Raw genomic sequence first — 72,089 nt, 5'->3', positions numbered from 1 at the left:
TTAGCCGCAGCAATCAGAGAACAAAAAGAAATAAAAGGAATCTAAATCAGAAAAGAAGAAGTAAAGCTGTCCCTGTTTTCAGATGACACGATACTATACATAGAGAATCCTAAAGATGCTACCAGAAAACTACTAGAGCTAATCAATGAATTTGGTAAAGTAGCAGGATACAAAATTAATGCACAGAAATCTTTTGCATTCCTATACACTAATGATGAAAAATCTGAAAGGGAAATTAAGGAAACACTCCCATTTACCACTGCAACAAAGAGAATGAAATACCTAGGAATAAACCTACCTAAGGAGACAAAAGACCTGTATGCAGAAACCTATAAGACACTGATGAAAGAAATTACAGACGTTACAAACAGATGGAGAGATATACTATGTTCTTGGATTGGAAGAATCAACATTGTGAAAACGACTATACTACCCAAAGCAATCTACAGATTCAGTGCAATCCGTATCAAACTACCACTGGCATTTTTCACAGAACTAGAACAAAACTTTTCACAATTTGTATGGAAACATAAAAAACTCCGAATAGCCAAAGCAATCTTGAGAAAGAAAAATGGAGCTGGAAGAATCAGGCTCCCTGAGTTCAGACTATACTACAAAGCTATAGTAATCAAGACAGTATGGTACTGGCACTAAAACAGAAATGTAGATCAATGGAACAGGATAGAAAGCCCAGAGGTAAACCCATGCACATATGGTCACCTTATCTTTGATAAAGGTGGCAAGAATATACAATGGAGAAAAGACACCCGCTTCAATAAGTGGTGCTGGGAAAACTGGACAGCTACATATAAAAGTATGAAATTAGAACACTCCCTAACACCATACACAAAAATAAATTCAAAATGGGTTAAAGACCTAAATGTAAGGCCAGACACTATAAAACTCTTAGAGGAAAACATAGGCAGAACACTCCATGACATAAATCACAGCACTATCCTTTTTGACCCACCTCGTAGAGAAATGGAAATAAAAACAAAAATAAACAAATGGGACCTAATGAAACTTAAAAGATGTTGCACAGCAAAGGAAACCATAAACAAGATGAAAAGACAACCCTCAGAATGGGAGAAAATATTTGCAAGCGAAACAACTGACCAAAGATTAATCTCCAAAATATATACAAGCAGCTCATGCAGCTCATTATCAAAAAAACAAACAACCCAATCCAAAAATGGGCAGAAGATCTAAATAGACATTTCTCCAAAGACGATACACAGATTGCCAACAAACACGTGAAAGGATGCCCAACATCACTGATCATTAGAGAAATGCAAATCAAAACTACAATGAGGTATCACTCACACCAGTCAGAATGGCCATCATCAAAAAATCTACAAATAATAAGTGCTGGAGAGGGTGTGGAGAAAAGGGAACCCTCTTGCACTATTGGTGGGAATGTAAATTGATGCAGCCACTATGGAGAACACTACGGAGGTTCCTTAAAAAATTAAAAATATAATTACCGTATAACCTAGCAATCCCACTACTGGGCATATACCCTGAGAAAACCATAATTCAAAAAGAGTCATGTACCACAATGTTCATTGCAGCACTATTTACAATAGCCAGGACATGGAAGCAACCTAAGTGTCCATCGACCGATGAATGGATAAAGAAGATGTGGCACATACAATGGAATATTACTCGACCATAAAAAGAAATGAAATTGAGTTATTTGTAGTGAGGTGGATGAACCTAGAGTCTGTCATACAGAGTGAAGTAAGTCAGAAAGAGAAAAACAAATACCGTATGCTAACACATATATACGGAATATAAAAAAATTGGTTCTGAAGAACCTAGGGGCAGGACAGGAATAAAGACGCAGACGTGGAGAATGGACTTGAGGACATAGGGAGGGTGAAGGGTAAGCTGAGATGAAGTGAGAGAGTAGCATGGACATATATACACTACCAGATGTAAAATAGATAGCTAGTGGGAAGCAGCTGCATTGCACAGGGAGATCAGGTTGGTGCTTTGTGACCACCTAGAGGGGTGGGATGCTGAGTGTGGGAGGGAGACGCAAGAGGGATGGGATATGGGGATATATGTATATGTATAGCTGATTCACTTTGTTATACAGCAGAAACTAACACACCATTGTAAAGCAATTATACTCCAATAAAGATGTTTTAAAAAAAATCTGTGTGCAGGTTTTTGTGTGGACATGTTTTCCACTCCTTTGGGTAAATACCAAGGGCTGTAACTGCTGGATCATATGGTAAGTGTATGTTTAGTTTTGTAAGAAACTGCCAAACTGTCCTCCAGCATGACTTAACATTTAGATTTTCAGCTACTAGATTGTAATTCACAAGACCAGGTGCTGTGACTGTTTTTGCTCACCACCAAACTCCTACCTTCTAAAGCAGGGCCAGACACAAAGTCAGCAAGTATATTTGCTGAATAGATGGATGAATTAATTACCTGAATTGTGGAATCAAGAACATGTTCACAAAATTTGCAAATAAAACCAAATTAGATGAGTCTAGCATCTTAAAATACATAGTAAGAATTTTCTGTGACCCTGACAAATGGGTGAAATGTCCAGAAATGAAGCATAATAAACATTGATAGGGCAAAAGAAGTAACCATTTTCAGAAATGATTGTTAATATTATAGATGTGGTCAATGCATATTTGTACTGACTTCATGTCTAGCCACCATATTTCTAGAGGAATAGTGACAAAGTTGTGGGTGTTTAGTGAAGAAGAGAAGAATGAAGGATGTAAAAGTCAGGTCCACATGAAGACTGATTAAATGACTTGCACATAATTAATCTGGGAAAGAGGAGACTTAAAGGGTGTATGAAAGTAATCCAGATATTTAGAGGTTTGTTACATTGAATAGGGATTGCACTGGTTAGCACGTGGTATGCAGATTGCCACCATCCCAGTCCTGTCCCCACAGCAGATATCACAACACATTTTCACATTGTGACATAAACAGTAAGTTTCAATTGATTTAAATTGGCAAATGAGGTGAAACTGTCAGATATTAACTAAGCAAACAGATTTTATGCTATATATAAAATTTAAGAAAACTATTTTTATTTCTACAGCAATAGGAAGATGAAACTTTACCTTAACTTTAACATTACAGTCAATATAAACTGATCTTTCATAGGCTTAAAACACAATGCTTTCTTTCTTTTTCAATTTTTTTAAATTAATTTTTTATTGGAGTATAGTTGCTTTACAATGTTGTGTTAGTTTCTACTGTACAGCAAGATGAATCAGCTATACATACACATATATCCCCTCTTTTTGGGATTTCCTTCCCATTTAAGTCACCACAATGCATTAAGTAGAGTTCCCTGTGCTATACAGTATGTTCTCATTAGTTATCTATTTTATACATAGCAGTGCATATATGTCAATCCCTATCTCCCAGTTCCTCCCACCCCCCCCTTTCCCCCTAGGTATCCGTACATTTGTTCTCTACGTCTGTCTCTATTTCTGTTTTGCAAATAAGATCATCTATACCATTATTCTAGATTCCGTATACATGTGTTAGCATACGGTATTTGTTTTTCTCTTTCTGACTTACTTCACTCTGTATGACACTCTCTAGGTCTATCCACGTCTCTACAAATGACCCAATTTCGTTTCTTTTTATGGCTGAGTAATATTCCATTGTATATATGTACCACGTCTTCTCTATCCATTCCTCTGTTGATGGACATTTAGGAACAATTCTCATAGAGCACCTGTTGAACATTAGTGGAAGACTTCAGATACCTAAAAGGACAAGAAAAATCCCCTCACAACTGGGTAGGATGAAAGAAAGAAGGAAAAAAGGGAAGAGGAATCAAAAAAGGGACCAGCAACCCTGGCGGGAAGCTGAAAGTGAGGGGAGGTCTCCGCACTCAGAAAAACTCCCTCATGGTTGGGAAATCAGCTGAGACAGAAAAGGACCTTTGGGGGAATCAAAGGAGAATGCAGCAGAAGGTCTGTGGAAGGCAGGACAAAGTAAGAACTGCACACATGGTCTACACTGCAACTCTGTGCATTCCAGCCTGAGTCGTGAGTCGCCCGCTGGGGAGGGGGGTTGGGTGCTGGAAAGTGGGGTTTGGATCGTGGACAGAGGGAGGGGACAGCTGTTGGCTGTGAAAAGACAGCGTGAAGGGACAGGAGTAAGGAGCTCCACAACCAGGAAAGTTTGCGGAAAAAGTGCGGGACCCCATAGAAGAAAGGCGTCATTGTTCAGTGGCATGCAAGGGGTGGGGCCACTATCACACTGCTTTCTTTAAGAAAAGTGAGTGACTTCCCTGGTGGTCCATTGGTTAAGGATCCGCCTTCTAATGCAGGGGACGTGGGTTCAGTCCCTAGTCGGGGAACTAAGATCCCACATGCCGGAGAGCAACTAAGCCCAGGCATCGCAACTACTGAGCATGCGGGCCACAACTAGAGAGCCTGCGTGCAGCAACTACAAAGCCCACGCGCTCTGGAGCCCACGCACCACAGCGGAGGATCCCGCGTGCTGCAACGAAGATCCTGCGTGCCACAACTAAGACCCAACACAACCAAAAGTAAAATAAATAAATAAGTATTTTAAAAAAAGAAAAGTGAGTAACCTTACTTTGGATGTTTTACATTAGCCAACACAATTTTCAAAACATTAACTTTTACACAAACCATCATGTTATGACTTACACATTCATCTGAACAATGTTTTGCAGCATTTGCAACAACTATAAGACAACAGATCTGTAATGATCTCAAAAGAAATAAAAGTAAAATGTTGAATGTTTCAGCCTTAAGAAAATTCTTATCTTTTAAAAGAGAAAGTTTGGGTATTTTAGGGAACAATAACTTTTTGCACAGAGATGCTGAACATTGTATTCGCTTTGAATTTTTTTCTTTTGCTGACAAGTACTCTATTTTTAGAAGCTACTCACCATCATCAAAAGAGGAACTTGTATTTCTGATTTTATTTTTCTTTCAATTAAGAGAGACTTCTACAAAACCTATCGGCCATCTCTGAGGTCAGAACTAGTACCAAAATAAGGAGAGTTAGAGGTTGCAGATTTCATCATTTCATAAGAAAGAACTTTCTAGCAAAGTAAACTGTCTAAATAATGGAATGGGCTGCTTGTGAAGTCATTATTCAGAGGCTGAATGACCACAAGTCGGAGAGTTGTCAAAGGAATTCCTGTAGTAGATGAGAGGCTAGAAAAAGTTCAGGGTTCCTAAATACTTGTACATGGGCCAGCTTATCACAATCCCCTAGGGATTTCAAAGTCAGGGACTTGAAATCTATAGTTTTGATAAATCCTCTATGTGATTTTAATGTGCAGCTAAGTTCGGAAATCAGTGGATTCAATCACTCTAAAAGCCCTGCCAAAACCAAGAGTCTATATATTGAATTCTGAAGGTACCAGGGGGAAGTGGGTTTTCTATTAAAGGGGAACTTCAAAGGGTAGAAAGGCTTCAGTGAATGGGCAAGATGTAGGATACTATCCTTAGTTTTTCAGGTTCCAGAAACTTGAAAGGAGACTGATACATGCTATTCAAACTCATGATGGCCATGTGCCAATTTATCCGCTTACAATGGATAAATTGTAAACTTACAAAATTTCCATATGGATTTTAGGAACAGCTTATAAATATCTACAAAGGCACTAGCTGGAATTCTGGTAGGGACTGCACTGAATCTGTAGATCAATTTGGAGAGTATTGCCATCTTAATAATATTAAGTCTTCTGATCCACAAACATGGAATGTCTTTCCATTTATTTAGATCTTTTTAATTTCTTTCAACATTTTGTTGTTTTTAAGAGTATATGGCTTGCACTTCTTTTTATAATTACTCCTAAATATTTTGGTTTTGATGTCATTATAAATACAAATTTCAGATTCTCCTTGCAATTTATTTATTGAAGAAACCATGCTGTTTTCTGTGGAGTTCCCCTTCCCAACCTCCCAACTCTAAACTCAAGTCTTACATGTTCTTGCTTACATTCTTGTGATGTTATTTAACATCTTTGTCCTTTTTCCTAAAAATTCATAGTTATATCTAGAGGTTTGATCGGATTCAAATTTTACTTTTTTAGCAAAATACTTCATAGGCACTGCTTTGTTTTTCCATTAAGAGTCAGATGATATTTGGTTATTACTCTTGTAATGTTAGCAGACTTTGATGATCATTGCCTATATCCATTAATTCATTAGCCATTGTAAAATTCTATCATTCCTTCTGAATTTATTAGGTGGAAATCTTCTACTGAAACATTCTCCTCATGAACTATTTGGTTACACAGAGAAAGAATGTATATAAGAAAGGCAGGTTAAATGTTCAGTTCATTATTTTATTTACCAGTTTTAAAATAATGAGCTAGTTTCATAACTTTCTCCAAGTTGACAAATTACATTTTTAAGTGTCATCATGAATTCATGTATTTAAACATATTTGATATATTTCAATCCATTGTAGTTATTGTGTTTACTGATGTTCAAATTGCTTCATGTTTGGCTAGTGAGACTCTCTTCAATTTGGCTCCTAAGTCCTTTTGACACAGCCCTAGTAGTGTACCTGTATAGGGAAAAAGCCAATCATAAGTCCAGGCTGTTATCTGTGCTTCTGACCAATCAGCTATAAAACAGAGGTTCCCATGACCTCCTCCCCATTGAATTTTATTATTTGCTAGAGCGGCTCACAGATCTCAGGGAGACACTTAAGTTTACCAGTTTACTTGAGGATATGATAAAGGATACAGTAAACAGTCAGATGAAGAGCTACATAGGGCGAGGTCTGGGAGGCTCCCGGTGGAGGAGCTTCTGTCCCTGTGGAGCTGGGGTGCATCACTCTCCCAGTATGTGGATGTGTTCGCCAACCTGGAAGATCTCCAAACCCCATAATTTGGGGTATTTTTATGGAGGCTTCCTCACATAGGCATGATCAGTTATTAACTCCATTTCCAACCCCTCTCCCCTCTCTAGAGAAGTGGAAGATGGGGATGAAATTCCAAGCTTCTAGTTATGGCTTGGTCTTTCTGGAGATCAGCCCCCATCCAGAAGCCATGCAAGAACCCACCCAGAGTTGCCTCATTAGAACAAAAGATACTCCAATCACTCAGGAAATTCTAGGGGATTTAGGAGCCTTGTCAGGAACTGGGGTCAAAGACCAAATATTAGAACAAAAGATAGCATTCTTATCACTCGGGAATTTACAAGCATTTCAGGGGCTCTGTGCCAGAAACTGGGGGTAGAGACCAATACATATATTTTCTATTATCTTGGGGCTCCATAGCTTCTTTGCTATCTGGTGTGACAAGATATTCCAGATTCATCTTGGACATATCTTGCCACAGACCTAGAATCAGCCATTTCTCTAAGAAACCTTGATTCCTTTTACTGGGAAATGATATTTAGAATCTCAGTCTGGGCACTAGAGGTGCTCTTTGGTACTGGGATTTTCACTGTTTTGAACTGTTTTCAGTGAACAGAGCTTGAAAATACATGCATTTTTAAAATAATAAAACTGAGTTCATACTGATGTTTTCAATAATTGGATTATCTTCAGAGATCTTTCCTTCAGGCTATGGAAAATCTTGCAAAGCATCCCTATTCCACAAGATTATTCACATACCAAGTGATAAAAAAATTATTGTGCCACCAGAACAAATGACTTGCTTTTGGACAATGATAGGTAAATATTGACAAATTCTTACTGCCCAATTTCCTTTTTACAAATCTGTGCTACTATATTTTCTGAATAAAACATCAGATGGTCCCTTAAGTATTATTGTAAATGTGGGGACAACAGAAGAAAATACTCAAAATCAGAATTATCTGGATATATGACATGTATAGTTGCCATGTAAATACTCTAGGCCAAGGATGCCAAACACATTGCCTCATCCATGGTAGCCACCACTAACTAATCACTCTTTTCTACTGAGCTAGATGTGCCTTAGAATCTTTCACAGCACAAGTCTCCCGGAAGCCACTATAAATTAATCTGAGTGGCCAAGCAAGATGACATATACTACCATCCACGTTTAAGGCAAGCCAATGTTCTGTTATCACATTACAACTTTGTACAATTAAGACAGCAGTTGCCAAATTGGGTTCTGAGGTATACTAGTCCTGTTGACAGATGTTCAATAAACAAAAGGAATTTGTGGTCACAGAAGTTTGGTTTTTAAAAAATGCTTTCTTGACTGCAAGATTCCAAGAGGCTTTAATGTTCTAATATGCATTGTGATTCTCCAGGAAAGGAAATAGTATGCGGTGTTTATGAATTTATTTGAACCCTTCATGGAACTCTTTTTTTCATAAGCATCTTATGAACATGAAATCAGGCTTTTCTTTTATATTAATCACATTCAAATTATGTCTTCTTTAAGCCCAGATCAATGTATTTAAAACTGAATTAGGATGGGGGGCTTTTAGACATAATAGATTTCATACACTGAATGCTGATTTTTGCATGTGTGTGTCACTCTCCAAAGGTAACCTTTTCTCCAGTACCTAGAGACAATTTTGGTTTAGTCTCCAACCTACTGACTACAGTATGATTCTTGCTTTGGTAGAAAAGTGGTGTTTGGGTGTGTGTGGAGGCGTGTGTGTGTGTGTGTGTAACTGTGTTACAAGGATAGGATTATATTATTTCATTATGCATGGAAGCATCATTGATGGAGGGCATGGTTTGACAGATCTCAATGATGGATCATTTAGAATAGTCCAGTCCAAGAGCCACAAAACCTACAGCTGGTATTTTGAAACTTTGAGCTATCCACCTTGTGCTGTTCCCTCCTAACTAGTGGTAGTCATGTTGCTTCTATTCTACGTGGATGGTAGTTGCTTTTCAAGTAGCCTCTAGAGACTCTTTTAATATAGGATTTGTTTAGGAGTCTTTGGGCTAACATAGGATTTTGCTTAATCCTAAGGATTAATTAATTAATCCCTAAGGATTCCAACATTCTGCAAATATGTAATGCCTTCAGCAGTTATGAGCTTCTGACTACAGAGCTGGGTATCCAAGCCTAGCAATTAAAAGGCCCTTAAAACTTGCAAATAGGTTTGGGGAGATTCTCAGAGATGACTAAACTGTTGGAAAATAGCATCTATGAGAAAAGGACAAAAAAATCTAGATTCACATAAAGATGAGACTCTAATTTGAAGGACTGTTATTTTGAGCAGTTCACAAAACAGTTCAATACAGTGCAGAAAGAAAACATTGGAACATCAACATGTTTGGTTTTTTTGTCATTCTTTTAAAATTTCTGTGTTGGAGTATTTTCAATGTATATGTATTATAATGTATATATAAAATAGATATGCACAGTAAGACATGTATAAAATCTATAAATACATATATGGGGGCCCATGCTCAGAAGTTTTCTTTTATCACAGATAAGAATGTGTGAGTAAAAAATTTCTTTAAAGGATTATGTGCATTTCTTCTCCAACGGAAGAGTGTTTTAGTGTGTTTGTGTAGCGGGTAGGACTGGTTTAAATAGGAGCACATTCATATTCAACAAATATTTTCTGAGCATGTCCTATGTAACAAGCATTGCCCTAGGCTCTGCAGGTATGGTGGTGAATCTAAACGGTCACAGTCCTTGACTTTATAGTGCAATATAGTATAGTGGAGGAAGGCAGTTATCAAGCAAATAATCATACATTTAAATATCTCATCATAAAGACAAGCTACAGAATGGGAGAAAATATTTGCAAATGATATGACCAATAAAGGGTTAATATCCAAAATATATAAACAGCTCATACAATTCAACATCAAAAAATCAAACAACCCAATCCAAAAATGGGCAGAAGACCTGAATAGACATTTTTCCAAAGAAGATATTCAGGTAGCCAACAGGCACATGAAAAGATGCTCAACATCACTAATCATCAGAGAAATGCAAATTAAAGTCACAACGAGATATCACCTCACACCTGTCAGAATGGCTATCATCAAAATGAACACAAATGACGAATATTGGAGAGGATGTGGAGAAAAGGGAACTCTCGTCCATTGTTGGTGAGAATGTAAATTGGTGCAACCACTGTGAAAAACAGTATGGAGGTTTCTCAAAAAACTAAAAATAGAACTACCATATGACCCAGCAATTCCACTCCTGGGCACATATCCAAAAAGAAGGGAAAACACTAATTCAAAAAGATGCACACACCCCAATGTTCATAGCAACATTATTTACAATTGCCAAGATATGGAAGCAACCTAAGTGTAAGTGTCCATCAACAGATGAATGGACAAACAAGATGCGGTGTATATATATACATATATATATATATATAATATATATATAGGAATACTACTCAGCTGTAAAAAAGAATGAAATTTTGCCATTCGCAACAACATAGGTGGACTTGGAGGGTATTATGCTAAGTGAAATAAGTCAGACAGAAAAAGACAAATACCGTATGATATCACTTATATGTGGAATCTAAAAAATGAAACCAACCAGTGAATATAATAAAAAAAAAGAAAAGCAGACTCACAGAGAGAACAAACTAGTGGTTACCAGTGGGGAGAGGGAAGAAGGAAGCGGCAAGATGGGGGTAAGGGATTAAGAGGTACAAACTATTATGTATAAAATAAGCTACAAGGATATATTTTACAACACGGGGAATTTAACCAATATTTTATAATAACTATAAATGGAGTATAACCTTTAAAATTGTGAATCACTATGTTGTACACCTGTAACTTATACAATATTGTATATCAACTATACTTCAATTTAAAAAATTTTTTTAATAAATTTATTTATTTTTATTTATTTATTTTTGGCTGTGTTGGGTCTTCGTTTCTGTGCGAGGGCTTTCTCTAGTTGCGGCAAGTGGGGGCCACTCTTCATCGCGGTGCGCGGGCCTCTCACTGTCGCGGCCTCTCTTGTTGGCGGAGCACAGGCTCCAGATGCGCAGGCTCAGTAGTTGTGGCTCACGGGCCCAGTTGCCCCGCGGCATGTGGGATCTTCCCGGACCAGGGCTCGAACCCGTGTCCCCTGCATTGGCAGGCAGATTCTTAACCACTGCGCCACCAGGGAAGCCCCCCAAAATTTTTTTAATTAAAAAATTTTTAAATAAATATCTCATCATAAACTGCTAAGTATTACAAAGAAAAGTACAGCAGGCTATATAGGAGGCTACAAGAGAATAAATTGGGGCACTTACTCTATTCTGGGGCTGAGGTTACCCTGAGAAAGTGACATTTAAGCTGGGGTTTATGGAATTGACTGAGTGGTTGACTTGGGAAGAGGCAGAAAGAGCGTGGCCTAGGTAGAGGGAGGGTGCGTGAGGGCCATGACGGGGCACGTGGAGAGTGAGGCATAGTGCCACTTTAGGGACGGGTTATCAGACAACAGGGAAGCTTCAAAGATGAATCTGCCTGACAGAGATGGAGTGCAGGCTAAATGACCCCAGGAGCTCCACCCTCCTTTGATTTCAGGGGAAAAAATCATGAATTAGTTGGAGGAACCAGAGGGGCACAGGGGACAAAAAGAAATGACTGGTTGGGTGGCTAGGCACAATTGGAACATTGCATTCTACCCCAGCAACATTTCTGGGAACCTCAGATAATGCTCTTAGGATGGCCCTCTAGAACAGTAACCTGTAAGGGTAAATGGCAGTGTGTCTTCTATGCCTGAGCTACAGATGTGAACCTTTCCTTTTGGATTGCCATGAGAATTTCATGAGCAGTAGCCAGCTAGAGGGCCTAGTAATGTTTCGTGATCATGTGTTTCCCTGAGTTATTTTAAACAAGAGTGTGTATGTGCTATCCTCTTGGCAAAAGCAGAGGGTTTGGAGGTAGGATAAATGAGGTAGGTCGAAGAGTAATTGCCAGAAATGGGGTTGTGGCTACAGAGGAGCTAAGTGGGAGAGCAATATTTGACGGTCCATTGTCGCTGTGCCTACTGATCTTCGAGGGGAGAGGAGGAGGACAAAGGAGACCAGGGTTGGACACTGATCATGAAAGAAGTGTGAGCGAGCCAGGGAGTGCTCTCGACGCGCGAGGGCGGGAGGCGTCTACCCCGGGTCCCTGGCGCCGAAAAAGGGGCGCGAGGAGGCGGTGCGGGCCCCGCCCCCTCCCCTGGCGGGCGCGGGCGCGAGACGCTGCGCGGCGGCAGCAGCGGGCGCGAGCGGCAGCTGTCAGGCCACCTAGGTCCAAGCTGCACTTGCCGCCTCGTTGAGGACGAGGAGGCGGTAGGAGCAGTGACGGTGTCGCCGAAGAGCCGGACTGCCGGCACGCAGAGCTGACCGGCCTGGCCCCCGCGGCCCTCTCCCGCCTCTCTCCCATTGTGTTGGGTAAGGTGCCGGTGCGGGGGCAGCGAGAGTGGCTTAGCGGCCAGAGGACGCGGGAGGCCAGAAGGCGGGAGGCCCGGGGGCAGAGGGAGAGAGAGAGGTCTGGGTGATCCCCCGGGGGCAGTTGCACCTTGGGAAAGGGGCCTAGGCGCCGCAGGGTCGGAGTTGGGGGGTGGGTGGGTGACGGTGGAGGGGGGCGTTGCTGAGTAATCAAGAGCAGCTGCCAAAGCCCGGCAGAGAGGCGCAGGGCTCTGTGGGGAGCGGGCGTGGCTCAGTGCGCATGCGCCACAGCCGCTGGTTCTCAGCTGGGGGCGAGGTGAGACAACCTGGGTCCGAGGTAGTTGGAACTATGCGTGACATATCACTTTCTGGGTCCCCGATGCTAACAGTACCCCTGTCATGGAGATGCCAGCGTTCCCAGCCTCCTAAGGAAGCTTCTTTTCCCTGTACCCTGCTCACTTAATGTCACCCAAACCTTACCTATTCGTCTCCAGGCGGTCTACTCAGGAAGAAGTGACCTGTGGACAGTGCCAAATTGCTATCTAGTGTGCCTTCGGGCTCACAGCCCCAGAGCTGTCGTTGTGAGGAGTGAAAGGTTGGAGGTGAAATTCCACATTGGACGCTTCTAGTTGCATGTAGGATATAAATATGGGCATAAATGTAGGAATATGCATGACAGCTGCGGCATGACAGCTGTGGCATTTGCACTCAGAGTATAGATGTAGCTGATAACTTGTTAGCTCTACAAAATGAATCCAGTGCGTCAGAGGGCTTCCCTGCTACGGAACCCTCCCCCAGCCCCAGCCCCACGCATCAGGTTGTATTGGAAACAATCTACACCATTTAAGGTAGAGGGTCTCAAAATCCAATCATTTCTTATTTGTATTGATTTTTACGTAGATTAAAGAAAGCCCCACCCAGTTCTCCAGTGCAGTATTTCCAAATATTGTTCCAGGAATCAACAGCGAGTTGAAGAGCCTCAACCGGTGTGTCACCATAAGATGGGCTTTCCCCACAGCTCTAACTACGGCTCCTCGCCTGTGCAGATTGCCACCAGGGCCACTCTCACCCACTGCCTAGCCCTCCCCTGTTTCTCTTCCCCCACCCTTAGCCCTGTAGTACACAGCCCTCTCAAAACTTGCTCCCAAACAATCTGCACTATGGATTTGAGCATCATTCTACCCATGGCAACCGAACTGGTGTTGCCAGTTTGCTTTTCTTTTTCATCATTATCACACTAAAATGTACTATTTTCAAAGGTTCAACCTCCTTCTTATCATTGTACTGCCTCCTCCGTCACCTCCGTCCCCACCCCCAAGCATCCCCAACTAAACACAGTAATTTTAATAAGCCTGTGTGGGTGCAGACACAGCAAATTCAGAAAGTTTCAAGTGTGTTGAAGAACAAAGAAAGCTAGGGAGTATCAGTTATATCAATTTCTAATTCACCTTACTGTCCAAGACGTAGACCCTAATTGGGAAAAAAAAGTGAATAAACTATCCTTAGAGAATGATTGTTACTCTGTTTTGGGGAGTGGGGTAGGAAAGGGGAATGGCATCTCTGGGATATTTGAATCATTTAAAGCCAGATCTTTCTCTGAATAGGATCAAAATTAGAATAAACATTTTAGTCCAAATCCTAACCTGATATGGGATCCTTAAGGGAGTTGACTTTCCTATTAAATGTACTTAGGGTTATCAAAGAATTCCTTTGCCTACTTAATGCTATCTTCTTTTAAGTTTTGATTTAAATTTGGCATATTTTGGGGGAGAAAAAAAATTGTCTGGTTTGCTTTTGTACTGTGCTAGTTCTTTTTAATTTAAGTATGTACTAAAGGATATCACACTCAAATGAGGATGATGATGATGGTGATGATGGGGATGTCAGCAGCCACTGTAAACATAATGTGGAGATAATTATTCTGCTCTTGTTTTTGGTGGGAGTGGAGAAATTTATATATTTATTTTTTAAATGTGAAGGGAGATGAAGGGAAACTGGAGCATTTCCACTGGCTTTCAACAGGTGGAATTCCTGTTAAGTCCCATCTAGAAAGTGATCCAGATAAGTCCATAACTTCTGCTCTTTAGTCACCTTGTAAATAATAATATTTGGATACCTTACAGAACTGTGGATCTGTTGTACCTGTGCATCAATTCAGAGGCATTAGTTCTGGGTACTTATCTAATTAATAAACAAATATTTATTGATTATCCATATGGAGGACTCTGGTGCTGCATGAAGGGGCTTCAAAGACACATACAAACAAGGGCCTTATGATCCAGGAATTTAGAATTTGGTTGTGCAGGAAAAAAAGATTTTGTTAACAAAATAATACAGTATAATGATACTATTTCAACTGTAAACTATGAGATCTGAAGCTTATATGTGAATTTATAAACTCCTTGAGGGTAAGACCTTGCCTTAAACATGTATGATTTCCAACAGGGTCTACATTCAGTGGGTGCTCAAGCGATGGCGCTTTGCAAAGTAGATTAGGTAGGGAGAAACTAGAGGCAGGGACAGAAGAGCCAGGAAGCTTTCACAGTAGATTAGATACAAGGAGATGTGGACCAAAATGAGGATGGTAGCAGAAGACTGGAAAAGTATATTGCAAAGAAAAATCGTCAGGATTTAGTGACTGAAAGCAAGGAGACAAGCCTAACTGTATTCATTTTTACCTCCAGCAAATAAATGGGAGTTGGAGACAGCAGAGGAAAGTGTAGGGTCACCTTAGTAAGGACACAGCACACAATAGGCACTCAAATGTTTTCTCAAGCATCAATTGCAGGATTGGACAAGAAGACCCTTAAGGTCCCTCCAACGCTGAGATTCTGTGGTATATGCAAATGCTCAAAACTTTTGGGGAACAAGGCATTCTCAGATATGGAAGAAAGAGAAAAGGAAGAATTGTTATCCTCCCACTGGCAGGCGCTTTCTGAGAAAGGTTAATATTGAGTCACAAGGCCCCCACCAGTGAATGAAAGGAGGTGGAGAGCAAGAGGAACAAAAATCCCAAACTAAAAATTTCAGTAAGTGCTTACAAATCTTTGCAAACTTCATAAGTTGTTTCCTCCCAAATCCTGTGAGTTAAGTAGGGCAGGTATTACGAGCTCTATTTTTATATAGGAATAAACACAGCAAGATTAAGTGACCTGTCCAAGTTCATAAAATCAATGAATGGGAAAGCAGTGATGAAGACTGTCCTGATTGCTGCCAGCCCAGTGCACTTGACACTGAACTGCATTGTTCTTCCCTGGTATAGACCCTATGCACCCAGAAGTTATGTGTGCACATGACCAAATAGGGGATGCACGAGCAAAGGCAGCAATATCTCAGATAGTTATTAATACTTCATTATTCCTGGAGCCGAGTATTTGGTTTCCATATTCACTCAGTCCTTGACCCGTCATTTGCGTTTATCCGCAGCAGCCGGGAAAGTAGAGTTAGTGAGCCGTTTAATGATATGGACACCTGTTTGCTAGGAACTTAAGGAAGCTCACTTGGCATGGGCGTGTAATACTGTCAATATTGTGCCCAAGTTTGTACTTCCTTCAAGTGAGAGTTCAAGAGTTCTGCTCTGTAAAATTATCCTACAGACCAATATAAAAAAGAAGTGTGCTAACACTTGGTTCATCTCCATTTAAAGAAATGTTTGTTACTTGAGCTAGTTCCAAAGACAGCAATTTGAGAGCAGAAGAAAAAACAGGACAAAAATCAGGAATTGTAGGAAACTTGAAAATTTTTTTAGAATAGATATAGACCAAGAAGGAGGATAAAACCTATCAGTTTAAAAGACATTATTTAAATTCATAATTACTGATTTAGATCTCTAATGAATCCCTTATTATATGCTTTTTCTACATTTGAAAAAAATAACATGAGATTGTTAAGCAGCAGAGATTTCTTAAAAGCTTCTTTATTCCTCAGTAAGAAAGAACACTCAGCAAATGTAGGAACTGTTTTTTCTTTTTAGAACAGTACTCTTGATGCTGCTGAAATAAGACACTTGCCATAATTAACTATAATTTTAAATGAAGTTGTGTTTGAATTTAATAAAGCCAGTTAAATGCTAAAACCTGTGTTCAAGACAGATGACTGAAATTAATGAGTAAAATAATTAGCCAAGATTATATATTGTAAACAAGGAGTCCCCAAACATATTTTTTCTTCTCTGATCTTGTGGAATCAGTTGCAGAGACACCCTCAAGGCTGAGTGCATTAATAACTTTCTTGGAGATGGGAACATTGGTAGGTAGAAAGGTAAGGAGTTTCATCTCTGACTTAGAATTTCAACATATCTTAGACTCCTCTGTGCTTTCTCTTTCCTGAATATCATCTATTGTGAATATCATCTACTTTCTTTGATTTACTTTTACTTTGAATGGAAAGCTCAATAGAGAGACAATATAAAACTTTAAAAAATCATATAAAGTACACTCAAGTTAGGACAAGTTAAAGTCCATGCAATAAAATTATTTTGTCCATGTTAGGTATTTGTAGTATTTGAACTCTCAAGTATATTTGTGAAAAGCATCCTCTGTAGGTAAGTTGAGGTTGGTCTGTTTTTTTTTTTCCTGACTTGAGTATATTTATATATAGATAGCCTTAACTTTATTTTACATAAATTTTTATAAATAATGTTTCCCAATCTGTTTTTTAGAATCCTAAAAAGAAAGAATATAGCAACAACAAGAAAAAGACTAAGATTGTGACAAAGACCCAACTGGGTAGGTTTACATTTTATTCTCAACTAGGTAGGTATATATGTTATATGTTTTTATTTGATCATCATTGTTGAGTTCCCACAATGGACCTCGTTTGAAAGAACCTAACAAAATCTAGTACAAGGTAGTTGTTCAGTAAACATTTGATCTTTTTATTTTAAGATGCATTCTAGGTATTTCATGTATAGAATGTGGAGGTAACAAGAAGGATACTGTATAATTATTAGCTCTTTAGAGTTTACAGTATGTTTTCATTGGTGTTATTATGGAATTAGAACCTAAATCCAGAAATTAATAAGCTATTCAAGATTTTCTTCTTCAATGATAGCTGTTATAATGATACCAATCAACAATCATCAACTTGAGTGCCATTGTTCCATGAAGAAAAGATTATGGAAGATCTTTTACTTGTGAGGGTATCCATATCAATGCAAGTATAATGGGGCAAATGCCTGAAGAAACCTGATCTTTTTCTCTTTTCCAAGTTCTGGGGTCCAATGTAATTCTAACCTAAACCTCTACTAACAGAATCAAGATTCCAGCTTACACAGCTTTCTCTCCTCAACAGTTCTTGGGTCCATCAGGAACAGACTTCAAACCCCTCTAATCAATTTCATACTCTTTGCCTCTTGTTTGGAACTGTCCAAACCAGAAGCTAATACGTTACACATTTGAGTAGCATTCCTGTTCTAGGCTTTCTCCCCTAGAATAGGGTCAGAACTGAACCAGATTACAGCACCATCTGCCAGTCCATTTATGCATGGCATTCAGCCATTTTCCTGGCACAGGCAAGAGACTTCAGAAAAACAAGACATATTTTCTCCCTTATGGAAAAAGAGTTTTATTCCTTCTGCTGTACTATATCATTTAATGAGCATGAATTAAGAGAATTTAAATAATAAGGCCTTGTAATTCAGAGAAATTTACTATGAAGTTGATTTCAGTTTCAGGTTTAACTGTTTTCCCTTCTACTTTTTCTTTTATTTTCAGGTTCTCTTGGTTATAAACTCTTCTCCATCTGGTGCTACAACAATGAGTGGGAAATCCCTGCTCTTAAAGGTCATTCTCTTGGGTGATGGTGGAGTTGGGAAAAGCTCGCTCATGAACCGTTATGTAACCAATAAATTTGACTCCCAGGCTTTTCACACCATAGGGGTAGAGTTCTTAAATCGAGACCTGGAGGTAGATGGACGTTTTGTAACTCTCCAGATCTGGGACACTGCAGGGCAGGAACGCTTCAAGAGCCTTAGGACACCCTTCTACAGGGGAGCAGACTGCTGCCTCTTGACTTTCAGCGTGGATGACCGGCAGAGCTTTGAGAACCTTGGTAATTGGCAGAAAGAATTCATCTACTACGCAGATGTGAAAGACCCTGAGCACTTCCCCTTTGTAGTTCTGGGTAACAAAGTAGACAAAGAGGATAGGCAAGTGACTACTGAGGAGGCACAGGCCTGGTGCATGGAGAATGGAGATTACCCTTATCTAGAAACAAGTGCCAAAGATGATACTAATGTGACAGTGGCCTTTGAAGAAGCTGTCAGGCAGGTGTTAGCTGTAGAGGAACAGCTGGAGCATTGCATGTTAGGTCACACTATTGACTTGAACAGTGGTTCCAAAGCAGGATCTTCATGCTGTTAGAAGTGGGAAGCCTTTTAAAAGTGTGCCCCAACTGGTCAGTCAGTAGTGTAAGAATAACTGTGCCCCTCTAAGACTGCACACACATACAAAAGGGTAAGAGATAAGGTTATGATTGTAAATCAGAGCCTTTCAAATTGAAGTTGTAGAGCGATTTAAAAAAAAAAAAGCTTTATCAAGCCAAGTGTATTTTGCGTGATTTCTGCTATTTCCTTCTTGTGTGTTTCAGGACATTTCAGAAAGCTTTAGTTCTGAAAGATTTAGATATTTTTCAAATCACAGTTTAAACTTAGAACCCAGCCGCATGAAGGAGTTAAAGAGCTACAGCTATCCCTTAAAGCATTCCATTAATCAACTAACAAATGTCACCATCAACTCTTGCCAAGCAGTTTCTGACATGTCTGCCAAAGGGGAAAAAAATAAGACTCTCTGAGTCGTATTACAATAAAGATTATAATGCAAACTAGGATGTCCTAAGCTTGAATTATAAAGAGGTTGTAATGATTAGGAATGCAAAAGTATAATGATGTACACTGCCTTGTTTAAATCCTTATATATGGTTTGCTCCCATCTGAGCTTTTCAAAAAAATACCATCTCAATAAGAGATACACTAATGACACTGGAGATTTATTATACTCCTTGTGTTTGAAGTAACAGGGTCCTAGTGAATGGATTATATTTAAATATGCCAACTACCCTTGCAAATAAAAGGTTGGTCTGCTTTCACTTCATTAGTCTACTTTTGCTGCACAGGGATGTTGCTTCTCTGACAACCTCTTATCAATTTAGCAATGCTGCTTAGTATATGGCTTTGGATGCAGTGCACTCTGCTCATAATTTTGATGGTCCTTTGGTCCACCATACTGCGCTCTCAGAGAAGCCTTCAGAACAGGTTGGAGGATACTGGGCTTTTCTCCTAGGGTTCCGTAACTCGAATATTTATTGTAGAAGAAGGAACTGATTTCTTGTATGCACTGTATGTTGAGCTGGCCAAACTAGGACGTTGAAAGTAACAAGAGAACATACTTTAACCCAGCATTAGAATGAACTTATGAGAGTTGTCCAACAATAGAATGGACTGCCTTAATAGTGAACCCCCTTCCAGTGAAAATATTCAAGATGCTGGATGACCATCTGTTAAAATATCATAAAAATAATTTCTGTACTGGCTAGATGTTTGGTTTAAGGTCCCTTCCAGCTCTGAGTTCTAGGAATCTACGAGCTACAAACTACGTTTCAGTGCCATGTTATAGTTAGATATATCTTAAGACAACAGCTAAGACTATGGAAAGGGACTTTAAAATTTCTCAAACTACTCTGGGATCAGCATTTAACAGCAACTACATAGCTCTTTCTTTTGCTTTTGCACTAGGGCAGGAAAAATTCTTGAGCTCTGAGTAATCATTATGTGCCCAATATAAACATCCTGAAGATACCATATTAAAATATAGAAACAGTTTGTCAAATTTTGATTACCATGACTGCCAGCTATATACTATATTATGAATATGCAGCTAGTTCTTGTCAGTTGATATATTTGTCCTGCATAGCTTTTAATCTATACTTTTACAACATCTATGATAAAAATAGTGACCCAAGGTAGTGAGAGACAGTTAGAAATGACCCCAAAAAGAGACCTAGGTTGGGAAGGGGGCAGGAGCTTTCACAGGAATATAGCCTAGAACTCTCCATTGTAGCCACATATGGAATCAGCCTTACATGTGGGACCTTATGTGCTTTAAGAGCTCTGGGACTTTTTGGCCACATTGATAAGTGGAAGATGATATTTTAACCCAGTAATGCTCAATATTTCCAATTTAAATATAGTCCAGACCCCATTGTCCAACTAATTTTGATGCCAGAAATCAAAGCCAGAACTGGGACCCCACAGCTCTTAAGTATTGGTCTCTATCCTGCCTATGCCTATAGCCAGCCACACTGGTTTCCAAGTTCTATGATCATTTTGCTACAATCATTTTAGGGTGAAAATATGTATGTCAGAACTATTAAATGCTAATTGTTTTTAAGTGCATGAGACCTGGGGCCTTCTCTTTTTACTTGCACTCTGCTTATAATAGTTTCTATTTGTAGATCTCAGGCCTTCATAAAGACCTCCATCCACTCACAAAAGTACTTGTCACTATTAGAATGGCATGTGATCATTTAAGTAAAAAAATTACTTAGGTATCCCATTCATAGGCCTCCTGTCCATACAAGACAAGTGTTAAGTCATTTGAAGCCCCTTTCCTCTTAGCCATACCAATTTTTTTTCTGCCATATCACTACACAATATCTTAATGAAAGCACTTAATATTAAGTGACAAAAAATAGTGGCATTTTGGTGAGTAATACTCAGTGGGTTGTGGACATATAGTTTGGGTAAGATTTAAAAAAACACCAAAGGCTGAAATCTGTGAGTACAAGAAACTGTGCATATAGGCTTAGAAATTGTTTACTCTAGAATGTGCAGTGCAATATTTTCAGTAGGTGTTTTTTTTTTTTAATGAACACTAGATTTTTTGGAACAAGATATTTCTAATTGGAACTATATTGTTTTTCAATGGTCCATTAAAACATCATACAGAATATCTATTTAATTTATTTTCATGTGTTGGGCTAACATTCAGGGGGCCTCAGATTCCATATGTCTTCAGTGGATTGATGAATTTCAGGTTAATTTGTGCCTGCCTCAGCCATCTCTACTTTACCCTGAGGTATTCCACAATCCTCTTGTTGCAGGTGCTGCTAAAAACTCAAAATTGTGTATCAGATATTTTGTTTCAACTGTAAAAATATCATCTGTGTTAAAGTGAATAAAAAGTGCATTTTGAATAACCAGTATACAATGTTTGTGCTTCTTTTCTCCCTTTCCCTTTTTGAGCAACTGGTGGGTGTGACAGAGAGTATTTATCAATCAAGTCACTCTTTCAGGCTGCCCTACATGTGGCTCTGGATCATTTTTTCACATGGTACTCCAAGCAGCCACTACCTACTGATCAGACAGATACCATTCTACTGATTGGGAAACAAACTCAAAAGATTAAGGTGGGGAAGTTCCTTTTATTTTATGCCATTTTTTAAATACATGAAGAGTATTGGGACTAGAACTTGGATCTTGACTCTCCACTTTATATCTTCATTATAATTTAAAACAAAATTAGACCATCACAAAATATAAACAGAATATACATATTCCCTTCATTTTCTTGACTGGAATACTGTCCAGATCTTAGGAAAACATGAAAATATAGGCAAAACAAATCAGAAAGCAAGGGATAATTTTGTTAAATATTCTGTTCTGTTGCTTCTCACATATTGAACTTTAAAGAGATTTGGATTAGCATCGAACGGCTTGAATATACAGTACGTAGTGGTGACTTTTAAATTACAGACAAGTCTCTCCACAGCACATAATTACATTACAGTGATTCCATCTGTCACAGATTTAGCCCTCTTCTCCCCTCCCTCTATTTTTGCCTATTGGAACTTTGGGCAGTCGAAATCACAGCGGGTAAAAAACAGATTTTTTTGCCACATGTACTGTTTCCATCGCTAAGGATAATCATTTAACAACTTATCAGACCAACCTCAACTACAGCACCCGAAATCCTTTTGATTAGGCTATAATGATGTAACTTTTAGGCTAAAAGGTCATAGGTTTATAAGCTCTTAAAAAGGATTTGCTCAGCCAAAACTGATACTTTAAAAGCAGAAAACTAACTTTCTGTCTTTGCAGGTTTTCTACCTGATTCATAGCCCAGTAGGAAATCTCTTTCTCTTTATGTCTCAAGAAATGGTATAGTGGGAGGCGGGGGCGGGATTGAATGAAGGCAGTCAAAAAGTTCAAACTTCCAGTTATAAGATAAATAAGTCCTAGGGATGTAATGTATAGCATGAGAAATATAATTAACTCTGATGTATGTTATATATGAAAGCTGTAAAGAGAGCAAATCCTAAGAATGAGAGAGAGAGAAAGAAAGGAAAGAAGAAAGAAAGGAAAGAAGAAAGAAAGAAAAAGAAAGAAAGAAAAAGAAAGAAGGAAAGGAAGAGAGAAAGAAAGGAAGGAAGGAAAAGAAATAGTATAGATTCTCATATTTTGGAAATAGTTTGGCTATGGTTCTTCCAGGAAGTGGAAGGTGTGGAATAGATGGTTTCTCCTCAATTCTATAATTAAATTTTTAAAACACACTGGAAAAACTGAAGCACCAATCTGAGTAATTTCAGGCTGGGAGTGGCATCTCTACTTTCATTTGAATTACCTGTAGTAGTTCTAAGTGCAATATATATATATTTTTACCTCGGTGATCCAGATAATCATTTCACTTTTTTACCTCCTTGCTATGGAGATGTAGGATTCATTACCGCAGAGTGCTTTTCTTACACTTGATTTTTGGGGCAGATAAATTTATACATTTTTTGATAAAATATTCATATATGTGTATGTTTTTTTCCAAACTGGTCTCTTTTTCCCCCCAGCTTTATTGAGGTATAATTGACAAATAAGAGTTGTATATATTTAAGGTGTTCAACTTGATGATTTGATACATGTATACACTGTGAAATAATCACCACAATCAAGCTAATTAATATATCCATCACCATTCAGAGTTACCTTTTTTTTTTTGCTGTCTTTTTAATTTCCTCAAGTTAAAATCACCAATAAAGCCCCCATTCTTTTTTTTTTTTAATTTATTTATTTTATTATTTTATTTATTTATTGTTTCTGGCTGCGTTGGGTCTCCGTTGCTGCGTGCGGGGCTTTCTCTAGTTGTGGCAAGCGGGGGCTTCTCATTGCGGTGGCTTCTCTTGTTGTGGAGCACGGGCTCTAGGCGTGCAGGCTTCAGTAGTTGTGGCATACGGGCTCAGCAGTTGTGGCTCGCAGGCTCTAGAGCGCAGGCTCAGTAGTTGCGGCGCACGGGCTTAGTTGCCCCACGGCATGTGGGATCTTCCTGGACCAGGGCTTGAACCCACGTCCCTTGCATTAGCAGGTGGATTCTTAACCACTGAGCCACCAGGGAAGCCCCAAAGCCCCCATTCTTTACTCTTTTCTCTTTAGGAGAAGGAAAGGATAATGATAGAAACTAGGCATAAAGAATGAAAGTAAAGTTATTAAATTATTAAATGTCCCCTTATTGGTATGTTTGCAAAAACTGGTAAGCAAAGATCTGGCTTTTATTTTGCTGATGGAGGTGGTGATGTTTGTGTGAGGATTGGTGAGGGCTTTTTTTTTTTTTTGGAGGGGGTTGAAGGTTTATTTAGTGCTTTCCCAGCTAGAATAAGCATCTTCGAGGCTCAAGATGTAAAGAAATTATCACCTTTAGTCATATAGGAACTGCTGCAGTGATCTGTGTGTCTTCATAAATCACTTTGTCTTCTCCAAGGCAACACAGAGAATTTTGGTTCAGCCATATTTAAGTGCATTTTTAAATGGTGGGTTCTGTGAGTACAAGTAAGTGTATTTTTGAGCAATCTGTGAATTCCTTTCATGCTTTATGAATTATGGGTAAATGTGTAATGTGTAATGAGTCTTACCATAGCACTCCTGAATTTTAGCCAGACATGCCAAGCTGTGCTTCTTCTACTTAATTGATTGATGGAAAGGACTTCAGAAACGTTGCCTTGATGAAAGAAACGCTAGCTGTATTGATTAGAGTTAAAATACAAATCATGCCTTTCTGTGGTGCATTCGTGAGGAAGCAAGAGACAGTCTCATCTCTTCTCTTTTCTCTTTCATTGTTCTTGGCTGCCGTAGAAACAGCCAAGGGTGTGTCCTGTAATATATTGTTCAATATGGAGTCTAATGAACAAGTATTGGTATAACCTTTGAATTGTCTCTTTTTCCATTTCTTCCCAACAGGAAAACAGTGTCACCAGTAAACACTTTAAAACTTTGTCTTTATTTTTTTCTGATTACAAAGTTATACACACCTGTGGTAAAAAACAGAAAGGACAAAAGAAACAGAAAAACAAGACAAAGAAAATAAAAGTTTTCTGTAATCCTATTATCCTGAGGTAACCAGATTTTTTTAATATTACTTTTTAGTGTGGTTATGTGTGTGTTTTAATATAGTTATGTAATAAAGAAAATTGATGTCATATTGCACATACTGACTGTAATCTTTTTCACTTAACATACATGACACTTTTCTCAAGTCATTATATATTCTTCTAGGGATTATATTTAACGCTTGCAAAATAGTCTATTGAAGGATTTACCATAATATATGTAATCAGGGACTTCCCTGGTGGTACAGTGGTTAAGAATCTGCCTGCCAATGCAGGGGACACAGGTTCGATCCCTAGTCCGGGAAGATCCCACATGCCGCAGCTAAGCTAGTGCGCCACAACTACTGGGCCTGTGCTCTAGAGCCTGAAAGCCACAACTACTGAGCCCACACGCCTAGAGCCTGTGCTCTGCAACAAGAGAAGCCACAGCAATGAGAAGCCCACACACCACAATGAAGAGTAGCCCCCACTCACTGCAACTAGAGAAAGCCCGCGCACAGCAACGAAGACCCAACGCAGCCAAAAATAAATAAATAAAAAATAAATAAATTTTAAAAATATATATATGTAATCAAACACTTATTGCTAGACATTTAGGTAGTTTTCCAACAGTCTCCTTTTTATAAAATAAAGCAGCAGTGCACGTCCCTAATATTTATCTTAATTCACATCTCTGTTTATTTCCTATAAGTAAAATTTCTGGGCCAAAGAGTATGAATATTTTTATGGCTTTTAATATATATTAGCAGATTGCCCTCTAGAAGAAAGTTGTCCCAAGTTACATCAATGAGAGCCAAATAAGAGAAGGCCTATTTCTCTAAACACTCAATCTCTCATGGAATATTATCGTCACAAACCACATTTGCCTAATTTGATGAATGAAAAATAATCTCATGTTTTGATTTGCATTTCTTTCATTCTTTGATAGTAAATAGTTGTTCATGTTTTTATTTATTGACTATTTTTATTTTTTCTTGAGTAAATAGCCCATTCTAGTCCTGAGTCCATTTGGGGTGAGGAACATTCATTTTTGTTTCTTATTGATTTCTAGAAACTCCTTTTTTATATAAATATTAGGGGCATTAACCTTTCATCTTATCTGTATTGCTGGTTTTCTGCAGTCCTCTCCCATATCTCTTCCCTTTTAATTTTGTTTATGATATTTTTAAAACCACTGACAGACTATTGAAAGGGTTGTGTTCTAATAAAATAGAAAACCAGGATGGTGGGGGAGAGAGAAATGCCTACTTGATCTGTCCTTTTTTTTCCTGACCACATTTGAGACTGTAGTTATTTTTGTTTAGAAAGGTTATGAGTCTAAGCTTGTGCCACCATGATAAAAAAATGATAGAAAGCAAAATATTCATTCACTCTTCTTTATCTGCATGACGTCAAATGGCTGGTTTGATTTGGGTTTATTGCTGTTATTTTAATGAAGATTATTCTGAAATCTTACACGAATACAGAGATAGTAACAGTTCAGCTTTCACCCACAAGGGGGCAGAGAAGACCAGTTAGTGTTCGGTGGTAGCCTAAACACATGACTGCAGACTTTTAAGAGCTGAAGAAGAGCCTAGAAATCATCCAGCTAGTCTACCTCTCCCTTATTTTATAGACGGGAAAACTGGAATCTGGAGGGGTGAAATGACTTGCTCATGGTCGCAGAGCTGGCCAGTCAAAGAGCTGAGTCCTAAGCATTTTCCAGTTGACCATACTGTGATTTAGTTAAATTGACACACACTATAAACACATACATTTTTTTCTGATTTTTAATATTTATTTTGCCTTTTGAAGTAAGAATTACATAACATTAACCATTTTAAAGTGTACAATGCAGTAGCATTTAGTATATTCACACTGTTGTAATCACATACATTTTAATCTTCTGGGTTCAAATCCCAGTCCTGCCACTAAATAGATGTGTTACCTTAGGTTAATTGGGTAACCTTGCTGATCTTCAATTTCTTCAGCTTGTGTAGTGAGAAAATGTCTTCCGTAACAGGTTGTTGTGAGGATTACCAGAAATAATATTCACAAGGGCATAGCAATGTTCTTGGCACAGAGTAGATGACAAATAAATTCTTTCTTTCCTTCAAGATATTAATCAGCTACTCCCCATCTAGTATTAATATATTTATTTCACATTAAGAATAAAAACAGATTCCAGGGTAGATTTTTTTCTCTTCTCATCACTATTACTGCATTATTTATACTGAATTTTAAATGTGCTCAGAGGTTAAAAATGATTTTTAAAAAACTTTACAACATAGGTTCTTGTGACATAATTGGCAAAGGATTGCAGTATTTAATAGATGCAAAGACCCTCTTTAAGAAAAACAAGTTTCTTAGAGGAATTTTGAAAAATGGAAAAAGATTCTGGTGAGGTGTGGAAAGCATGGTAATGTGTGTGCTACTTTAGGTCAAATTTTAGAACTGACTCTAAGGTAATACGATCCAGTCCCCTTTTTATAGATAATAAAACTGAGGAATAGAGAAATTAAGCAAATTCCTGAAGGCCACACCACTAGCCAGTGACAGATCAGGCCTTAGAACTCTTATCTCCTACTTCTCACTCCAGTGCTATTTTCTGTACAACTCACTGTCTGGGGCCAGGATTTTTTTCATTTTTCCCCCAGCATTATTGAGATATAACTGGCATATAACATTGTGTAAGTTTAAGGTATACATGATGACTTGATACACATATATATTGTGAAAGTTTTGCTGACAATAAAGTTAGTGAACACATTCTTCACATCATATAATTACCATTTTGTTGTTGTTGTTGTTGTTGTTATGGCGAGAACATGAAACTCTACCCTCTTAGCAACTTTCAAGTATACGACGTAGTATTGTTAAGTCTAGTCGCCATGTTGTACAATAGATCCCTAGAATTTAGTCATCTGATGTAGTTTGAAAGATGCAGAAGAGATAGGGATAGGGAGGGAATGAAACTAGAGGGGCAAAGAAAGGAAAGGTGGGCAAGTTTCTAAGCAGAGCAGGATTTAGTCTTCACATAGTGGAAGAGGAAGAAGCCAACAGTAGCAAGCAGCTCTGGTCTGGGAGAAATTTCCTTAAGAGTCAGTCATGTCCTTACTATGCCTCCCAAGGAAATAACCCTAGGAACTACCAAGAAGGTGTGCCTCCCCACAGCATTTGCCTTATTGAACAAACAAAAGCTACTGAAAATTGTTGTTGTTGAAATCAGAGCTGTCGGGTTTTGTTAGCATCCCAAGTCTTTAAAACTCTGACTAAAAATTACCCAAATGACTAAAATCTAAGTGTCCCTAATAAACAGAGCAAGGAAAGAGATACCTGACAGAGAGGTTCAAAAAAAATCCTGTTCTTCAGTCCCACATTTTCCCTCCTTTATTTTATGTAGGTACAATAAGAAAAAAAGGTACTGGCAATCAATTGTGAAAATTGCTGTTAATTATGTACCTACCAGGTGTTAGCTTTTGTTATTAGCTATATCTCAGCCAAGTGAGTTTTCTGATCTGTAGTGTTATTCTTTTTTTATATATAAATTTATTTATTTTATTTTTGGTTGAGTTGGGTCTTCGTTGCTGCGTGCAGGCTTTCTTTAGTTGTGGCGAGCAAGGGTTACTCTTCGTTGTGGTGCTCGGGCTTCTCTTGTTGCGGAGCACAGACTCTAGGCACGCGGGCTTCAGTAGTTGTGGCTCGCGGGCTTAGTTGCTCTGCAGCATGTGGGATCTTCCCGGACCAGGGCTCGAACCCATGACCCCTGCATTGGCAGGTGGATCCTTAACCACTGCGCCACCAGGGAAGCCCCTGTAGTGTTATTCTTTAGTTTGTCATGGCTCTTTGTTTTAATAAAAAAAACTTGTGACATAATAAATTGAGCTGAAGAATAATTATCTCTGCATGATGCACTTGTTTTTTTTTTTTCTAGAATACTTCTTTAGTTACAGTAATAAAAGCTGATTTATCTGACATTCTGGCAGAGATTTTTGTTATCTGGTATTTCCATACTTCAATATTATAATGAGAATTAATGTTTGTAATGATGACCCATAGACATTGTAAGAGGCTAAATTACTTATTGGATCATCAAAGTAAAAATAAGGAATATTACGGTTTGGTCTATTCTGTAGTATGGAAAACAGGTATTCCATACATGATGTATATGGGTATGGTGTGTATGGTAACATAAACCATAATACTCTACTTACCTGAAATGGAGAGTTCATTTTCTTTCCTTCTCCCTTTCACCTTTATTCCACAGAATCCTAGCTCAAGAATGGTAGGTTATTTCTTCCCAATTTCACCAAATGCCTGCCAAGTGGTCATAGAATCAATGCTGAATTACTACAGGAGACAAGAAACGTAACCATTTTACAAATGCAGGTGATTACATCTTTGCAAAAATGGCACACACTTCCTTATATGGAGACCTCTTATGACTTCCACTGACTTGTCCTAGGGCTATTCGAAACAAGTGTTTTACATGACACAGACCTCCCAATATTTGAAAACAGCTCTATTTTTATGACTTGAAATATCCCCAGGTCCCTAAGTAAAATATGATATGTTTTAAACTCCTCATTTTCATAGTAATAAATAAATTTTTGTCCAGTGTCTACCCTGCACCAGGCACTATTGGAGATGAAGAGGGTAAATGGGAAGAAGCAGGAGCAGAAGTTGAGGCAGACACAAAAGCACAAAGAACCATTTAATCCCTACTAAAGAATGTGGATGTATTTTGAAAGTAATAGGCAATAAAAGAAGAGGTTTTAAGAAAAGAGGTAGGAAGCTCAGGTTTGTGTTATAGAATGATTCCTCCAGTGATGTGGTGGGAGTGGGGGTGAGCAGCACAGACACAGGTGACCAGTGACCATAACAATAGACATGCCAGTTACTCCAAGAATATCCCACAGAGCAGCAGACCACCTATAACAGAACCACCTGAAGGCCTTGTTAAAAATACAAATTCTTGAGCCCGCCCTGACCTGCTAAATCCAAGTCTCTGGGGGGCTGTGCAGCCCAGGCATCTACCTGTTATCAAGTTTTCTCTCGGACTCTCATGCCCATGGTCTGAGGGCTAGGGGTTGAAAAACCTCGGCGGCAGCAGTCAGAGTTTGTTTCTCAAGTGAAAGCCAACAGGCATCCAGACCCCAGAGTCTGACCCACAAAGGCAGAATGCTAGGAAACACCCTGACCCGGGGCAGGGACACACCTGGCCCTCCTGCACCCTCTCCCCTCACTCATTGCCTGGCTGGTGCCTTCTCTCCCTCGGGGTCAGGCCTAAGCATCACCTCCTTGGACTTCTTTCCTGGCTTCCTACTCCATCTTACACGTGTTCACAACACCTCTCTATTTATTTCTTTGTGTTTCTCACAATTTGTAATCTCACATCCATGTGTGTGGCTCCTCATAAGTCCCCCCCACCACTAGACTGTAAGCTCCCTGAGGTCCAGGCCTGTGTTGTTCTCATTGCTGAGCTCCCACAGCACCTAGTGCAGGGCCAGGCACAGGATACGTGGCAGCTAAATATTTGGGGATGAATGCATGCATCAATGGATGGATGGATGGGTGGGTGGGTGGGCGGGTGAATGGGGAGGCACTGCTGGCAACCCCAGCTTGGACGGCAGTGCTGAGTGGCAATCTTCTGTGGAGTCAGTCCTGGCTGCTCTGTTGGCGAGGTTGCCTACAACACCATTAATGGGCTTGAAGGTGACAGGGCCCAGGGCCCTTCTCTGAAGGTTCCTGGCTCTTGGCAGAATCCTCGGTCACTCCCCAAATGGAAAGCAAACAGAAGCCAAGGCAGCCAGGTCTGGGGTAAGGGACCAAGGGAAGCAGCCCATTTCTGGCTGGTTGGTTGGGTACCCAGAGGCCAGCGGAGGAGAGGCCTGGGACTTGCTGCCCTCTTGCCCTGGCCCTGGCCTCCCTGGCTGTGGCTCCCCCAGGGTGGGCACAGAGCGGGGCAGAATTTACCACCCCAAAATACGTCTCTTTGGCCTAAGGATCATCTTAGGCTGATTATATCTGAGAAACAGCAGACCAGAAAAAGCTCTGAAAACCTAGTAGAAGTTACTCTTTTGTAAGAGACATTTACATTTATAAGGGAAATCTCCATTTGGAAGGGAGTCTCTCTTTCTGTACCAGGAACAGAGAGAAGGATGACCAAATGTCTAGAAACTCTTATCAATGGAGAAGGCAACAACTTAAATATGCATAACACTCTTACCCTTGTTCAATGAGCTTTTCCTGAAAATCTCCCATAACTGGCTCTTCGCCACCCCCTCATCATCTTCTTTTGTTTTTAGCTGGAGATGGTATTTAAGTTGGTGACTTGGACCATTTTGGGGTGTCGCTCAATTTTCCTGGGTCTCTCTCATAAATACAGGAGGTATATAGGTTTCTAAGCGTCTGTTTGTTTTTCTCCTGTTAATCTGTCTTTTATTACAGGGTGGGGGTGGTCTCAGCCAAGAACCCAGAAGGATAGAGGGAAATTATGTTTCCTCCCCCACAGCCCTTGCTCTGTCCTATTCAGAGTTGTGGGCAAATGTCCTGTAAGCCCGGGAGCACTGGTCTCCATACCAGTGTTCCCCAGGATGCCTCGAAAATGAGGAGGCCCACACGAGCGTTTGCAGGACATCACACGGGGTGTGCACCCATAGGGACATATGCTGCATGTTCTGAAGGGCTGGCCCAGGCAACTTGCAAACCACATGTTCTCATCACTAGAATGTCGTGCTCCTTCTGGAATGAAAAGCCAGGTCCCAGGGACTTGAACAGATCAAACTCTGGAGAACGAGGACCTCTGATGAGATGCACATAGTTACCGTCTACTGAGTGTCTCTCAAGGCTGTGTGCTGACTGCTGTACAGTTTGCAGCGATCTTTTGAGGTGGGCACTATTGTTGTTCCTGTTTTACAGATGAAAAGACTGAGGCTTTGTCGGGCTAAGCAGGTTTGTTACTGTCACGTACCTCGGAAGAGACAGAGCTGAGACGTGAACCCGGGCAGCCTGGTTCCAGAGCCCACGCCCTGAATCGCCGCACCGTCTGTATTGCCTCCTTTGTCCAAGTGAAAACTCAGGCACAGAGAAGCCAAGTGGTGTGCCCAGGGTCACACAGCTGGCTAATGGCGGAGCTGGAACCAGAAATTAGGTCTCGTCTCCCCACTCTGGCTCTCTACCCCACATGGCTCTGTCCCTCTAGGTACAATAGGGATGGACAACTTGTCCTACTTTACCCAGCCAAGCAGAGTCCTAACGGCAGAGACCGAGTTCTCTTCAATTCCGTGACAGTATTTTTTGACTGCTCAGCACTCGGGCGTTCTAGGACTGAGAAGCACGGTGGGTCAGGCCTTCTGTGTTTGTCCAAAGCTTTTGAGAAGGCTGACGCCCCAGACCACCACGCTGGTCACCCCACAGTGAAGAGCCTGCCTGTGCCCCATCACCCTCCCGAGTCCCCGGGTCTCAAGGACTCCGTCTCACAGGCCCTTTGGGGGAAACTCCCACGCCGGCCACTGCGTCTCTTCCTCCCCTTGGCTTTCTCTCTGGCTAGCTGTGTGGCCTGGGGCCCGGTGGGTCACCCCCACCCAGGGTTTTTAATGAGAAGTTTTGTCATGCTCAGGCAGCAAAGGTGAATAATTCAGTGAAGGGAGCTCAGGAAATGTTATTCTTTCAGTCCCTCGACAGTGGGAGAGACAGAAAGGACTGCATCTTATTCTGGGAGGGATGGGGGAGGGGTGACAGCTGTACAGGAGAGGAGGGGGAGGAGAAAGAAGGTTGTACAGAAGTCACTAACAGTGTAGGCTTTCAGTAGAGTTTTAAACAGAGAAGTTACTGGAGATCAGAATTGCCTTTTTAAAGAGTCCTCTGACTCCAGTGAGGAGGGCGGATGGGATTGGGGGCTAGAATAGAGGCAGGAAGAGCAGAGAGGAGGCTACTGCAGTCATTCAGGTTTCAGTTGTAACAAAAGGAAAAAGGTAGAACGGACAGTACTAGGTGTGGTTCACGAAGGCAGAGTCTAGGATGATTCTTCGGTTTCTGAGCACTGACCTCAGAGAAAACTCTAATTTGTTAATTTCTCTCTTCAAATGTGTCATTTTAGGTGTGTTTGGCGCACCACAGAGTAAATTTTGACCATCAGCTACTTTCCCACCAGCATGGGATCTAGTGACAGCCTATGTCCTGGCACATAGGGGGAAGGTGGGGCAAGCTTTCAGTGGTAAGGGGTCCTCCACCTTCAAACTATTCCTCTCCCAGGAACTTCATTGCTGTGGGATTTTCTTGAGATAATCAACTCCTGCTACTTCAACCTAAACTTACATTACCTTTCTTTGCAGTTACACCAAGCTTTCTTCTTGCCTTCCTCCTTTCTTTTCTTTCCTTTTCCCTTCCTCAAATAGTTATTGCCAGGCACTTGGCTAGGCACAAGGAGCTCATTATTCATTATACCTCCTAGGTGGCTTTCTCATGTGGTACTGATCAACCTTGTACCCTCATCTTGTATTAATTCAATTCACTAGAGGAGATAGGGATAGGAGGCTATTACTATATTCAACGTATGGCACTTAATGCTGTGGGAATACATTTACCCCTGCTAAATTGCGTCCTGTTAGACTCAACCCATGGTCACAATTTGTTAAGACGATTTCTTTTCCTAATTCTAGCAGCCAGTATATTTGCTATCACTCTCAATTCTTGTCATCCTCAGATTTAATATGCAAGCCTTTTATTTTTTTACCTTAGTCATTGATCAAAATTTTGAACAGGACATGCTGAAGGACAGAGCCTTTCAGGTTGACATAAACCTGCTAACCTGCTAATTAGCACTTTTATGATACAATCACTCAACTTATTACAAACCCACCTAAGTATATCATCCAAAAATCAGTATTTTTTCCATCTTATCTGCAAGACTATCACGAGGAGTCCCAGTTAAATTTCTTCTTGAAATCTGGATATATTCTCCTATTACTTTGGCATAGATGGTAGCTGAGCAACCTTCAAGAATCTATCCAATATATGCATCTAACAACAGAGCCCCAAAATACATGATGCAAAAAACTGACAGAATTGAAGGAAGAAATAAACAATTTAACAATAATCGCAGAGGACTTCAATACTTGACTTTCAACAATAGATAGAACAACTAGACAAGTGATCAGTAAAGAGATAGAAAACTGGAACGACACTATAGACCAAGTAGACCTAACAAGCATCTATAGAAAACTTGATCCAAAACAGCAGAATACATATTCTTCTCCAGTGCACAAGGAACATTTTTCAGGATAGATCATATGTTACACAATTACAGAAAAGTCTCAATAAATTTAAAAGGATTGGAATTATGCAAAGAATGTTTCTCTGACCACAGCAGAATGAAATTAGAAATCAACAACAGAAGGAAATTTGGGAAATTCACAAAGATGTGGAAATTAAATACTACTCACCTAAATAACCAATAGATAAAAGGAGAAATCACAGGAAAATTAGAAAATACTTCAAGATGAGTGAAAATGAAAGTATGACATGCCTGAACTTAGGGAATGCAGTAAAAGCAGTGCTTAGAGGGAAATTTATAGCTGTAAACACCTATATTAAAAGAAGCAAGCTCTCAAATCAGTAGCTTAACTTTCACCTTAAGAAACCAGAAAGAGTAAATGAAAAACAAAACAACTAAAAGAAAGGAAATAACAAAGATTAGAGTGTAAATAAATGAAATTGAGAATAGGAAAACAACAAAATCAATGAAATCAAAAAGTTGGTTCTTTGAAAAGATCGAAAAAGCTGACCAAACTTTAGGTACACTGACCAGGAATAAAAGAGCAAAGGCTCAATTTATTAAAATCCGGAACCAAACATAGTCTTATAGAAATGTTTAAAAGATTATAGAGGAAACTATGACCAACTCTAAGTCAATAATTTATATGTGATGGACACATTTCTAGAAAGGCACACACTGCTGAAACCGACTCAGGAATAGAAAATCTGAATAAATCTATAACAGACAAAGAGATTGAATTAGTAATCAAAAAATTTCCCACAAAGAAAAGCCCAGGACCAGATGGCTGCACTAATGAATTCCACTAAACTTTGAAAAAGGATTAACACCAATCATTCACAAATTATCCTCAAAATAGAGGAGGAAGGGACACTTCCCAACTCATTCTATGAGACCTGTATTATTACCCTGATACCAAAGTCAGATAAAGACATCATGAGAAGAGAAAATACAGACCAATAACCGTTATAAATATAGAAGAAAACAACCTCAACAAAATACCAGCAAACTGAGTCAAGCAACATATAAAAATGATTATATGCCAACTGGGATTTATCTCAGGAATGCCAGGCTGGTTCAACATACAAAAACCAATCATTGTGATACACTACATTAACAGAATAAAGTAAAAAAGACACATGATCACTTTAATAGATGACAAAATTGAACACTTTTATGATAAAACACACACACACACACGTGCACACACACAACAAACTTGGAATATCAGGGAACTTCCTCAACCTGATAAAAGGCATCTGTGAAAAATCTACAGCTAACATCATGCCTAAAGAGGAAAGACTGAATGCTTTCCCCCTGTGATCAGGAATAAGACAAGATGTTCTCTCTCTCCACTTTTATGCATTACGGTAATGGAAGTTCTAACCAAGGCAATTAGGCAAGAACTAGAAACAAAAGTCTTCCACATTGGAAAAGAAGAATTAATATTATCTCTATTCACAGATGACATAATATTATATATTTAAAATTTTACAGAAAGCCCAAAAAACTATTAGAGTTAACGAAGTCCAACAAAGTTGCAAGTTACAAGATCAACACACAAAAATCAGTTGTATTTCCACATACTAGCAGTGAACAACCCAAAAAGGAAATTAAGACAATTTCATTTATAATAGCATCAAAAAGAATAAAATGCTAAGAAAAAGATTTGACAAGAAAGTCCAAGACTTGTACACTGAAAAATACAAAACGTCATTGAAAGAAATTAAAGACATCCTGTGTTCATGAATTGGAAGACTTAATATCATTAAGATGGCAATACTTCCCAAATTGATCTACAGAATCAACACAATCCCAGCAAAATCCCAGCTGGCTTCTTTGCAAAGATTGGCAAGTTGGTGCTGCAATTGATATGGAAGTACACAGGACTCAGAATAACTAACTTGAAAAAGGAGAACAAAGTTGGATGACTCATACTCCCAAATTTCAAAACTTACTACAGGGACTTCCCTGGTGGCACAGTGGATAAGACTCTGCGCTCCCAGTGCAGGGGGCCCGGGTTTGATCCCTGGTCAGGGAACTAGATCCCACATGCATGCTGCAACTAAGAGTTCCCATGCCACAACTAAGGAGCTGGTGAGCTGCAACTAAGGAGACTGCCAGCTGCAACTAAGACCTGGCACAACCAAAAAAAAAAAAAAAAACTTACTACAAATCTATAGTAATCAAGACAGTGTGGTAATGACATAACAATAGATGTATGGGATAGAATTGAGAGCCCAGAAATAAATCCTTACATTTGAGGTCAATTGGCTTTCAAGAGGGGTGCCAGGATAATTTAATAGGGAAAGAATGGTCTTTTCAACAAATGGTGCTGGGACAACTGGATATCCACATAGAAAAGAATGGAGTTGCACCCCTCTGCCTCACACAATATACATAAATTAATTCAAAATGGATCATAGACCTAAACATAAGAGTTAAAACTATAAAACTCTTACGAGGAAACATAGGTGAAAATCTGTGACCTTGGATTATACCATGGATTCTTAGATATGATAACAAAATCAAGAGCAACAAAGGAAAAAATAAATCAGAATTCTTCAAAATTAAATACTTTTTTGCTTCAAAACTACCATCAAGAAAGTGAAAAGGCAACTCAGAATGGGAGAAAATATTTGAAAATCATGTATGTGATAAGGGATTTGTAGTTAGAATATATAAAGTACTCTTACAACTCCATAATAAAAAGACAACCCCAAATAATCCAATTTAAAAATGGGCAAAGGATCTGAATAGCTATTTCTCCAAAGATATGCAAATGGCCAATAAATATAACATACAATAGACATATGAAAAAATGCTCATTATTAGTCATCAGGGGAATTCAAATCAAACCATAATGAGATACCACATCACACCCACTAAGATAGCTATAATCAACAAATCAAATAATAACAAGTTTTGGCAAGGATGTGGAGAAATCAGAACATTGATACATTGCTATTGGGATTATAGAATGTTCCAGCCACTGCGGAAAACAATCTGGCAGTTCCTCAAAAAGTTAAATATAGCATTACCACATGATTCAGCAATTCTACTGCTAGGTATATACCCAAAAGAATTGAAAACATATGTTCTCACAAACACTTGCACAGTAATGTTTATTGCAGCATTACTCATACTAGCCAAAAAGTGGAAAAAACCCAAATATCCATTAACTGAAGAATGGATAAAATGTGGTATATCCATACAATGGAATATATATTATTTGGTAATTGGATATATTACTTAACAATTGGAAGATATTTTATTGGCCAAAAAAGAACAAAGTACTGATATATGCTACAACATGGATGAACTTCAAAAATATTATGCTAAGGGAAAGAAGCCAACCACAAACGACCACGTATTGTATGATACTATTTATATGAACTATCAAGAATGGACAAATTTTTAGAGACAGAAAGTAGATTAGTGGTTGCCTGGGGCTGGAAGGCTGGGGGTGAGAGAATGGGAAGTGAGTGCTAATGGGCATGGGATTTCTTTTGGGGCTGATGCAAATGTTCTAAAATTGATTGTGGTGATGGTTGCACAACTCTGTGAACACACTAATACTCAATGAATTGTACACTTTAAATGGGTCAGTTTTTTTTCTGTGGATTATATCTCCATAAAATTGTTAAAAAGTAATCTATCGCACACTGGTAGCCTGGGGTATGAATTTATTTTCACATCTAACTGCAAAGAAAAGAAGAAGCAAAGAATAGCCTAGTCATTTCCCAGTAAAGCAAAGGCTGCATACATTACGGTTCATTCCTATACAGCCACCTACTAGATTTTACTTACCCTTGACATATATCAGACACTCTATATATCCAACCAGAAAAATTATAAGCATCCTCAAAAGCAAAGGATTCCATTTCAGGGCAACTATTTATTTGTTTAATTTGGATCTCGGGTGGCTGAGAATTGAGTTGATCATACTCCTCAGTTCTTAGTAAATTTTTGTCATCATTCTGGGCAAGGCCTCTCTTTCTCTCCCTGTCTCTCTATTTTTCCTTCTTCCATGATTCCTACTCCCATTTCCCTCTCCCACCCCAGGCATCCACCCTAATGTATTTAATAGTCTTTAAACATGCTGGCATCCCCTTAAATTATGTGCTAGTGCTTTATGTAGTACGTATTTTTTAGCTGTTTATTTTTTTTTTTTTTATTTTATTGGAGTATAATTGCTTTACAATGGTATGTTAGTTTCTGCTTTATAACAAAGTGAATCAGTTATACATATACATATATCCCCATATCTCTTCCCTCTTGCGTCTCCCTCCCTCCCACCCTCCCTATCCCACCCCTCTAGGTGGTCACAAAGCACCGAGCTGATCTCCCAGGGGCTGGGGGTGGGGAGGGGGAAATGGGGAGGTGTTGGTCAGGCTACAGAGTTTCACTTATACAAAATAAATAAGTTCTGGAGATCTACTTTACAACAGAGGGCCTATGATTAACAGTACTGGATTGTATACTTAAATTTTTGCTAGGAAGTTAGATCTTAGGTTAAGTGTTCTTACCGCAAAAGGAAAAACAAAGCAAAACAAAGGGGACAGAGGAAACTTCTGGAGGTGATGGCTAAGTTTATGGCATTGATAGTGATGATGGTTCCACAAGGTATACTTATTTCTAAACATATCAAGTTGTAATATATTAAATATCTACTTCTTTTTGTATGTCAGTCATACCTCAATAAAGTGGTTAAAAAATTCTTAGTTCCACCATTTATCAGCTTGTAACTTTGGGCAATGTACATAACCTACATCTGTGCTTCAGTTTCTTCAACTTTATCATTGATAATAATAGTACTGACCTCTGAGTTGTTATGAAGCTTGCATGAGTTAATATCTGCAGAGCACTAAGAATAACACTGACACACAGCAGAAGTTATATGTGCTTGCTGTTATTATATTTCCAGGTTGTTATTCATATTACAGGATTGTCTGGTGAAGCAGGTAATTTATTTATACTCCAGTAGGGTGAACAGAGTGCAGAAAATAGCAAACAAATCTAGAGAGGTTCAGGCAGGTTTGCCAGTGGCCATTAGAAGGTCTGTCACCGTTTAACAGAAACAGGGTACCTGAGAAGGTGGCAGACCAACTGGTAAGGGCAACTCTGAGCCACACTCCTAGGAGGGGACTAGAGTTATAAGTGACAGTTGTAGCGATCCAAAATGGGGACAATCCTACTATATATGATGTACAAGGTGAGTACTCAGGCTGGGAGAATGGGATGCAAGAATGGAGGAAGGGCCATGAATATCAACATAGGGGTCACAGCAAAACCCACTCCTAGAGACATCATTGTACCCAGCTGTAAGCCCAGGAAGGCAGAGGCGGAGGGAATGAGGCAGAGCCTATAACAGATCCACTCTTTCGGTAACCCTGTTTTAAAGCAATAATTTCCAGATATTTTAGAACTGAAAAGTATTACTTCTTTTATTTTAGTTTATTTCATCATCTTTTCCTAAAAATTATGGCATATGCCTTTAAAAATTAAATTGCATTAAGATCTTTTTTATGTCTTTTTTTGATACTCCTTGAAACAATTGCAGAACCCCAGGATGTGGAGAACAGCCCTGGGAATTAGCTCCCCTAGGCTCTTATTATGCGAAGGAGGGTAATGAACACTATAAAAGCCTTTCTAACCTGTGAAAGTAAAAGCTTTGGGCATGGAGCCATTTTAATTCAAATTTATATCTATTTCTAGAAGGATTTGCCAAACAGGGTACATTCCAGGATGACGTATTAAAAATGACAAAGAGCCTGGAGTTCTTATTAGGGTTGGAGTATCAAATCTGCCCAGGTCTGGTTGAGAGATGTTACTTCACCATAGAACCCATGTATTAACTCACTCCAAAACCACATCTAAGCCCAGTCTTTTAAAGGTTTCTGTATTCTGGAGTTTGAAGTGGAGGCTGGGGGAAAAAAAACAGACCTAGAACTGTTTCTTTCTTCGTTCTTCAATCCTGACCACCCTGTGCACCTCCAGAGGGGAAAGAGAAAAACAAAGAGAACCCAACAAAGCAAGAGGTTGTTTTGGAATGGTTTCAACAACTCAGAAATGGATTAAATTACTAAAGTGCTTGAATGTGCTCCAGAAAAACATCCAAAACACAACAACATCAGTAATTGTAATGAATTTACCTTACTCTACCACTCAAATAAAGCACAGCCGTTTTTGTTACAGAGATTGCAGAGAAATGTCTCCACTGTAGCCTTCTGGATAAATGTAGTATAATGAATGGCACCCACAAAAACATGCCCATAGAAAACCTAGTCACTGTTGTAAAGGACTGCTTTTTAAAAATGCCGCTTAATATAGGTCACTGACATCACAAAGCAGAGCAATTCACTAAAAGTAATTCTGTGGGGGCCAATATGAAATGATTCAAGTATATTGTCACCTCTTGGTCTGGTTTAAATCACAAAGAGATTTTAGACTCTAGACTGAACCAGTTCTCAAAGTTTTGCTTGTCTGTCCACAAGCAGGTGGGGTAGAAAATGGCAGCATTTATGCAAGGAGTCACCATATCCATCTGAACACCAAGAATTGTCAGTAGAATAAATGAATGAATGTCTTCATGCATGTGGACAGCAATAAAATAAAAGCTCATTTTAAAGTGTTATTGAATGTTGATCGTTGTTGAATTTGAGTAAAGGATATGTGGAGTCGATTGCAACATTCTCTACTTCCGTGTATATTTGAAATTTTCTATAAGAAAACGTTTTAAAAGAGTGTTATTCAGTATGGAGTTTTCTTAAAAAACTAAAAATAGAGTTACCATATGATCCAGCAATCCCACTCCTGAGCATGTATCCAGAAAAGACGAAAAATCTAATTTGAAAAGATACATGAACCCCAATGTTCACAGCAGCACTATTTACAATAACCAAGACATGGAAACAACCTAAATGTCCATCAACAGATGAATGGATAAAGAAGATGTGAGATATATATATATATGTATATATATACACACACACATATATATATATATAATGGAATATTGCTCAGCCATAAAAAAGAATGAAACAGTGCCATTTGCAGCAACATGGATGGACCTAGAGATTATCATACTAACTGAAGTCAGACAGAGAAAGACAAATATTATACACTATCACTTATATGTGGAATTTAAAAAAATGATACAAGTGAATTTATTTACAAAACAGAAACAAACTCACAAATATAGAAACAAACTGATGTTTACCAAAGGGGAAACGGGGGGAGGGAGGGATAAATTAGGAGTTTGGGATTAACAGGTACATACCACTGTATATAAAATAGATAAACAACAAGGACCTACTGTATAGCACAGGGAAATATATTCAATATCTTGTAATAACCTACAGTGGAAAAGAATCTGAAAAAGAATATATAGATATAGATATAGATATAGATATAGATATAGATATATGGATATGTATAACTGAATCACTTTGCTGCACACCTGAAACTAAGACAACATTGTAAATCAACTATACTTCAATTTTAAAAAGAAGAAAAAAGGGAAACTCTTTACATTAAAAAAGAGTGTTACTAAATTAATAGTAAATTTTAAATGTTTTCTCAACCAATTGATGGTAAAAGTACAGCCACTGTCATGGTGGAGGCCTGAGAAAAGGTTTTACTTTAGAAAGAGATTTTCATACTCAAAATGGTTTGGAAAAACTGCTACAGAGTATGGTCTCTAATGTGGGATTTGTGTACTCTATGAGACTGCAACATGATCCATTAGAACTAGTGTTTATATTAATTTTTAATCTTAAAAGAAGAAAGAAACGTTTCATTAATATCTAACATAAAGATTGACTCTGATGTCATCACTCAGTCTATCTGTCAAGGAAAGATGCCTTTTTAACAATAGGTGAGAAAGGAAGTGTTTTTCAAAGGAATAGGTCATAGAGAGAGCATTTTGATAACAGATATTTGAAGATGTTTTCATCATCTTGTAGTTTTGTTGCTGAGAGCTAAGTGTGTCACTATTTGCACAGTTGTAAGAAAAACTGTAACGGGACTTTATAAACTTGCCTAAAACAGTCTGCTCCAATAGCTTGAACTGGTTTGTAAAAACATTTTAATGTGCAAGAGCCACTGATTGATGTCAAGGAGAGTGGAAATTTAATAGCCAAATTTTAATAAAAAACCTTTGCGTAAATGAAAAGTTAGTAACAGGATTTACTGAGCACAGCTAATGTCATACTGCAGCCATTTAGATCTATGAATCTTTGTGAGGTATCGTTTCTAGCTATGACATTCATTGGAGCCAAGCCTTAGTTTAAACTGAACTCCATATTCCAAAATGTTAAACCATCACTTCAAAATTAAGGAGGCATATTCAATCACATTGTTCTCACTAAAATATTTATAATAATATGTTTCAAATAAGAGATAGATTTACATATATAATCAAATAAATTTTATTTCAAAATATTATTTCATATTTATCTCATACTTTAAATGTTCTGTTTTGCATGCTTTATAATGTGTATAATATATTAGTAAGGCAGTATACGAATATCACATTAATTTTTTAAAGATAAGTGTATTACACATAGTATCAGTTCCACTATATTGATCTCAGCTGTGAGATCATTTGAGCCCCATTTCTTTTCAATAGTAGTTCTGTAATCACCATTTCTGTCTATTCTGTGATTGTTCCAGTTTTCTAACTCTTCTTGGGTCCATTTCAGAACTTTATATTTTAAGAGGAGACATTCTGTGTTCTCAAGATTTTATAATAAATTGCCAGATTGTTGTACATAATCATCTCTAATATTTTTAATCTCTTCCATCTTTGTATCTCCTTTCTTGTTACTAACATGGTATAATGTTGCCTTCTTTCTTTTTATTTAATCAGAATCAGCAGGGAAATATCTATTCTATTAGCCTTTTCAGATACCAACTTTTGGTTTCATTTATATTTTCAACTCTTTCTCTGTTTTCTAGTGAATCAACATAAGCTTTTATCTTAATACCTACCTCCTGCTTTCATTTGTTTTACTTTGTTTTTCTTTTTCTCATGTCTGAGGTTATATACTTTGTCCATTTGATTTGGGTCTTTTCTCAAAATTAAAGATAATATTGTGTACAGCTCTACAATTTTCTAGAAACCTAAGTTTGAAAAAGAGTGTTATTCAGTATGGAGTTTCAGGAATGAAATCTTTTCTTTGTTATTACATTTGAGAAAATTTGGGTTTTTTTTTTTAGTTATGATTTCTTATTTGGTTAAGGGATTACTTATAAGCACTCCTCAATTTATAAAAAAATCATTTTGGGTCCACTTTTCATTGTTTATTCTTAGTTTTATTGGGTTATGATGAAAGAATGTGGTCTGTTAACTTTCTACTTTTGGTAAATTATTAAAGTTTCTTCTGGTCAAGTAAAAAGAAGATAAAAGATAAGTGTATTACATTGATACATTTTAATACCTTTTTATATGATTGCATTCAGAAAATCTTCTCAAATTTTAGTGTGTACACACATCATCCTAAGATCTTGTTAAAGTTCGGCATCTGATTCAGTAATTCTAGGGCAGGGCCTGAGAGTCCGCATTTCTAACTAGCTCCCGGGTGATCCTGATATTGCTTGTCCTCAGACCACACTTGGAGCAGCAAGGTCATGGGGCAGGGGGAAGGTGGGTATGTTTTACTATAGGATTGCACAATCAAAAATATGTGGAGATGACTAGGGGATGAATGGACTACACTCCCTGCAGGTTGTCCTTCATAAATACTATTTCTCTCAGTGGAGTTTCTGGTAGGGACTAAGCTGTAATGACTGATGTTCTGCTCCCTGACAAGCACCTGGATGCAGCTCAGCTCTGCAGCTTTAGCAGTCAGCTGAACTGGGATAGACTGGCCATCCTCAAATTCAAACTGATGTGACCAGTAATGGTGCATTGCTCCAGTCTGGAGCTGACGGATAATAGCTGCTGCTGCCTCATAGGACTGATGTGAGGATTAAATGATATAAGACGTCGAAAATACTTTGTAGAGGGCTTAGTAAAGTGTATCTATTATTGTTGGAGGTGTGGCTGCCTGTGGACTGGGCCAAGATCCTTTTCAGATGGTTATTTTGGGTCTTCTTTCACACTGAGACAAACAGGCCATCAAAACCCCATGTCATAAAACGTGACATTTAAAAAATTTTTAACCCGGAAGTATTTGAAAGTGGCTATAACCACCTCAGCTACTAAAAGCAAAGAAACAAACAAACAACACACACACACACACACACACACACACACACACACACACCACAAACTCAGTAAGCACCCATAAACCACCTGGCTTTGAGAAATGTAATTTACTTGTGTGTCCTACCAAATATACTAGCTGCAGAATATATCCTCAAGTACTTGCTTTATGGAATTATTGACACTATTCACCAACGAGAAGTTGGGAGCATCTACTGAAAATGACAAATTTGTTTACTGATATGTAAACTTTCTTTCTAGAAATAATTAGCTGAGACATTTGTTTACTAAGATCACTCGTAGCTTGTGATAATAATATCATCTGCAAACAGAAGAATGTTTATGTTTATGTTCGCATTTTTTGTTAATGTGGGCTGATTTCACATTTTAAATCAAATAAGATTTCACCAAATTCATATCTAGTACATTTGCGGGCATGGAAGAGAGCTTTGATTGCAAGGGCCACAATTCCCTTCTTTTTTTTTAAGCTGTTCTACATGTGAGCTCAAGTCATCAAATAAAATTAGAGCTACCTAGTGAGGATGTGGGGAAAAGGGAACCCTCGTCCACTGTTGGTGGGATTGTAAATTGGTGTAGGCACTGTGGAGAACAGTATGGAGGTTTCTCAAAAACCTAAAAATAGAGCTACCATATGACCCAGCAATTCCACTCCTGGGTATATACCTGAAAAAAACAAAAACACTAACTTGAAAAAATACATGCACCCCTATGTTCATGGCAGCATTATTTACAATTGTCAAGATATGGATGCAACCTAAGTGTCCATCAACAGATGAATGGATAAAGAAGATGTGGTATATATATACAATGGAATACTACTCAGCCATAAAAAAGAACAAAATTTTGCCATTTGCAGCAACATGGATGGACTTGGAGAACATTATGCTAAGTGAAATAAGTCAGACAGAGAAAGACAAATACTGTATGATATCACTTATATGTGGGATCTAAAAAATACAACAAACTAGTAAATATAACAAAAAAGAAGCAGACTCACAGATATAGAGAACAAGCTAGTGGTTACCAGTGGTGGGTGGGGAGGGGCAATATAGGGATAGGGGATTAAGAGGTACAAACTATTCTGTATAAAATAAACTACAAGGATATATTGTACAACACGGGGAATTTAACCGATATTTTATAATAACTATAAGTGGAGTTTAACCTTTAAAAATTGTGAATCACTATATTGTACACGTGTAACTTATATAACATTACCGTACATCAACTATATTTCAAATAAAAATTTTTTTTTAAAAGGAACTTAATCAGAAAAAAATATTAAAAAACTAGAGCCACCTATAAATTTGCAAGTATCAGCTCACTTGCTTGGTTTTAATGTTGTAACCCTCAGAACCCAGCTTTGTGGTTTTTCCCTTTTCATGTTTGAAAGGTAGAGCTTCACATAATACATGGAGTATCAATTAATATAGTTCCTTCAGAGCCCAGGGCTGGCCTACTGTCCATGTTGGTGAACAAAACAGTAGAAGGCCTTTTAACATTTTTCAACCCTAAATACCATAACATGTCAGGCCTCTTTCTCTAGACACAGTCCCATGTCTCCATCTTCTTTTACTTGACTCTGTTTCTCATGGGACTGTACAAGTTTCTCCCTGATTCTGTTTTTTCCACCTTTTCTGTCATAGGATGTTAGTCTCATTCTTTACCACACTTCCAGTCTCCCTCCCTAACCCTTTTTGTCTTTAGTTGAGTTCTCTGAGGGCAGAGACTGTCTCTGTTTTAGTCACAGCTGTATTACCATCATCTAGCATAACACTCGGCACAGAGAATTTGTTAAACAAATATTTGTTGAAGGTTTGAATAATGTTAAGGTTGGATTTCCTTTGATTATTTCATGATGTGGAAAACACTCATTACTTTATCTTACTTTTCTTTCCTTTGGAATAAATTTGATCAATTCAAGGAGTTCCAGAGCAGGAACACATAGACACCAAAGTTTCCAGGACAATAAAAATTGTGAAAAGCTTTTTGCTTGCTTCAAAGTGGACATGGAAAATCTTTCCCAACTTATAGATGTTGACTTGAATTCCTTACCTGCTTATTGATGTAGGAAAAGGCCATGTATGATTTTTTTTAATGTAAGAATGAATATTTCTTCCCTCCGTTACTTAATATTCATCAAGCTAACCATGAATGTCCAAATAGACACACTATCTGTGCTCACAGTATGAAAAATCAAAGAGAAGTACCTTGTGTCTTATATTACCCTCATGGCTTCTCAGATTTAGCCTGGATGGAAAAAAAGGCAGGCTGAATAGCCTGTGTTTATATAAATCCTGATCTGTGTGCCCTCTGACTCCCCAGATGACTGAGTGGGTGGAAGCACGCACATGCATTGTGACAGTGTGTACATAAATACTGTCACATGTAAGGCCAGGAGCAGGGTGACATAGAGAGCAAGTCACAAGTTGTCAGGACTCTAAATTGAAGTTTTGTTTTTATCAGGGCCCTAGAAAACCAGAGCCACGTGAAGTCATGGCCCTTAACCACGACCTCTCCCACATACTGAGGGGAGAATTCAGATGCCCACTGCAGTCAGCCGGTCAGATTGCTTCTGGCATGCTCCCTGCCTCCACTCTGCTCCACCCTGGAACTCTTCTCCGCTATGGCTGAGGCTGAGTGAGATCCTTGAGATCATATCTTTATCCCCTTTCTACCCACATCACCCCCAAACTTGAAACTCCCAGGGTTTAGCACAAAGCTTAGTAAGTGCCCAATAAATATTTGTAGACTGAATTAGTGAATGAATGAATGTTGCTCTGGCCAAAGCCACAGCTTCCACACCCTGCATAACTGCACTCAGTACTGACCCTGAAGATAGGAAAAGCAGTACAACTGATGCTGTAAGAAAATATTTCTTGTTTATACTGCTGCATCTTGATCTTTGGCTGATCTAAGCACAAAGAGAACCCTTTCAGTTCAGAGAAAAGAGGTTTATGGTGTATGGCAGAGCTAAGAACAATGGGCTCAATTGACAGACTGGAGACACTCTCAGCTTCTGAGAGCCTGGAATCTCCATCTATAGATCGGTCCCAGAGGGCAGAGCCAAATAAGGGCAGATGGAGAACACAGCTTTCTTGGGAACTGGTTTTCCACTCCTCTGAGGCAAAAATACATCGCTCTATAGCACCCTGAATCAATTCTCCAAAATATAGTGCTGTGTCCTTGTTTGCCAGTGTCTAAAAATAAGTCCTTGTCATATTTTTATTCTCTTTGTCTTAAAGTCATCCAACCAGCCTTGCTTGCAGAATATTGATTGCAGTGAAGCAGAAACCAAGAGATGAAATTGAAGCTACTTTTGAACGGAGCTCCTTAACTGATGACTGACTTGTTGCCCCCAAGCTAAACTCTCCTTTCTCTCTGATCACGCTCCTTGCCATCTGCAACTACGGGACAATGAATCGACAGCTAATTTTAAGTCAGCTTTCTTTAGGCTGGTCATTAGAGTGCCTACTGTCCGACAGTGCCAAATTCTAGCCTAGAGTTGTGACAGGGATTTATGCTGTGTCCCAAGTGGGCTACTGGGCTGGCCATTAGAGTAGCAGGTGTCACTAATTTATCTTAACACTGCCCTGCCACAGACTGTTTAAATTCACATTGCCCTTCCCATATCTGCTCTGCTGCTACATTAAACCTTTCAACCAGTACTTTCCAGATAAAACTAAGCATTATTCATGTATGAAGCACTAAGTGTTCATTTTTTTTGAAATATACAAACAATTCCAAGAAAAGTTAACAATAACTGAATCCTATACACACCAGGGCTGGGGCACCATTGTCATATTAAAGAAGAAACCATACTTGACTCTGAATTAGTAGAACAACACTCTGAAACCCAACTTCTAAGAGAAAAGAAACCTTACAATTCAATGAGTTGGTAGCAAGACCTGAGTTGAGTTCTAGTCCAAGCTCAGATACGTATTTATTGGATTATTGGATTTCTTTGGGTACTTTATTTGCCTCTATTTCTTAGTGTCTCCAGCTATAAAAAATAGAAGTGATTTATCTACTTTTTATTTCAGAAAATTGTTGTGGGAATGACTTGTATGACCTGAAAAATAAATAAGCTCCTTAAACAAAGCACAATAAAGGTACAATTATTTTGAGTTGCTATTGTAGGGTAAAACAGAACAATTCAATCAAAAGACACGGTGTTTGAGAACATTCTTAATTTTATTTTCTTTAATTTTATAAAATACATTTTGTAAGATAAGTTTCTAAAAGTTTATCCTTTATGTGTGTTAAAAATGGAATTCTATATCAGAAATGAAGGAAACACTTTCAGTTGATTAACTCTCTTCATGTGTGTATATGTGTGTATGTATGCATGGGAGGTTTTCAGGGAAGGGTTGGTTATTTGTTATGTTATTAAATCGAAACAAAACACAAGGTATGGATTACTTCACTTTCCTTGATCTTGATTGGTTTCTTACAGAACCTTTTCCATCTGCTCCCTCTATGCAGCCTGGAAGCTTGTCTTGTATACTGTTCTGAAAGCAAATATCAAGTGTCTTTTTGTAAACCTTCCATCTCCTTAAACGTTGTTGAAACCACTTTGGGGGAGAAAACAAAATGACTCTTTACAGCAACAGAGCCACCTACAGCCATACCCATAAAATCTTTCCCTTAATAAAGACAAATCAACTTTTTATTTTTTAACCCAAAGTTAAAACCCAAACACAGAAAGGGAAGACTGAAACCCGGGATCTATTCGAATTTCAAACTCTTTCCACTTTTCCTTTTCCATGGAAGCTTACCAACTGAATAGCTAATGGCTGGTGCATTCAGTTATATGATCTGCACCAGGAGAGAATAACCTGTATGTTAAACCTAACTCTTTAACACACCAAGGTAACATCGCTAAATCAAATCATCTCCCGCCAGCTAGAAAGAACGATCAAATAGGTTATTCAAATTGAGGTTCAAATTCACCAAATCTGTTTCTGCAAAGGACGGAATAATTGGTCGAAAATCCCAAGAGATGCAAGAACTAGCCAATTTTACACATCATTTGCGTTGTTTAATGTCCAATTTTCATTTGTTAAAGAATCATAATCAAAGAATCATTCTCCAGACCTTTCTGGTACAACCCCAAACAAGCGATAGACAAACTGAAAAATGTGAAATGTGCATCATTCTGAAACAAATCAAGATCTTCAAATCACCTGCTATGACTGAATGGATAATACCCCATGAAAAGAGCACCATTGTGAAGATATGACAGAGGCCGAAGTACACAACTAATTAACAGAAAGAAGACATGCTATCCAAAGAGTTATCTATCCTGTGTCTACCAGAGGGCTGGCTCAGTTTACACCGTTAGCCTCTAGCAACTGCTGCTCCTTAGGCCAGGCTTTTTTCATATGAGCTAGTTTCTCTCTATCCTCAGCTCCTTGGAAACCACAGGGTTGTCATGGTAGCTATTACCAAGGAGAAGGGAGTGAGAAAATGCTGACAACACCTTGTTTCTCTTCTCTAACGAGGTATAAGGCCAGGTGCCCCCTTTGTCTACACAGACACTACGCTCCCTTATGCTATAAGTAAGGTTGGCTGAGTTAGGGCTTAAATAGTCCATTGCCATCGGGGTCAGTGCTCTCTTTCTATGGGCGAAAGATCCTTGCTTTGACCCCCTTCTCCCAGCTGCAATAGGTAGATTTGGGCAAATGCTTTTATTGTTTTGCTGGCATTCTTTTTTTCTTCTATCGTCAATGGTAATAGGGAGACAGGAGTGAGTTCTCGGTTTTGTACACCAACGAGAATATATTTGGCCCCCAAGATGGCAAGGGGGCCAGGTGCATCCCTTTTCTCTACCTGAGCATCTTTCTTTCCACTTTGTTTCCATCAGTGGAAGTGCCCTTTGAGAAGAAAACACTTCCTGGTCCTCAGGAGATGCTTGAAAATTGAATTAGAGCCTCCATTTCTTTGTGACTTGCAGTTGGGGAGTCACCATCTTAAGCATTTCCCATTTCTAGCAGGAACCAGCTATGAAGCAAAATGACTAAAAGAGGTACATAAGAGGGGAGAGTCCACGGAGAGACATTAATCGCCACGAGACTCTCCTTTCTTGTTACACTCGTCAAGTAAGAAGAGGGCCAGTCAGTGGCAAAGGTAAAGAGTTAACATGGGAGACGCAGCATTGTAGGCTGTGTGGTTAGAGCCTCGCTATTAGAGAAAGGAAAATTTCTACAGGATATCAGAACTTGGTGCCTCGGCCCATGAGTTTCAGGACGGCAAAGTTGTAAGTGGCAGCAATCATGAAGGTGAGCTGTAGGTAAGAGAAGAGAGAATATGAGTGAGAGTAGAAAAGGCTTCCTCCTCCAGTCCTTTTGGGAACGAGGAAGGGTAGAAATAAAATCATAGTTAAATAAAGAAAAAACTTCTGTTCTGCAAAAAGCAGCACATCCAGGCTTTTGCCCTGTATACTTGACTAGAAGTCCTCTCTGAGACATTTCCTTCCAATGGCCCAGGCCCAGAGAATCAACTCGACAAGGAATTTTTCCACACCTCTGCTCAGCCCAGCACTGAGTTTTCCTCAGGAAAGTGAACACTACCTGGGCTCTGCCATCATCATATCTTACGTGTCTGAGCGACCTGGATTCATAGGGTGCTTGCTGTAGACGCATAGCCACACCGTGCAGCACAGCCTTCCCCTGCTTAATGCATCCATCTATTTCACAAGATGAGGAACAACTCGACTCCGTAGAAAAGCCTCAGCGGTGGGGGCCAGGAGTGCTGCAAGCTGATCCTTGGCTGATCACCACTTATTCAATGACTCCAGATAAGTTGCTTCACCCTTCAGTACCCCGGGTTCTTAATCTGAACAATGAATGCACTACATTGACACTGCGCCGAAACACCATCCATAATAACAATTCTAATAATGTTAAGAGGTCCTTCCAGTATTTTCAGGAGAGTAACTAAATCCCTTGGAGAGCATCCAAGATGATTCCTATTTACAGTATATAGAATTCCAGGCTACCAAAAATCACGTTTAGTAAGGTTTCAGTGTTCTTGTCACTGATCTGACCGGAATGTGTTGAGAATTAACTATAATTTCTGACTGCAAAGCACCTGGCAATGTTACATGCTCTGTAAATGCTCTATCTTATTATTCTTGACCACAAATCTCTTTCCTCTTCCTCACACCACTTTGCTTGTTCTTATCTCATTTCTGAAAATTTTCTGCCTTGCCAACGCCAAGTAGAAGGCCACAGTCTCTACACTCTGCTGTCTCTGCCCAGCAGCTTTTCTCCAGCACTTCAAGGTTAGAAGGAATCTACCTCTTTTTACCTTTCAGCATAGCTGTACCCAAGCTATCCCAGGACCACTTATTTGCCAAGATCATTAAAAGACAACTCACCAGGGAAACCAGTGTGGCTGCGGCCCCCACAAACGCAGCAATAAACAGGTGGAAGGTCATTTGGAACTGTAAGAAAATGCAAAAGGGAGAACTGGGTCTTGCAACAGCTGAAATAGGCTCTGCTGCAGATCATGAGTGCAACTTTCTGGACGTGTTGATATCTTTCTGTGTGTTAATTTGGCATCTCTAACTAAGTTGTCACATCCCTGAGTGTAGGCCTCCCATTCTTCATGTACACCATAGCACCTGACCCCACAGCACCCAGAACACAGAATACTCATAAAATAGTATAGTCTTCCCAAATAATCAACTGGTTCTCCTCGGTTGTGCCCAGAATCCCAAAACATTTTGCTTTCAAAGAAATAGCTTACTGCCTTCTTCCTCAGGATTTACTTTTATTCCCCTGCCTCATTTGTGTATAATATCCATTCTCAATACAGTGTTTCCTTTTTCAAATGTACTTTCTTTTTAAATGAGATTGAGAAGTTCCGAACTAAATGTGTTTTATAAAACCTACGTATGTCTGGGCACAACCCATTTTCTTGATAAGGTTTTTAAGTAAAAGAATGAAAATTTTCACTTGGGGGATTTTGCCATTAAGCTCTATCTTTACCTAGAGCTACAAATTTCTCTTTTAAGGGAGGAAGTCTTAGAATGGAAGGCTTTCTCTGCAGCTTTAAGGAAAATAGATATTTTACCATGTATGCTCATTGGCTCAGGCAATATTTTATAGAAGGCAATCTGCTAACTCAAAGTCCAGCAAAAAGAAATTGTGGTCCTTAAAATCAAAGTTGAGTAGAAATTTTATGTTACTAGCCATTCCATTGTAAAATAACCCAGTGCCCCACTCACCTCAGCTGTTTTGCAGATGGACAGAAGGTTGGAGCCACACACCTTGCCAGGGAAAGCATTCCATGGGAGAACACCTACGTAAGACACAAATATCAACCAAGGTAAGCTTCACAGAGTTATGGGGCTACATGGAGCACTTCTTCCATCTTTAATCATCCTGGATGAAAAGTTGGGTCCTACTGACAATCAGGATCTTCTTTTCTAAAGATTTACCCAAAAAATAGAAGGTGGTATTGAACAGTTGCAAAATTTTTTGTTTGTTATTGAAATGTGCTGCTTCTGGGTCGGGGACAGCAGTCAACTGGGGTAGAGCAGTGCAAAGAGCCAAGAAAACTCCCACCACCTCCAAGAAGTTCCCTTCTCAGGGAAGAAACCTCTCCAGTTTCAATGAGAAGGATTAACAAACTAGATCCAAGCATCCATATTTTTATTTTTCCCCATAATTACCACCTTCCTTACCCTAAGAACCAAATATATAGTGCTTCTATAGGGGGTAGGGGAGCCAAGCCACCTTAACTCACCATACATTCTGGCATCAGCACAGAGACTGCCTATACTGGCAGAGGTCTTGCTGGGGGAGGCAATAGACTGGCAAGTGGTCCAAGTGTTGAAGTAAATGTACACAGGCACAGCAGAGCAGGCAAACACCAGGAGCCACACAATGGTCAGGGCATAGGTGATGCCCACAAACTAAAACAATTGACATGGGGTGGTTAGAAGTCAACATCAGCCTGCAGAAATTGAAATATAAACAAGGAGATCCTGGAATGGCATGTACCAGACATGAAACCAGGTTCCAGGGATTTCCACCAAATGAAATTAGTAAGCAGGGCACCTCTACCAAATGTCATTGGCAGTATCTACTAGAGAACTGGCCCCAAATATGACAGAGGGTGGGGGTAATGGGTGGGGGTTGGAGTGAGGAGGACCCCTGGGTTAGAGAGGCTTCAGGAGATTGTTTGGGCAGATAAGGTGTGAAGAAATCAAAAGAGATCTTGAAAGAAAGTCGTGCCATTTAAATGCCTTAGGCTGAGCTTAGAAAATGTTCTTTGTCAAAGGACTTTGGATCCCTAGTTATTGAACAAAGCCAATAGGAGATTTAAATTTCCAATCCCAAAACCTTTCTAAGCCAACTGCTAGCCACAAAAGACATCACCACAACCCACAGATGTTCAGCCCCCAAAGGATCTTTAACTCTAGAGGCTGGAAACCAATGTGTACCTCACTGGAAGCATGGATAGCCCTCTGACAAAGATAAAGCACTAAATATGCAGATCTACACTAGCTCCCTCTGGGGCCTCCAACAATGTAGGATCCCAGAATATTATGGATTCCATCTTGGAGTCAATTACTTAATTTCTATGATCCACCCTCCCTCTCAGATCAGGTACCTACCTACATCTCAGTCCCACGAGTAGCATTTTAAACTCTTGGGCAGTCAGATCTACTCTTGTTGTGGTCCCAGCTAGGAGGGGAGTAAAGGGGTACCAACAGATGGCTTAGAAATGGTCTGATTGAACAAAGCATCCCACGAAACTCATGCTTTTCCTTTTGAGATGAAATTTTCTAGGGAACTTTTAAAAAGTGAGGCTAAGCCAGCTGGGCACCACGTTCTTCCTGACCTTCTCGTTTGGCTGCAGCCATCACGTCCTCACTCAAAAGCCAGGCCCCTAAAGAGGACCCAGCCTTGGGTGGGGGTGAGGCCACAGACTCACGCCCAGTTGTCCCCCACCCCTTGTTATTGCCACAAAATCCTGAGGATGATCACCTTGTCGGGATGTCCTAGCCATTTTCCCAAACAATGACACACCCGCTCCAAAGAATGAGCTTGATGTTGGCCTCTGGAACCCCTCCCCTTCTGGCCCCCTGTTACCGTTGCACTCAGGCCCTTGCCGCAGATGGTGGTCTTGTAGTCGCCAAAGATCTGCCTGACTGCGCCGGTGGTGTAGAAGCCCTCAGCCAGCAGGAGGGCCCCATAAAGGAAGAAGAAAGAGGCAGTTCCATAGATGACATACTGGAAAGCATGGATCCTACATTAACAGACAGACAAAAAGCCAGAAAATCTAATGAATTGAGGACCCAGTTCCCTTGCTGCATAAGTTAGTTGGACCCTTGAGTGGGCACATAAACAAGGCTAGGGATTCTTTAGAGGGATCACTAGGTTCTTCCTCTGTGCTTCTACCTTATCTTTATTGAAGTAAAAGAAGATGCTCCTCCCCAACACCTGGTTTACCCTGTAACCTGAAGAACCAGGGCACTACTCTCCTTGACCTGACCCTTCAGAGATGCTCCCTCAGAGGAGAGAGGAGAGAGGAGCTAGGCAAGAAGGAAGAGGGATGAAAGAAGAGGAGTCTAACTTCCCCCAGGAACAGGAGAGGCAGCCCCACTCTGTCTAGTCATTGTGCCTCCCCCGAGTTCTTTATATGGACCACTTCAGAGGCTCCAACTCTGTCCATGTTAACCCTACCTAGCAGAAATTAAAACATGTGGGACAAAGCAAGGGTGGGGTAGGTGTGGTTAGGAGTGGGCTGGCAGGCAGGCAGACCTCCCCCTCTGAATGTGGCACTTTCCCTTCATTCAGGGCTTCAGATGTGGCACAGGTAGAACCTGCACGCAGAAGGAAGATCCAGGAATCCTGTCTGGCCCCACACCAATCCCCTACTAGTCACTAAGGTACTGATGAGTTCTGTATCTCCAAGATAGACAGGGTTTGTGTGGGACAGTAGGTACTTACACATTGATGAGATACTCATAGTCCTGGTAGTTTTTGGAGAAATAGGTCTCAATTAGCTTTTCTGTGCCAGTGAGTGCTTCATGTCCACAGCCACAGAACAGTGCCACCCCAAAGAAACACAATCCAGTGGCCACCAGGGAAGCAAAGGGGGCCCCTACGAGACATCTCGCACAGCACTCTAACAAGCCTGAGGACGAAAGAGGGTAAACAGTCAGGGATGGGCAATACATAGCTCATCACTCATCACTCTCCACCAGCCCAGCCAGGCCCTGTGCTCACATGCACGGATGGTAGGGGGTGGGGGGTGTCACCCCAGAGGCCAAAAGCAGGAGAGTCTAGAACCTTAGACTTTTAGAATGTGAGATTGACCCCCCCCCAAACCATACTTTGTTCCATTCTTGAAGATAAATCCTTACCTTTAATTCCCAGAATGTACGTGGGTTTTTGAACAATCGGTATTCAGGTAGCCAGCTAGAGAGATGATGCAATCATTCCCTCCTTTCTTCTCATTCTGATTTGTTTTCATCATTTATCAACTCTTATGGAGTACTTACTATGTGCCTAGCATTGTGCTAGGTATTATGTGGAGTGTGAAGGCGTAAAGACATAGACTCTGCCACAGGGGACTTGTTTGTCTACTGAGGAGAATGAGCTAGGTAGACCTAATATTTTCAACTAACAATTCCAGGCAGCCAAGTAAATGGTTACAAAGGGTAAATGCCCTTAGAATTCCAGGAAGGGATGAGTGCAGGCCAGAGATATTGATATTGTCAGACAACATTTGAGCCTTAAACAGCATTCCAGGTGGAGAAACTTTGGAAATTGCATGTTCCTGGATATTCCTGAACGTTGTGTGTATTTGCTGCACGGAATGCTTGATTCTTCTTAGTCTGGATGTGTGGAGAGCAGTCCAAAGGAAAGGAGGGAACTGGCAGAGGATGGGAAATGGTAATTGGAGGATTACTATTATTCTCAGTAATAAACAATGCAGGCTGAATGATTTTTGGACACTTTGCATGGCTGACTTGTCCCCCAATACTACAGTTTGGCCAATGTCCCCACCCTCAGTCCTACCCTGGAGTTCTGTCAAAACAGCTACAAAGAGACTTTATACAAAGTCAACAAAGCATGAAACGTCTTTCTGGAATGGCAAAACACACCAGGGCCTGGGAACACAGGTGTCTTAAAGTGCTAAGAGTCCCTGAGATTCCCCAGACCTGGTACCTCAGGCTCCAAGCCAGTGTTGCTGAGAAGCAGGAAAGGCACGCAAGTCACAGGCTCTGAGAGCAGCTGTGCCCCCAAGTACTAGCCCTGAGCTCTAAGGTGTCACATGGAGTGAAACTTAAAAAATATCCAGTAGATGACTGAATAGATGGGAAAAGGATGGCTCCCTCTGGCCTCTCGGCCAGATCCCCAAAAGGTGGAAGAAATGAAAGTGTTAAACTCTTCAGAAAAAAGTTATATATACACTGATTTTATCTATCCACATATCATAGAGATATGGCATATGAATTACTTTTGTATTTTTGTGTATATATATATAGTATACGCATATATAAAATATTTGTGTGTATATACACACACACACAAATAATCAGCAAATGTGCTGAGAAGCTGCTATTTTGGAAAAGCATGTTGGAACTCCTTACACAAATAAAATAAATTGTATTAATTTTTAGGTTTGGATTTTATCCAAAGCTCGCTTGTCTATTCCAGGGTACCAGGGACCAGGGGAGTCTTTTGCCTGAACCTCTTAATAATAGTACAGTTTCTTTTTAGACCTGAGTGCTTGACCATCTGGTGATTTGCCTGGCTGAACTGCATCCATGTGAACAGATTTTGAAGGACCAAATTATCTCTATCATGAGAAAGTTGAGGCAGAGACATTTATTTATCTCTGTTCTCAGAGCCACAGAATGAGTGAGTCCTCTTACCCACTGTCCCCTAAAATGACAGCACTTCCTTGGTGCTCAAAGAGCCACTTCCTCAAAGATTCTTGTATGTCACACCAGAGACAAGACTCAGAAGCCCAAGCCAAGCAAAATAAGTAGCTAACATTTGCAGCAGAACTGAATTTCCTCCCTTTTCTAAGAACTGAAGCACTGTTGTCAGAAAACTTGGCCTCTATGGGAAGCAGTGCTTCATTAGAGCTGGCCCACAGGGGGTGTGCGCGTGCGCGCACGCGTGCCAGGGCGGGGGCACATGCATGAATGCAAATGTTCACATAAACACATGTATATACCAGAGAGAAAACCATAGCAGTTGAAATTGCTCATTGTCCTCAGGAAACATTCAGAAATTGATCTTCCTCTTTCTCAACAGGTTAAGATACTAGATGCATCCTGTAAGTCAAGAAGAGGAGCTTGGAAATAAACAGTGCTGCCATTTTCCTTCTCGGCCTATCCCCAAACTCTTAGAATCTTCTAGTAAAGAAGGTCTCTGAAGCCTGGGGGTGGGGGAAGGGAAGGTCAGTGACCCCACTGTTCCCTCTCTCCCCAGCACAGGGTCAAGTCTTGGACAGAGCCCTCCATAGCTCCCCTGGACAAAGAAGCCTTGTTTTTCCCTGAGATCTCAGGAGCCTCATTGGTATTCTGCAGGGGCCTGCAGGCTTGGGGGTGGGGAGGGGATCAGACCCAGGGAACAATGGAAGAACTGTTTGTTTAGCCCAGAGTAAGGAGAGTCATCGTCCCTAGCAAGTGACTGTCCTGTGCCCACTCACTCACCCCAGCTTTCTCACCCTGGAAAGGGCTAAAATGGTGGTGCAGGTGTGAGCAGGGATGGAGAAACTTGAACTCTTGCTAACTAAACAGAGAATTCCACTCTAAGTTTTAGCTGATGCCCCCTCCAGGGTTGTAAAGATGAGGAAAAAAGCCGCTTGAGTCTATCTGATCCCTCAAGCATCATCCAAATAACCAGAGAGTATCACATATAGTGTTCTTACTGGGTGATAAAAGGCTAAGCCATGGGAGCAATTCTGAATCATCAACTGATATTCTTTCTTCTTACATCCATTTTTCCTCCATTTTCTTAGAGCTCAAATAACTTAGCACCCCCTTTTCTGCTCCATTGCCACTCGAAGCAAGGTACAAAAGGACATAGGCTTTAATGAGTCTCTAACATGGAGTTGGAAATAAATGGCCCTGGATAAATCTATCACTCCTCAGCTATAAACAGTTCAACAATATAAGCATAAGCATCAGGTGTCCACCTCTTCACATTGAAATGAAATGTTTGTTCTGGGGGCATTTAAGTTCAGCAGAAATGAGGGATCTCAGTCAGTCAGTCCAAGCAAAAAATCAAATTTTGGATTCCAACTGGGAAAAACTCAGAACATGCAAGAAATCGTGTCATCAAAGTAGTTGACAATCAGAACATTCTGAGAAAGGTCCATTGGGTTCCCTTTGATTTGGGAATGTGTGAACCTAAAGCCAGAGAGTCTCCATTTCAGAAGACTTCACGGTTGAAAAGATATCAGTTTGATTCAGGAAGGCTGTGAGGGATTCTGAAGAAGTTCCTTGGCTCTTGCAAGGGCATTCTCACATTTCCAGGCTAAGTATAGACTGCAACATGGTGGAGTTGGCATAAAAGAACTATATAGCAATAATATTACCCAATGCAACAGAATTGGATTAAACCACCTGACTTTGTTGAGAGGTGATAAAGAAAAATAATAACCTTCCCCAGTGTTTTCCTTTCATTTCTGCTCATTGGATTCAGTACAATTATTAAGCATATTAGCAGTAACCTAGACACTATGGGAAACAAAATGGAATTATAAGGCCCAGTCCCTTTCTTCAAAGAGCTTTCAGTCTTGTTGGGGAAAACAAACATGTCTGTGAATCAAAGACCAAAGCTGCCTATAATCTAGTGTTAAAATGTGTATCACCAAGTCCTGTGGGCAAAATGTAAGCAAAGGGGAGATATTCAGTGTTGACTAGATATATCTGCGAACTCCCCAAACTAGTCTAATCAATCTGTGGTAGAACTTCAAGCCCTTCTCATTAATGCTCTTCACAGGAGTCTGACAAGGCTCAACGGGACTGCTGTGACTCATCCAGATTCGTCTATCCAAGGGACTGGATTGATCCTGATGCTGTCTCTTTAAGCAGGAGCCAAAAGCTCCCAAGCCCTCCCTCCTTTCCCATGCCCTGGGCACGCCTTAAGGACGAGCTCCATGATGGAAATTTAGTGTGAATCTGGGAACCCATCAAAGGGAGGAAAGGAAGGACTTTCATGGAAAGGGATGGTAGAAAGAGACCAATTGTGCCCTGCACAATTCCCAGCCTGTCCCTTGAATCCAGCTGACAAAGGGAGAGATAGAAGAACCCTATACAATAGAGCTAAACAACAGGCAGGCTCATTGAGTGAAAAACTGGCCCCATCTCCCTAAGTCTCTAATCTGAGCTAAAGTCTTACCCTCCTCCCAGAACCCACCCCTTAACCTCACCCCATGAACAGAAGCTCCCTTGATCAGGACCTATCACAGTTGACAGGACCAAGATGCTAGAACAGCCGTGACTGGTACTGGGGATGGATGGGGATGAGTGGGTGGGTTCTAGGAGTAAAACAACAATCAACAGGAGGTGCCAGAGACAAAGACTTTTGCTTCTGGCCTTATCCTGACCAGACAAAGCCCTGCCTATAATCTTGTCTTTCCTACATGAAATCAGCACTTATACCACATTCAGGCGCTGGAAAGAGGCCCTGTAGCCCCTGAGGCATGGGAATCCAAGCTTGCTAGATGGTCAAGCCATGCAGAGTTAAATATAAAAGGAATCTCAGGCTCCTCTTTGAACAGGTATTATTATTGCCATGGCAACAGCAACTGGACCACCTTGTTTCCTATATTCCCTACTCCTCCCCAAACACACACACACAGGCACGCATGCATGGATACACATATGCACACATGTATGCCAATTTATACCCAAACATTGGGAGACTGGGGTAGAGGCTGGATTGTTAAACTCTATCTCTGACACATTGTCTTCGCCTTGCCCACTTCTGGAAAGGTTAAAGAGAAGCACCTGGCACTAAGCTGAGAGACAACAGTTTCCATACCTTATTCCTTAGGTTAGTCTCCCACCATTTCCTCCTCTCCCCTTGGTTGCAGTGTGAAGCTGATCTAGGGAACCTTGTTCTCTTCCTCGGGATGTCACTGACTCCTTTCCAGAGCCCTGTCTGGCAGAAAGCTCAGAGGCCAGTGCAGAACTGAACGATCACCTTTAGGACCATTTTAAAATAACCAAGGAGGAATTAATCAATCAGTACTTGCTGAGCTTTTGCTGTGAGTTTGACACTGGGCAGGCCCTGACAGTGGGAAAGGAAGGGAAAGCTACTCTGTTCACCTCCCATGGCTGCTGTGACCCTTCCTGATCAGGTCACTGCCCTGACTTGATGTTCTCTGGACCTGAAGTTCTGTGGGCAAGGAGGCATTTCTACTGTTGCTTTCTTTCAGCACCAGGAATCCTGGGGATGGTTTTCAAGGCTTTAAGTTAATACACAAAAAGGTAACAAGGGAAAAAGATGCCACTGGCTGGGGTTCTGCCTTCATAGGTTTGGAGACTATATTTCCCCTCCCACCCATTTCCCAGGGGTTTCTTGGGCCTTGTTACTACTCAGAGAGATTTGATAGCATAGTTCTAGTTGTCAGGCTATTGAGTAAATTGCTGGCTTTCCTAGCACAGAGCCAGAGCAAAAGGTCCTCGAAGCAGAGCAGACCTTTCAATCTGCCTGGCTCTCCAAGAGCGCCTCTGGCTCTGCAGGGCCAAGGTGAGGAGTGGGGTGGGGAAGGCTGCCTATGATCATTTTGGTCAGTGTCTCTAGGAAAAGTAAGTGAATGTGCTGGTTTGAATCCGCTTTCTTTTTAGCTCCTGGCATTCCTGCAGCATTCTTGCCATCGTGATGGGATTCAGATAGTCTTCAGGCATCTTGTAAAAAACTGGACCCCTGCTCTGCCTCCACACTTTTTGCCTGGGCTACACTCACTTACTCTGAGCCAGCCAAAACTACGCTGCTCGGCAAACAGCCACCTTTGGAGGGAAGCATCATAGTCTGGTTACCGGGGTAACAGCCACTGTTCTCAGACATCAGGCTTTGCAGGAGCCAATGTTTTGCTGTTCAGTAATGGCATTGTGTTACTAAGCAGAGAATAATCAGCTACTGCTCTTTGGCTCTTTTCCGGTTCCATTGTTATCCCAAAGACTCATTTGGAACATCCCTCTCCCAAGTCAGGACAAGTTTTAATGAACTATCATTTCCCCCGTAAACCTTTTGTGTGGACACTACTGAATTCCCTGTTCCTCTTCACTTCCAATCCTACTGGATTCTGTATGGTTGAGGTAGTGAGCTCCCTGTTCCTGGGGGTGATTAAGAAGAAGCTGTAGGAATGTTTAATTGGGTGTTGTAGAAGGGAATCCTGCATTGAGAATTAGCTCAGACAGCTTCTTAAATTCCTTCCAATCCCAGATTCCACGATATAATTTGTCTACTGCAATAGTTAAACAGCAACACACTCCATGTCAGAGGTAGTAGCAGTTCAGTACCTTGCTGGAGATGCTCTATTATTTACAAAGTATTTGAGATACTTTGTCATTGAATAACTGAGAACTCAATGGCTACTCCATCATGTGCACCTGGCCCAAGCATGGCCCACCCCCAGGATCTGGGATCCAATACACAACCTCTACTGTGCCCTCACTATGGTAATCTCCCCTGAAGGAAATCATCCAGCCTCCATAACAGGAAACTATCCCTATGGTCACCTTATTTGTTCCTGCCTTCTCCTCAGGGCTTTCATCCCCTAAGGAAGTAATATTCAGCATCCTTCTTTACTCCTTCTCCGTTTTTTAATTCACAAGCTACCCAATCAGCTGCCTTGACATTAGGTAGGGTTCTTGATGTTACCTAGGGCAGGAATTGAGTTCCTCCAACATTCACCTCTCACCTGGCCACACTCAACTGGACAAATGATTCTTACCCAAGTGCACAGAGTACATACAAAGAAAGTCCAAACACTTTGGAAAGAAGAGTCAGCCTATACATGCATTATTGTATAATAATTGGTATTATTATTATTTACAATTGTTGTAGAGCTTGCCCATTTTCAAAGGACTCCCACATCATTATTATTTGATTTTTATAACCCTGAAAGTAGACAAAGCAGTTATTGTTATCCCCATTTTCCAGATGATGAAGTGATAATTCACAGCAACCTACCCAACGTCATGAAGTTCATAAGTGGCAGATCTGGGATTCAAACCTGGTTGTGTTAACTTCTAGTCCAGTTCTCTGCCCTCTTAATTATCCTGCCTGAATACATGCTTCAAAAAGCTCTCTCAGTGTTTCAGGATGAAACAACCTAAAGTCTGACACCAGCTTAGTATAACTGAAAACATATCTATCTCCGTGGATGTTGTTGGAGCCTTCTGAGTATTACGTTTGATGGTGAATACTCAGGACAATTGATTCTCATTTCATTTAGGATGTATTCAAGCTGCTGCTCTTGTTTTGCCAAATGTGAGCGATGTCTACATGTTTCTGTGGCATCCTGTGTGGACAAAGACCCTTGTGCTCTGCACACCTTGCTCTGAGTAGACACCACCAGAGACCAGACCTCATAGCTTCTCTACGGAGAAGCCCTCAGTACTCAACCAAGTCAGCAAGAGCCCTAAGGTCCCATCAACCTCCTTGTCATAGCAGGGATTTAGAGTCTGAGCCATGGCCTCAGGAAGGCTAAGTGTTTAATATTTGCTACATATGGTCACCCATACATGTGCGTGCACGCACGTACACATACACACACACACACACACACACACACACACACACACCCTTACCCATATCCGTTCCCTATGGTAAAGCCATTGAGGACTTTATTTTCATTTCCTGAACCGGGGATTGACCTCCTTAGCCATGGCCAAGCCTGAGCCCATCTCTCCCAGTTTCTTTCTGATGCCCAGCAGGGTCCAAATTTTGTATCAAGCAAGCAGTTATTTTGAACAGCTGAGGGCCAGCCAACATTAGTTGCCTCCAGCAAAACCAGGGATGTCAGCTGACTGGGCCATTACCAGGACCTGGGGACCAGGGGAAAAGAGAAGGTAGAGGGAAGTGAGGGGGTAGGAGGACACATGACCACATCCAGCCCGCCAGGCACTCTCTCCAAGGACCTGTGGGACTCTCCACGTGCTGCTGGAGTTCTTTGACAATAAAGCATCATTCTCAGTACAGCAGAGAAGGAGTTAATTTAACTGCGTGCTAAGGAATTAAAAAGAAAACAGGTGCCAAAACACAACTCATTTCAACCATTAGAAACCCCGAACCGCAAAGTTCTTGCAAATTCCTGTGCTTTGGCTTGAATCTTCCATGCTAAAGTTTTTGAAACTCACCCATGTCTTTGGGACTCTGATTCCAATTGTAGCCGGCTGGCTAGTCTGCTTTGCAGCTGACTTTGTTCAGCTGGAAGGATCTTGGTCTCTCCAGTCTCCTTCTTCGGTCCTTTACTTTTTCTCTCTGAGTATCTTTGTCCTCTTCTCCTGCAATGAAAAGGGCTTTCTGATTGACAGCCAACCCCCTTAAAGGGACAGGCCCGCTTTCCTCCTCCTCTCCTCCTCCCCTTCTCCTCCCCTTGTCCCCACCTCCTCAGGGATACTCCCTTCTCTAAGGCCTCCATCTTCTCTTTCTGCTTTTCACTGCCAATTGTCTCATTTTTTTTCTTCCCCCCCCCCCAAGGCTTGCCTGTGTGGAATTTCACTTTGCTGCACAGACATCTGGAAATGCGGTTTGGGGGTGGAAATAAAGAGGTCCTGCAGGCCTCCAACTGATCCTTGGATCTATTTGGTGTGGGATGTGGCAGCACAAGTGTCAGAAGCCAGGAAGGTGGTAGCCCTGGCGAGGCAGTCAGGGTCGAAAACCTAGGTGCCATCTCCCAGTCCTTCCAACTCTGCCCCAACCCCACCCCTCACTCCTAGCTGCCCTTGACCCTATCCACCTTTACTCTCCCCCCACCCTTTGGAAAATAAGCACTCCTTCCCTGCCATCCCAGCTCCAGAAACACAGGAGAGAAGAAAAATTGTCTTTTAAAATAATTTCCTCCAAATCCTTCTTAGTTTCAACTGAATGAGGACAAAACACAAGCTGTTGATTCCACGAACAGATTTTGACCAAGCTGGAGAAAAGTAGAATTGTAATCATTTTTATAGACGGGATAACAGAGACCCAGGGACGGGGCAAGACCTGTTGTGCAGGTTCACAGAATAGGCTAAAGAAAAGGTCAGAATTAGGGATGTGGGTGATTTCCATGGAAGGTAATTGACTTTGACACGAGAACACAATCTGGAAATTAGGTAGTCAATATCCCACCCTGAGAATAGTGTCGTCAGAGAGCTGAACCCAGGCTGGTGAGAGGCAGGGAGTGGGTTGAGGTGAAGCCATGGGTGCCAGTGAGGATGGAGGGAAGGGGAAAGTAATACGGTTCTTTCCACAGAGAAAGAAACACTAAGAAAAAATAGCCAAGTAGCAAAAACAAGGGAATAATATGCTAAACCTAATAATATTTATTTCTAAAGACTGTAAAGGTATTTGAGTGCCCAGGACTGGGTGGGATTAGCCTATGGAAGGTTTTCTAGAAGAACCGAATCTTAACCAGTGTCTACCTAGCTCCTTGTTCGTGTTCCCTATCCCTTCAGGAGTCTCAGAGAGACACGACTCTCTTGACCTTGAGGCCCACATCTTCCCATAGATGGCCTATAAGGAAACTGGTTGGCATATAACTGGAAGAGTACCATTAAGACTCCAGGGAAGTAAGGGATGCCCCCTCCCTAATTTTCCCCATGGCTTTGCCTTGGGGTAAGAGAGGAGAGGAAGGAGATACTGAGCAGAGTCTAGAATCTTCCTATGGGGGGAGAGAGGCAAAATTGTGTCTTACAGTTTTCTCTTTGGGTTGTGGCCTTGGTCACTTTTCTGGCTTGGGCTCTTCTGTTAGGAAATGGGTGAATCTTCTGCAGATGCCCTTGTGGGTCCCCTCGGTTCCTGAGTCCTGTAGTAGTTGAGGCTTGTCCAGAGTCCTAGAACTCTATATCCTCTGCTCTTATACCAGCCCCAAGGAGAAAGGATCCCTGTAAACACTGCCCCTTTGGCAGAACCGTGTAATAGTAGCTTTCTGGAGCAGACCAGACTAAGGCCATACGACTGATGGTAGAGGGTCCCAGGACCCCTGACCTCGCCAGCCCTGTTCTCCAGCCACAGACTCCACTTACTGAGGAAGCTGAGTTGTAGGATTGTGCCAACAATTAACTTCTGGATGGTTGTTGTGAGAATGGCCCTGGAGGAGAGGCGGGGACCAAAAGCAAGAAGTCAAATGGGCCAAATGTGTGCCCTCAGCTTCTCAGATGGCAGAAGAAACTGAGTGCAAACTCCGGGGGTTCTGATTTACGGGATGAGAGAGATGGTTTTTCACAGCTCAAATAGATGAGACAGCTCCATATGCAGGGGGAATCTCTCAGGCTGAGCTTCTCACAAATCTGCCCCTGGATTCCCAGCAGCAGCTCTGGGGACTGCTAAGCTACTTGGAAGAAAAGATGTGTTCCCAGTAAATTCACAGATACCAATTTTTCAAACATATTCCCCGACATTTCTCTTCTCCTTTCCTCCAACTCTCTTGCCATACTATTCATTTTGTCTTCTCCCCAAGTCTCAATCTCTCTGTGTCTCTGTTTCTCCATCTCTGTCTCTGCTTCTCTCTGTGTTTCTTTTTCTCTCGCCACAGTCCTTGATGGAGCATGTCTTCCTGTCTGCACCTTGTTCTTATGCCTGGGATGGCAAAGGGGCTCAGCCAGGTGACTGTGTCATGTTCACTGTCCCCGGTGCCTTAAGGTTCCCAGCTCCCCAGGATCTACTGTGTTACAGTGGCTCTGTAGGGCCTGACACTCTGCCTCAGAACCCACTCACCACCCTTCTCCTGAGCCTTTCCCACAGCCCTCATAGGGTTTTTTCCTAGGTCCCCAAGGGGGCTTTCTAAAAAATCTATCCAACCCCACCAATTTCTGTGATTCTGCTTCCCATGGTTCTGCTGGCTGCCCTTGGCAAATGTTCTCCAGAGTCCAGCTGGGTCCCCGGCAGTACCCAGGGATTCCTCAAGAGGGCACTGCCAGCCTTCTTGGTGGCAGCCTGCTGCCTGCACTGGGTGCCTGTGGGAACAATACAGGATTGTATGAAACTAGTAAACAATTTGCTTAATGCAATTCTGATGGTACCTCAGAGGATCTGGACCCCCTTGATCACAGCTTGCTTTGGTTGTGCAGCTTTCTTGCCAATAACTCCAAAACGTTTGGATAGTACCTCCCCTCTCTGCTGTGTGATCCCATATTACCAGATTCTTGAAGGCCACTGGGCAAGTGGGTTCTCTTTGCTCCATTGTATAGAGTGAACTCTGAAATTCAGGGAATTCCAGTGAATTTCTCCCAGGAAAGTAAATAAGGGCTCAAGTGCCCAATCTGGCAGGCCACTTCTCCATGTCCTCAAAAAAGATTGTAAAGGGAAACAGAGAAGGCACAGTACCTGAGGTCACCTGCTAACACTGGGGCTGCGGAGCTGAGGCTTTGCTTCTGCTCCCCAAGATAATGTCCTCCCAGATCAAATTTAAGAAGGCAAGTGGCTTATTCTTACAGCTTTTCTAGCCCTGGCACAGAGGGCTGGCTGGCAGACTATATATTATTTCCTAGGCACTTGAGCTAGAACTTTCCACACCCAATTTCATGCCGATTGGTGGCCTTGCCTTTCCGGCCAAGAGAACTGAGGGCTGAGGGCCAGAGATGTCACATACTTTGGGCTGGCAGGGGGTGGGAGGAAGTAGAGGGTGCTCCTTCTCCTCTTCTGAAGATTCAGAGAGCAGTGCAAAGATGAATGGGGGCAGGGGGTGAGTTGGATGTGTATTTGTGATGAGGAGATGCCCATGGCTTAGGGGTAGAGTGAAGGGTAGTCTGGAAGCCAGAATAATCAGATGAATAAGCTCAGGAAAGGAGTGTCTAGGGACCACCAAATAGCTACTAGCAACGTGGAGAAATAAGCTGTCCACAAAATCCACCTTCACCAAAATGAAAACTCGGCCAGTCTTGGCACAGTGGTCCCTGCAGAGGGGCCGTATGTTTGATACAATCTCTGAGCACAGCAGAAATAATACTACTATCCTTGGCTGTCAAATACTCACCTGACTTCTGAGGACCAATGTTATTTGTTCTAGTTTGCTGATGGGGTACAGAGGCAGCTCTCCCAATGCCACCCAGCAGGCAAGGGACAGAGCCACCTCTAGAGGATGCACCTCTCCAGACTCTCATTGCTTAGAAGTTGCTTGGAAGATTGTTCTGCTCCAAAAGAATGTTTGCACAGAGAGCCTCTGGCCTGAACAAGAACAGCCAGGGGGAGCATGGACAGGTTTCAGGCTGCTGTGGCCCAAGTCTCCAACCCTTTGTACTTCTCAGGCTAAGCAGGGGGTCCACGTTCAACTCCAGTCAGGGCAAGTTATGTGCAATTTGTAGATCAGTGGGACTCAAAATCAGTCACTGGAGATTAGATAATACTAAGGACTTTCTTATATTTGTTAGGTGTAATAATAGCATGGTAATTATGTTTTTAAAAAGGATCTTTTATCAGTTAGAGTTGCACAGAGAAATATTTAGAGGTGAAATGTCATGATGCCTGAGATTTTTTTCCTCCCCCAGAAAATTACAATAGCAAGGTTAGATGAAATAACATTGGTTAAATGTTGAAAATTATTGAAGCTGGGTGATGGGGACATGAAGGTTCATTATACTATTTTCTCTACTTTGTGTATGGTTAAACTTGAAGTCACAAAGGAGGAGTCATTAAAGTTAAGGTTGAAACAAACTCAGAAAAAAAGAGAACACTTTCAAGAGAGATCTCCAATCTTTCTGGGAGAATGCACATAGCCTGATAAGAGTGGCCTGCTTCTGGGGAAGGGGATAGGGGGCTTGGAGCAAGAGGGAGACTTTTCACTCTACGCACTTTGGTGTAGTGGGAATTTGTACAATCAGCCTTTGGTATCCTGGGGTTCGCATCCTTGGATTCAACCAACTGCGAATGGTTGAATACTTGGATGCGGAACCTGTGGACACCGAGGGCTGAGGGCTGACTGTGGGACTTGAGCATCCGCAGATTTTGGTATCTGCACCAGTCCTGGAACCAATCCTCTGCGGATACCAAGGGACAATTGTAATTATATGCAACGCCTTGGTTTTTCTATTGAAAATCTCATTCGAAAAATGCTTCAGGCAGATTGAGGGACAGCAGCCTGTGGGTCCCTTGAGTCTGCTCCACTGATGCTGGTGGATCACGAGAGAGAAGTCCTCGCCGTGGCAGATTGGCCAGCCCCCATGCCGCCCACACCCTTCTTTGCCTGCGTTTCCGAAACACTGACCTCCAGCCACAGGAGAGTACTCCCAGGAACACCTCCTGAGGCACAGCTGGATGGAGAAGAGAGGTTGCTCTTGTCCTGCTCCCCGTGGGAGGAGAAGACATGAGCCCTTGAATGCAAGAAAGGTCCTCAGCACAAGAGGCTGGTCCCTCCACCTTCCAGGGGAACAAGGCCCCTCCTCGCCCCTCTGCTGACCCCACGAACAGTGAAGGCTACGTCTGCCACTGAAGGGACCCACTCAGGCAGCTGCTCAAGCCTCCCTTTCAAAGCTGCTGCTCAGGCCTCCTCCTTTCAAAGCTGCTGCCCAGGACTGCCTTTTCAGAGATATGATTCTGCCCCCTCAATCATCATCAGAATCATCATCATCATCATCAAAGTTTGCTGTCCCTTCAGAGAAGCCAGGCCAAGCCCTTCAGCCCTGGCTGCTTGCCTGATTCAAAGGAGTCGCTCTGGGCTGTGGACAATACCTCAACGCAAAGCCACGCGCCTATGGAGTGGATTGTCTACCCTCGAGGCTGGGGTGCCTTCTTTGGGAAACTGTGCCAGCATCCAGGATGGAGAAGAAGGGGAGTCTCAGTTCTCCCTGCTGAGAGCTGCATACTCCACGTAAGCACAAATCATGGGGCCAGAGCTTAGCGCAATTGCCCCACAGGGCTGAGGATTGCTTTCCCCCCTCTTCCTCCCACACCCTGGGCTGAGCCCAGGAGGAATCCTGGGCAGTTGCTCTCCCCACCAGCATGGGCTCCTCCTGCCACTGAATAGGATGTGGCAGGCACTGAGCCTTGGGGGAGCTCCCACCCTCCAACCATTCCCCGCCTAGGAACTCGATTGCTGTGGAATTGTCTGTGACAGCCAGGGGGGGCACAAGGGGCACAGGGAGGGGTTAATGCACTCCTCCATCCTGGCCTGCTCCTTCCTAGGCTGTAGACACCCAGGACCTTGGAGGGAACTGGGTTCATTTTTTAAGCACAATTAGTCCAAAACCATAAAGTCTAAGAGGCAATTCCCCTGGAGGACCCTCCAAAGAGGGTTTTACATGCTCCTTGGATTATCCTTGAAAATCCTTCAAATTTTCTAATGCACTGCAATTATTTCCACAAGCTGAATCCAGCAGTTCTTGGAAGGGTTTCAAAGGATAGAGTGTCAGCAGCTTCCCTTAGCCTCTGCTCCCTCCCTGCAGCAGAAACCTTCAGGAAGGAAAGCAAATCCTCACTGGTATGTTCTCTCTACCCTGGCTGTACTGTTGCTGCCCAGCCACAGAAGCTCTGTTCAATTCTCAGCCCATGAGACACCCTCCAAGGAGCTGGCCTTAGAGAGAGCCACTGAGCCTAAGCTACAAGCCTAAAAAGCCAGTAGGGTTCTTCATTCTGGGGCAAGAGCTCCCCAACTGTCCTCAGATTTCCTCAAAAAGGGGACATGGAGGTGGCTGGGGAATGCTGGGGTGGGGCTGGCTGTCCCAGTTAAAGCTGAGTTTAGAGAGAGTGGCTAGTCCTGGGTTCCCTGGGAGTAGCCATCCTCTCTCTGTTGATAAATCAAGAAGGAAGTTGATAGCATTGCAGCATGAAGGATTTTTAGCAAGATATCAAGTGGGCCTTCCAGATGATCAGAGCTGTCTATGAGCAGCGGAGCAGAGTGATTAATAACATAGACTCGGGTTTCCCTGGTGGCACAGTGGTTGAGAATCTGCCTGCTAATGCAGGGGACACGGGTTCGAGCCCTGGTCTGGGAAGATCCCACATGCCGTGGAGCAACTAGGCCCGTGAGCCACAACTACTGAGCCTGCACATCTGGAGCCTGTGCTCCGCAACAAGAGAGGCCATGATAGTGAGAGGCCCGCGCACCGCGATGAAGAGTGGCCCCCGCTTGTCGCAACTAGAGAAAACCCTCGCACAGAAACGAAGACCCAACACAGCCAGGAATAAATAAATAAATAAATTTATTTAAAAAAAAAATAACATAGACTCTGAAGTCAGACACACCTGGGCTTGAATATCAGCTCTACCAAATACCAGCTCTGTGACTTGGGCCAATTCAACCTCTCTGGGTCTCCATTTTTTCATTCCAGAAAATGAACAATAATAATAGTGACCTCGTGGAGTTATTGAGAAGATTACACAAGATAATGAACATAGTTAGCACAGTGCCTGTGCTACGGTATAATAATAATAATAATAACTAGGGGAGATGACAGAGTATCTCTGAAAATGTTTAATAGGCGTTTAGCAAACAGAGGCTGAACTTGAATGATCTCTAGAACCAACGCCTTTCAGATCCAGGATTCCTAGACTTCCCCGGAACCTCTTCATCTTTTAAATGGACCTGAGGAACTATGCTGAGGCGTATTGAGACTCCTTGAGACTCACCCAGCAGTTCAGCTGCATGCTCCTCTAGGTATGGTCCTCACTAGGATGACCAACTGTCTTGGTTTGCCGAGAACCAAGAAGTTTCCTGAGATGTGGGAATTTCCATGCTAAACCTAGGTAAACGCCAGGCAAACTGGGACAAGTTGGTCAGCCTACACCAGCACTCGCACCCAAGCAGGGCCATAAGCACAGTCCTTGAAGCAGTTCCCTCAAGGGCTGTGCGAAGCAGCCTGCGTCAGTTTCCCCATGCTGAAGCCACTGAAGAGGAAATTCTAAAAGCCCCCCATTCCTTTACTCTCTGCAATATCATGTCCAGGCAAGTAAGCTTGCCAGATAAAATACTCGACACCCAATTAAATTTGAATTTCAGATAAACCACAAAAAAATTGTTTAGGATAAGTATGTTCCCAATTACTGTCTGGGATATACTTATACTAAAAATGTGTTTATTGTTTATCTGAAAGTCAGATTTAACTGGGTGCCCTGTATTTTTATTTGCTAACTCTGGCAACCCTACAAGCCAGGGCAATCTTCCATGGCAAGCCAAGCTGGTTTCTGGGGAGGGAGCCGGAGGGGTTGCTAGGGAAACCTCAAAAAAGAAATCACGGTTCCCTATGGACACACCTTCTACTCTGCATTTTGGCCCCCAATTCCTTCATCTTGTGAGCCTTACCAACCCCCCGAACCACGCCTGACTCTAGGGAAGATCGTTTGGGGCAAGGCAAGATGTGATGGGCCCTGAGGCGGGCCGCACAATGCAGTGGTTAGGGGTTCGGGCTTTGTAGCAAGCCAGATTGGGTTTGCATCACACCTCAGCTTAGGACACAGCACAACAGTAATAATAGCGGTTCTTGTTAATACTTAGGGCCTGACCTTTCTCCTGTTCATCTTCTCTCTTCTCTTCTTATCCTGTATCCAGCAATTTGCCAGGCTTTGAGGAGAATACAGAGTGATGGGAGGATTTCTGGACACAGCCCTTGCCTGAGGGGATTTACAGGTTCATCTGGAAAACATATTAGAGATATTAACCAAATGGAGACTCAGACACAACGAACACTGAGCATCTACCTATGCTTGGCTTGCCCTATGTGCGCATGTAAACAGAGGGCTTAGCCTGTCCTTTCAAAGTCAGATAAAATTGGCTCTAGCCCCTATGCCACGCCTTGCCAGGGAGGCCCAGTGTCTTC

General features: G+C 41.2%; 2 protein-coding genes across 2 annotated transcripts; one reads left to right on the top strand and one right to left on the bottom strand.

The window, feature by feature from the left end:
- The first annotated feature begins 18,046 nt into the window (after window positions 1–18,046).
- On the top strand, window positions 18,047–18,729 carry RAB9B (RAB9B, member RAS oncogene family). The gene has a single exon (XM_061179043.1). The coding sequence runs from the start codon at window positions 18,047–18,049 to the stop codon at window positions 18,650–18,652; it is 606 nt and encodes a 201-aa protein (XP_061035026.1). The 3' UTR covers window positions 18,653–18,729.
- A 31,628-nt stretch (window positions 18,730–50,357) lies between these two features.
- On the bottom strand, window positions 50,358–68,274 carry PLP1 (proteolipid protein 1). Its single transcript, XM_061178190.1, has 9 exons — window positions 68,127–68,274; window positions 66,147–66,296; window positions 56,129–56,205; window positions 55,111–55,313; window positions 54,250–54,406; window positions 52,898–53,066; window positions 52,377–52,450; window positions 51,525–51,590; window positions 50,358–50,429 (listed from the first exon to the last, which is right to left on the bottom strand). Exons 1-9 carry the CDS (start codon window positions 68,272–68,274, stop codon window positions 50,358–50,360), a joined length of 1,116 nt encoding a protein of 371 aa, XP_061034173.1.
- Window positions 68,275–72,089: the final 3,815 nt, after the last annotated feature.

The sequence above is a fragment of the Eubalaena glacialis genome, chromosome X (assembly GCF_028564815.1).
Source record: "Eubalaena glacialis isolate mEubGla1 chromosome X, mEubGla1.1.hap2.+ XY, whole genome shotgun sequence".
In the NCBI taxonomy this organism is placed as follows: domain Eukaryota; kingdom Metazoa; phylum Chordata; class Mammalia; order Artiodactyla; family Balaenidae; genus Eubalaena; species Eubalaena glacialis.
Note: the sequence above shows the minus strand (reverse complement) of the source record. Positions and strands in the feature narration are given on the sequence as shown.

Bases quoted from the DNA above. Each gene is read 5' to 3' on its own strand.
- PLP1 (XM_061178190.1), bottom strand. From the start codon at position 68,274: ATGCTCAAGTCCCACAGTCAGCCCTCAGCCCTCGGTGTCCACAGGTTC. The intron at 53,067-54,249 runs GTAACAGGGGGC...CAATTGTTTTAG, and splicing joins GCAAGGGCCTGAGTGCAACG to TTTGTGGGCATCACCTATGC. The intron at 50,430-51,524 runs GTGAGTTGTCTT...TCTTACCTACAG, and splicing joins CAGCCACACTGGTTTCCCTG to CTCACCTTCATGATTGCTGC.
- RAB9B (XM_061179043.1), top strand. From the start codon at position 18,047: ATGAGTGGGAAATCCCTGCTCTTAAAGGTCATTCTCTTGGGTGATGGT.